At 32.8% G+C, this 72,089-nt stretch overlaps 4 protein-coding genes across 4 annotated transcripts; 2 read left to right on the top strand and 2 right to left on the bottom strand.

Annotated features, from left to right (window-relative positions):
* The first annotated feature begins 51,184 nt into the window (after positions 1-51,184).
* Positions 51,185-54,526, top strand: LOC126883777 (uncharacterized). Its single transcript, XM_050649443.1, has one exon. The coding sequence runs from the start codon at positions 51,185-51,187 to the stop codon at positions 54,524-54,526; it is 3,342 nt and encodes a 1,113-aa protein (XP_050505400.1).
* A 940-nt stretch (positions 54,527-55,466) lies between these two features.
* Positions 55,467-56,987, bottom strand: LOC126883776 (matrix metalloproteinase-18-like). Its single transcript, XM_050649442.1, has one exon. It carries the CDS (start codon positions 56,985-56,987, stop codon positions 55,467-55,469), a length of 1,521 nt encoding a protein of 506 aa, XP_050505399.1.
* A 2,081-nt stretch (positions 56,988-59,068) lies between these two features.
* On the top strand, positions 59,069-60,589 carry LOC126883775 (matrix metalloproteinase-18-like). The gene has a single exon (XM_050649441.1). The coding sequence runs from the start codon at positions 59,069-59,071 to the stop codon at positions 60,587-60,589; it is 1,521 nt and encodes a 506-aa protein (XP_050505398.1).
* Positions 60,590-61,514: 925 nt separating this feature from the next.
* On the bottom strand, positions 61,515-64,856 carry LOC126883774 (uncharacterized). Its single transcript, XM_050649440.1, has one exon. The coding sequence runs from the start codon at positions 64,854-64,856 to the stop codon at positions 61,515-61,517; it is 3,342 nt and encodes a 1,113-aa protein (XP_050505397.1).
* Positions 64,857-72,089: the final 7,233 nt, after the last annotated feature.

Genomic DNA, 72,089 nt, shown 5'->3' with positions numbered 1-72,089 from the left:
AACTGTGAAAAATTTAGGTTTAGTAAATTCAAAGAGATTTTTTAGCGCTGCCTCTCCGTCTATAAAAGCATATCGTTGACTGTAATATGTGATTTTATTCATTTTATTCAAGACGGCCACTCACAATACTGCAGTGTCGTTCGACAAGATGGTCGATAATAACAATAATTCTGCAGTACTGCAGCAGACAGGCCAGTCTCTCTGTGGTCAAATTGTAAGATAGTATTGGATGAACGGTCACACATGATCAAAATGTTGAACGACACCGTAGTACCATGACTGGCCGGCTTTATAAATGTCCGCACATACTATGGTACCATCTGCATATCTGATATTGTGAAGCAGTTACCCATTTAGTAGAAAACCTTTTCCAGTTTTCTGCAAAGCTTCGAAAAATATTCTTTTGTAGTAGAGATTGAAGATTAGATGAGACAAAATGCAGCCTTGCCTCACTGCACGCATGATATTCACATATTCGGTGTAACTACTAGGGTGGGCCGAAAAATGTTTTTCTGTAAAATAACAACACCTGAGATCAAAAAAGTTGCGTTTTACTTAAACACAAATTTTAAGCCCAAAATTAGTAGCTAAAATATTTTTCTCCACCGCACCGCCACAAAAAAATCTATATTTACAGATTTGTGCATAGAGATTTTCACTTCGGAAAAAATCAAACAAGATAGAACTTTTTGTAATTTCATTAAAAAATGTTTAATAAACAACATATCAAAAAGTTCTACTCGAGAAGCGGGTGCTTCATTTTTTATTAAACAAATGAACTACGAAATTAGATATTTTTTAAGTAACTCCGAAAATGTAATATTTAGAAAAAAACTGACTTGATCATTGAAAAATTTAGAAAATTTTACAAAAAAAACTTATATAAAGAATTTTCTAAAATTAAATCTGTATCTTCTATAATTTTTTATTTATAACGCTAAAGTCAACCTTCTCACAAACATTGGCGCACTGTAAACTAACGTACGGCGAAGTGCACGGTTGAGTTATTTTAATGTAATTCTTCAACTAATGGATCAAATTAAATTTTACAAATTGAACATGAAAGAAGAATAATTAAGCTATCTTATGGTTAGACTAGAAAGAAATAAAATGTATGGGCACAAGTACGGTGTGGCCGGAAAATGATCCTTACATGAATTTTGTTTAAAAATGATTTAAAAATGTGTAACTAATACAATTTTTCTTACAAAACTCTCAATTTTGCACAACTTACCTTTCAAGCATCTTACTAAATGATGTTTGAATTAAAAAAAATCTCAAAAATTTAATTCAAATGATATGACGTCTAAAAAATGTAATTTTTGAAATCTTCGTAGTTTTATAGAATTACCACCATTTTAAGACGGTATTACTCAAGTTTGAACAGATCTATTACAGTTTATAAGTGCTTTTTTAAAGCTTAGGATGTAGTCTTTAAAATTCACTAAACTATTTTACTTTAGAATTGAAATAAACTATTTATTTTTAAGAAAATTAAGAAATATAACAAAAATGTAATACAAAGACCGAAAATTACCAGCTAAAAATGTTTATACAAAGTGATCAAAACTTTTTTCTGTAAAACTTACCTAAAATACATTTAATAATAAGCTTCAAGAATAATAAATGTTCAGCAAAAAATATTTTTTTTAGCTCTTATACTGCGTAATTTGGAACCTATTGATAACTTTTTTATTACCAGTTTTACGAAAAAATGTTATTCTTTGTAAAATACTCTGCATCGTGTACAATCTAAGGTGCAATCATCAAAGATAAAATTTAATTAATGTTATACGAGGTATGTCAAGAAATATGAGTTTCACTCAAGGGTAAATTACCTTTACATTTCACAATATCGAAAATTGTTATTAAGAAAAGTTGTTTGGAATTAAAAAATTTGTTTTAGTGTTCAATTACATCCTTCTAATTAAAATATTGTGAATAATAAGGGCACTTATGGAAAATTCGTGTTTTTTACATAACTCGTATAAAACTTAAATAGTTTGATATCTGATGGTTTTATCTTAGATTTTAGACCAGGGAGAGCATTTTATGAAGAATAACTTTTTTTCGTAAAAGTGATAATAAAATAGTTATCATAATAATAATTGTAATAAAATGATGATGAGCATCCGTAATTTGAGAAAAAATTGAAATTTTTTTTTCGATTAGAATGATCTAATTGTATTTTTAGACATAGTTTCTAATTTCAAACAACTTTTCATAATAGCATTTTTTGATATTCTGGAATATAAAGTTACTTTACTCTTTAACGAAATTCATATTTTTGACATAACTCGTATAAAACTGATAAAATTTGTTATCTGATGGTTGAGTTCTAGATTTTTGACCATCTAAAACATTTGACTCCAGAGAATAAGTTTTTTTCGTAAAATTGATAATAAAAAAAAAGATTTCCATGTAGTTCCTAGCGACGCAGATACACTGTATAAGAGCTTCTGTATAAGAATTTTTAAATTGCAATGCCATATTCGGATTCAGCATAATCAAAAACAAAATAGAAACATATTTGATCAAAGTAAAATAATGAATTTAACGATATTTTTAAAATTATTTTTACAAAACAATTATTATTGTTTAAACAATTAATAAACAATTAGCGGCCCAATCTACGCGTAGAACTTTTTACTTTAACGTGTATATAAACTAACAAGAAAGTTTCAGAAAATTATAAACTTGTTTAAATTTTTCCGAAACAATGCATATTTTCATGCTAATGGCACTCCCCTAATTCTTTTAATATAAAAAGTCATTGTGGCAACGGAAAAAATAATAAAAATTAACTTTTTCTACCGCAGATTTTCATATTTTTTTATTATCTAAATTTTGAAACATCAGGGTTATTTATTTTGTATCTCAAAAATAAGTTGAAATGAAATCTGTATTGTTGTGGCGGGACATCTACTTAAAAAAAATGTGGCGAGATAGTCAAATAAAATATACATTAGTATATAAAAAAGTTAACATTACCGATGATATCAGTCTTAAAACAACGTGACCTTGGACGTCAACGCATCTGTACCAAACGGTACTGTCACAAACACAGGGCGTAAAGGAGGCATTATAGTGTTACTGGAGAAAGGAAGCCAAAAAATTGGAAGGCCTCTGCAGTGTTTTGTCTGTCAGCTGCACGCCAAAAATTTTCCTCTAAGACATCGCTTTGTAAACCTGGATGGCAGTACCCGTGGACCAAGTGCATTTCCGGACCTCTTGGAAAACGACTGCAACTTTGCGAAATTCTTTCTGTAGCTTTATCTTCAAAAATATAATCACCAGTTGACGAATTCCGTAGGGACGATCTTATTACAGATTAAAAATACCTGTACGGTATTTGCCAAGCAGTCAAAAGTGGTGTTTGTTCAGAACAACTTTCTAAGAGACAACCTGGAAAACCGTTTCATTCTCGCTGGCTTACCGGAAACCCTTCGGAAAATTTACAAATATGTACTAAACCATTTTGTTATAAACGTGTATGCCCGTCATGCGTTTATGGTGCAAGACATATATTCGAGACAATAAGACTCTGCGTCCAGACCTCTTCTTACTACAACAATTAAAAGATTTAGTCTACAAAAGTATTCAAAGAGATCGATACTTTAGGAGTCCAGAGAATATTATTTTGGCTATATTATTTGACGAACGAAAACACAAAATAACTTCGAAAAGGCGAAAACGGCGTGTTCGTTAAAAAAATATTCCCATGAGATTTTTTGCGTAATCACATTTGTAATACACCCCAGAATAAGGTTCAAGAAGTCGCCCACGAGAAAAGTGGTCCAATTTTTTTTAACAATTTTTTTTAATCAAATTACAAAAATGATTATTTTTGGTCTGAACAATTTTTTTGTAGGTTTTTTGGAACATTCTGTATAAAAAAGATCTTTTATCATTGTTCTCTGCAGTTGACCGTTTTCGAGTTATAAGCAATTTAAAATTGAAAAAAACGAAAAATGGCGATTTTCAATGCATAATAACTCGGTTAAAAGTTATTATTATGAATGACTTTTTCTTAGGTTTTTCAGACTATTTTGGACAAAAAAGGTCTCTTGTAATTTTTCTCTAAAGTTAATAGTTTTCGAGTTATAAGCAATTTAAAATTTGAAAAACGCAAAAATGGCCATTTTTAAGACTTTCTTAATACCTCGGTAAAAAGTATTAAGCCCCCCCCCCCCCCTACATGATCCTGAAGAAATGTGTGTCATTAATTTATTACTAAGCTGTTATTTTTAATTATTAACAATAAACCGTAAGACCGCATTGACTGGGCTGTAAATGTGAGTGCGAGTAAGATACCCCATTGGACTGCCGGAATGGCACCTCTCTCATACTCACCATAGACGGCCACCTAATACGTGCTGGCGCTCATTATTATTACTTAAAAATAACAGCTTAGTAATAAAATTATGACAAGAATTTCTTCAGAATCTTGTAGGGAGGGCTTTAAACTTGGATATAGTCACTTTCTGACTTTCATAACTTTTATAACAAATTTATTAAGCCTTGAAGATCGCCATTTTTTGTTTTTTTTTCAATTTTAAATTTTTATAACTCGAAAATGATCAACTTTAGAGAAAAATTACAAGAAACCTTTTTTGTCCAGAATTGTCCAAAAAACCTAACAAAAATTCGCAAGGGCCAAAAATAGTGATATTTGCAATTTGATAAAAAAGAAATATTAAAAAGAAATTGGACCATTTTTTACGTGGGCGACTTCTTGAACCTTATTCTGGGATGCCTCACGAATGTGATTATGCAAAATATCTCATGGGAATATTTTTTCTAACGTACCCACCGTTTTCGCATTGTCTAACTGGGATTTCAAAGAATTTTTAAGAGTAGATAATTAAATTTTAAAGATCCGCGACATTTCGTATTACCAGAATTATTTTTTGGCACTAAGGAGTACTTTAAGATTGTTGACTACCAGAAAGTTTTATGGACATAGACTCCTGTATCTATGAAGCCATCAAAATAATAACTAAGGGAAGTTGTTTAAAATCCCGAAACCAGTCTTTTGACATATTATGTATCAGATTACCCTTGTCACATACAATCGGTTGAGAGAGCCATCAAAATAGTAATGGTAGGGGAGCAAAATATGCTAAATGTGCAGTCACTAGAGCTATTGGGTTATGAAAAGTAGGTCCTAAAACCAAAAACCGTTAAGCAAAGTTTTCCATTTTTATGGAGACTTTCCATTATTAATTTAATTTTCCACTTCCGACAATCGTTTTTTTAGATTATAGTGCCATCTATCCATAATTCGGAAAAATGTATTGAATAACAGTTGCTTAATTTTACGTAAGGAATCCAAATCTGCAATAAAAAATGGGGGCTCCCATTTAAGAATTTAAAGTGACTCCCCACCCCACCTCCGTGGAGCGTCGTGTTTGGTGGTATTCTAGAGATTTTTCAAAAATATTGAATAAGTGTATTTTTAAAGTTTTCGATCTGATGTTCATTTTGCGAAATATCGCGGGATTCGTATTTAAAATATTAAATTTACCACCCACCCCTCTCCGTGGGAAGTCGTGTTTGGTATCATTCGACATATTTTTGAAAAATATTGAGACCGTATTTTTTAGTTTTTCGATCTGTCATTCATTTCGAAAAATATTTGCTTTTTCCTTGTGAAATTTTGGGACTCGCCCATTTCCTTACGCCCCGCTCAGATCGTCAGATTTTTTACTCTACACTGTTTTGCATGTGATTAACCCGGCATTGGTCGCTAGGTAGGTTGTTACGCGAGTGGTCGCGCGTGAGATTTTCTCTCACAATATCCAACTTTTGCCTTTCTTTGCAAAATTTTACAAAAAAGATGAGGTTTCATTAGCGATAAAGCCATTTGCTTTAAAAAGACACGGCGTTTTTCTCTTTTATTATAATTATCTGTATATAAAATGTGACTACTGATGCCGCCAATATTTAACATTGAAAAATATATGGTAAGTGACCATCTACAACTAGTCCGTGAAACAGAATATAGGATTTTCATATCATCGACCACATCTACGGCGCCTTTTATTACATCATAAAAGGATATTATTTTAGGTTTTAAGGGTAAAAATAAAATTTATTTTTATACACAGTTGGTGACGCCGGTGGTCGCTTGATGAGAGAATCTCTCACATGAAGCGCACTGACTCAACAATATGGGGATACTAAGTGAACTGAGTCACCATCTGAGCGGACGAGTCTATTAGATTTTTGAGGGGGATAGTTAGGAGACTACAAGGAACTACAGCGCGTATAATTTCCCAGAAAAAAAGTTGTGCGCAATTTTCTGAAACCGTGAGAGAAAATCTCATATAGCGACCACTGGTGGGTTGGGTCTAGTACTATTCGGCGCCGCCGGTTCGGCGCGGCCGGTTCGGCGCCGCCGATTCGGCTTCGGCCGGTTCGGCGCCGGCCGGTTCGGCGCCGGCCGATTCGGCGTCGGCTGTTTTGGCGCCAGATTATACCTACGTTACTTTTTTAGAAATTTAAGAGGCTCTTGATTTATATCTATACCACACTAAAAAAATATATTAAATGTTATTTTTTCCAACTTTTGTAAATGTAAGCTATTTAATTGCACATAATTAATTAAAAAATTAATATATTATATATATTATATATTATACAGTACAATTTTCAAAGGAGGAAGACCTAACCCTTCGGTCCAAACCTAACTTTCGGGTATTATTTTACATCTTCTAAAATTAAAATGTCGAAAATTGTTCTCCTGACTCTACATTTTTTGTTAAAGAAAATTTCAGACTATCATACATTAACAACTATTTTTTTTCTCTCTCACTTTGCCAAAGTATCTGTCGCCGAATCAGCCGGCGCCGAATCGGCGGGCGCCGAATCGGCGGGCGCCGAACCGGCAGGCGCCGAAACGCCGACGCCGAATCGCTGGCGCCGAATCGCCGGCGCCGAAACGGGCCATCCCCTGGTGGGTTAACTTACCTTATCTTAATATAACGATTTCGAGTTTTCCTAAGGATGGATTTTTTTTTTCGGCTCCCTCTTAACGAACTCCCCTGCATTAAGAGCCAATATGGTAGAGGTACATTTTCAGGGTACAAGGTTTCTCCCCATATAATAATCTGACATGCTCGAGTAACTGCAAAAATCCCCGTTTGGGTTCCTTTACCATAACGGAAGCTTCGGCTTCTGCTGTGGAAGTGAAAAAAGAGACGGTTATAAAAGGAAAAGACTGAAAATAAAGGAAATATGCCCAAATATGAATCAAAGTAAGAATTTTTTTGGAAAGTTTGTTACCTACTTGAAAGAGTTAACAATATATTTTTTAAGGTCTCATTAAACTGTTTGGTATTTTCGTTTACTTTTTATGTGTTCAAAACAAAGTCAGCGATAGTGCAAGCTAATTTTGTGTGTGCAATAAAAATAAATCTACCAGACAATAAAAAATATTTTTTTTTGAAAAATTTTTGTTTTTATATTTATAGCTCTGTGGCAGTGGACAAAAGTTACTTATCAATCAAAACACTATGATGGCAGTTATCTTATCAAATACTGTTGCTCCAGCGCGCTGTAATAAATTAAAAAAAAAACGAATTTGACATAATATTAAATGATTCAATTTTTTCGTAAAAATGTCATTTATATGTATAGCTGTGTGGCAGTGGAAAAAATGAAATTAATTATAAAACAAAATACGTTGCAAGTTATCATACACCTTTTATGAAGTCAGGAAATTTGATTAAAAAACAAAATTAAAACTCATTACTTAACGGCCCACCCTAGTAACCACCTTTAACTATGAGATTTGTAATCTGATCCCACTAAAGCTTTCTAATTTTTTTGAGGTATTGGTTACTAATTCCTGCTTCTTTAATATTGGCATTATGCTGGCGTTCTGTACTCGATCAAAATACTTTCTCGTAATGAACCAGACATGCATATTTATTACATCGTAATTGATGTCTCTGCAACTCTCTGGACTAAGACTTGTATTGATAACAAATCCGTATCGTACGAACAGTATTTATGAACCTGAACCGATTGGGAAAAAATTTGACTTTCAATATAATATTATAGTATAATATAATATTATACAAGATGCGTGAAAGTCAAATTTTCCTTAGTTTTCCTTTATGGTAGGGGAGCCCAATCGGGGATTTTTGCACTTACTCGAGGGCGTCATAAAAGCACATGAGGAGAAACCTTGTACCCTGTAAATGTACCCCTACCATATTATATGGACTGTTAATATAAGGGAGCTCGTTAAGGGGGTTCCGAAAAAAAATATATCCTTAGGAAAACTCGAAATCGTCAAATATGCTAAGGTAAGTTAATTATATGCAGAACACTGTATATTTCAAAAATCTGATGAAATGAACACCAGTTTCAAGAAACTATAAAATAAGTAAAATTAACATGAAGTAAAACTCCCTAGTGTAGTTGGTATATTTAATAAAAATTCTAAAAAATTTTTAAAAATCCAAACGGATTACGTTCAAAACGTTTTCGGACTTATCAGTCCATCATCAGTGAACCTAAAAGTAAGTAATCTCACTTAGTAAAATTGAAAAAGGGTGAAATTTTGAATGTTAAAAATTGAAAAGTGTGGTTACGATTACTTACTCTCTGTCCTTGCTAAATAGCCACAATGCCAAACACTGGTCAAGATGTATGTTCTAACTACATGGTGAAATCTGTTAAACAATTTGGCTTACATTGGATGCCAACGGATTAGTACTAAGTACATGATGCTCTACTCCATTAATTAAGAGATTTTTTATTATGAAAAGGTCTACATTGAACTACGTTTAGTCTGTCAATGATTTAGAAGGAAGTTGAAATACTTCAAATGTCAGTAACATTGACATCCAGGAAAGGGAATTTTTAAGGTATTAACCAAGGTCAAGATCCAATGTGGTTACGGAAATTTAAGTTTAAGACTGTGTTGGAATTTTAATTTTTAATATTAGAATTTAAATTTACTATTTTTTTAAAAAATATTACAACCATTACTATAAACTTGACTATAAAATTAAATTTGATCGAAATTATTGTCATAATATGGTAATGAAAACAAAATGTAAGATAGAATTATTGGTTAATGAAAGTTAATAATTTTTTGGGCCTAAAATAGCCTTGGGGGTGAAAGTTAAAACATTGAAGTAAAACAAAAGTTGTTTCCGGCTGACGCACTTCTTTTGAATCTTTTGTTCATTTACACATTTTATCAACTTCGTTTTAATTTAACAATCAAATAATTCCATTTTTTGTTCTATGCATAATGTTATAATATTTCCTATATTTTTGACTATAACTAACACATTTTCACATTCCGTCAATTATTTATATTTTTCACCTAACAATCTTATATCAGTTACCTCAATTCTCACCAATTTTTTAAATAGTTAATTTCATACAGAATCAATATCATACTAGACTTATACAACCAAAATTACAGCAAATTTATATTTCTATACACACTAAACAACTTTTGTATTACTTCAACGTTTTAACTTTCACCCCCAAGGCTATTTTAGGCCCAAAAAATTATTAACTTTCATTAACCAATAATTCTATCTTACATTTTGTTTTCATTACCATATTATGACAATAATTTCGATCAAATTTAATTTTATAGTCAAGTTTATAGTAATGGTTGTAATATTTTTTAAAAAAATAGTAAATTTAAATTCTAATATTAAAAATTAAAATTCCAACACAGTCTTAAACTTAAATTTACGTAACCACATTGGATCTTGACCTTGGTTAATACCTTAAAAATTCCTTTTCCTGGATGTCAATGTTACTGACATTTGAAGTATTTCAACTTCCTTCTAAATCATTGAAAGACTAAACGTAGTTCAATGTAGACCTATTCATAATAAAAAATCTCTTAATTAATGGAGTAGAGCATCATGTACCTAGTACTAATCCGTTGGCATCCAATGTAAGCCAAATTGTTTAACAGATTTCACCATGTAGTTAGAACATACATCTTGACCAGTGTTTGACATTGTGGCTATTTAGCAAGGACAGAGGGTAAGTAATCGTAACCACACTTTTCAATTTTTAACATTCAAAATTTCACCCTTTTTCAATTTTACTAAGTGAGATTACTTACTTTTAGGTTCACTGATGATGGACTGATAAGTCCGAAAACGTTTTGAACGTAATCCGTTTGGATTTTTAAAAATTTTTTAGAATTTTTATTAAATATACCAACTACACTAGGGAGTTTTACTTCATGTTAATTTTATTTAACTAGATGGTATACAGCCAACCTTCGGGTATTATCCCGTTTTATTTTTATAAAATAAGTGTTCAATATTTTTTAAAAATCTATCGAATGATAAAAAAGGCGACCCCACGGGGAGAGATACTTTTTTAAAATCCATCGAATGATACTAAACACGTCCACTGTCCACCCACGGAGTGGGGATGGGGATTACTTTGAAATCTTTAATATGAGCCCCATTTTTTTATTGCAGATTTGGATTCCTTACGTAAAAATAAGTAACTTTTATTCGAGACATTTTTCGAATTATGGATACATGGCGCTATAATCGAAAAAAACGATTGTTGAAAATGGAAAGTCCTTATCAAAATGGAAAACTTACTTAACTTTTTTTGGTTTAAGGACCTAATCTTTACAACCCAATAGGTCCTAATAACGCTCGAGTAACTGTAATTTAAGAATACTTGTCTCCCCTATTATTACTGTTTTACCGATTTAAGTACATATTAGCCAATAGATAAAATCAGCTTAAATATACAGTTAAGATCTATAAATACCTAATAGTCAAATTTTATAAAATACCATCAGAGCCGTATATTATATTTCTTTTATTATAAAACAGATGCGTCTTCGACAATCTAGAACTACTGTGAAAAGTGTAGAAACAATTTATTTTATAAAGTTGACTAGCAAATAAAGAGAAATCTAGTGCCAGAAGAACTTTAAGAAATTTATCGTTCCGTTCTTACTTCTGTAAGTGCCGTTCTAGCACCATTCTTTATTTAAATTTAAATTTGGAGTTTTACAATACTTCACTGAAGGAAAAAAACTATATAAATAGCACAAATAGCTGACTGCGGCGTACAAGATAGGTTATATTGGTTTATATTTTGAATTCATATAATATATATAATAGGTATACAGTGAGGACGTTTGAGTTGAAATAAATTCATTTTCTCGAGAATGTAGGCTATTGATTATGTACTATAGAAGGGAACTACAACGTTAACGGGGTTTTATTATTTCATATGATCAATGAATCTCTATATATGAAAAAACCGCGGAGTGCTACCATTTAAAGGGGTGCGTTTTTGAGAAATGGGTGAATTTGTCCCTGGGCACAGGTTACATTAGGGTGAGTTCTATGCACTTTTGGTACAAACACGTCTACATAAAAATTGTTCCTGGTTAAATTTCCTATCTAAATATCACTTTTTAAAGTCAATGATACTTTTTTTTACAAAAATATATTCAAAAGAAAATGCACAAAGAAACCCAAAAGAAAGAACTTTTGTTTTTTGTCCCATAACTTTTGTCCACGGGGATATAGGTATAGACATTGCTTCACAGAAAAAAAAAATTACATATTTTCTCTTTAAAATGTTGTTTGGTAGAGGTCATTAGCATTTACAATTTTTGAAATATGATTTTGCAAATTTCGCCACTCACAGCAATTTTGGACAATTTTCCTTGCTATTTCGCAAATATTGTTCTGTAACTTTTTTCTACGTAATTTTAGGCATATGCAATGTTACATGTAAGAGGAATAGAAATCAATTACCTTTAAAATGTTCTACTGTATAATGTTGTACGACTTCTTTTAAAGAGGTTATCTCTTTCAAGATTTTATACTTTTAACGAGTTTTTATATTTTTTACGGTTTTTTTTTTAATTTCCCATTACAACTTTTTTTTCTACATTTAGGTATATATTATATAATAGAAAAGAAAGCTTATTCTGTTTACTTTAAAATGGTGTATTACAAAAAATTCTGGGAATATTTTTGAATAAGGTATGCTTTTTCAAAATGTAATGAGTATTGCAACGATCTTTGATTTTAGGATTATTTTTTAAATTTCTCATTATAACTTGTTTATGTAATTGTGTGTTATGATTGAATCTTATTTTTTATAGGTAATACTTTCGATCCACTTGACTTGGCCGGGCAAACTTCAAAATATGGATTAATTCCAATATTTACTGTCAAAGCTCCTGCACCACAAGCTTTACTTGAAAAAATAGCATGTAAATGTACCAAAGGATGTACAAAAATCTGCGGTTGTAGGAAAATAGGAATTAGTTGTTCAATATTCTGCAAAGGGTGCATGTGCATGGGTACTAATTGTGGGAACTCTAAGATAACTGAGGTGTCGAAGGAAGATAATAAAGCTAATGCTAACGAAGAGATGGACTTTGATTTTGAAAATTTTTTACATGTCAACGTTTAAATAATTTTAACTAAAGTGATGTTTTCTAAGACTAATGTTTATGTAATTTTTGTAAAATAGGTAAAAATAGGTAAAAAAATATCAAAGAATCACTCGATTTCGAATATTTAAATATAGATGATACACCATTCTAAAGAACAGAAAGTAAGCCCTCTTTATTGAGCAATGTGTAGTATACTCATGTACAAAAAAAAATTTATAATGAGAAATTTAAAAATAATCCTAAAATCAAAAATCGTTGCAAGTACTTATTACATTTTGAAAAACAATATCTGATTCAAAAATAATCCTAGAATTTTTTGTATACACCATTTTAAAGTAAACAAAATAAGATTTTTTATTATATAATATAATATATACCTAAATCTAGAAGAAAAAATTTTAATGAGAGATTTCAAAAATAATTGTGAAAAATGTAAAAAATGTTATTTTTTTTATATTAGGTATTATATAATATATAATATATTATATTATATATACTATATATATAATATAATATTATATAATATATGCATTATATAATATTATTTTATTTTTAATTATAAAAAATCGTTAAAAGTATAAAACCTTGAAAAACCATAATCTCTTTAAAAAAAGTCGTACAACGTTATACAGTAGACCATTTTAAAGATAATTCATTTCTATTCCTATAACGTGTACCATTGCATATACCTAAAGTAACGTAGAAAAAAGTTACAGAACAATATTTGCGAAATAACAAGAAAAATTGACCACAATTGCTGTGAGTGGCGAACTTTGAAAAATCGTATTTCAAAAACTATAAATCCGAATTACCTCTACTAAACAACATTTTAAAGAAGAAAAATTTAGGTTTTTTTTCTGTAAAGCACTGTCTATACCTATATCCTTGTGGACAAAAGTTATGGGACAAAAAACAAAATTTCTTTCTTTTGGGTTCCTTTGTGCTTTTTCTTTTGAACATATTTTTGTAAAAAAAATTACCATTGACTTTAAGAAGTTATATTTAGATAGCAAATTTAACCAGAAACAATTCTTAAGTAGATATGTTTGTACCAAAAGTACGTAGAACTCACCCTAATGTAACTCGTGCCCAGGGACTAATTCACCCATTTCTCAAAAACGCACCCCTTTAAATGGTAGCACTCCGCGGTTTTTTTATATATAGATGTCCATTGATCATGTGAAATAAAAAAACCCCGTTAACGTTGTAGTTCCTTTTAGCTATCTTATTTTGAATATAATCAATAGCCTAATGGGCGACACTGGAGATAAATCCCGAAACAGGTCGATTTTTATTTTTAAATTATAATTTTTGGGCATATATATTATCATACTAGTGACGTGATCCATCTGGGCGTGATGACGTAATCGATGATTTTTTTAAATAAGAATTAATAGTGGTCGTGTGATAGCTCATTCGAAAGTTTATTCAATTATCTATTAACTAATATGAATATTTACGTTATTATTTATACACGATGCCCAAAAAAAATTATTTTTTGAATTAAATTAATTGAGACTAAAAAGAAGAATGTATGTAATTTATTTGCAAAATACATTTTACTGCTGTCAGAAAGAAAACATTGTTAATGTGAAAAATAAACATTGCTTTTCGCTTAAATTAAGAGTTCAAATTGCTAATAGAGAGGTGGGTAGCAGCTTTTGAATTTAAGCGAAAAACTATATTTATTTTTCAAATAACCATTTTTTCCTGTTTTCGGACAACAGTTAAATGTATTTCGAATTAAATACATTATATACATTCTTCTTTTTGTCTCAAGTAATTTAATACACAAAATTTTTCTTGGGCACCCTGTATAAAAAAATTATAGTATTTATATTAGTGAATAGAGCATTGAATAACCTTTCCAATGAGCTATAACATGACCTCTATTCTCATTTAAAAAATCATTGATTACGTCATCACGCCCAGATGGATGACGTCACTAGTATGATATATATGCCAAAAAATTATAATTTAAAAATAAAACTCAACCTGTTTCGTGATTTATCCCCAGAGACGCTTGTTCACGAGAAAATGATTATTCCAACTCAAACGTTCTTACTGTATATATATATACAGTATGATGCAAATCATTGGAATAAATTTATTAAAAACCAAAAGATTTTTTTTATTCAGCTTCGAGTATGCTTCGACAACTAATGGCCATTGGCATGGTACAGTGGATTTATGCAATCAGATACCTAGCGTTATGTGTATTCTGTGTACTGAATTAATGTGTGGCTACTTCTCAAAATCGACTTCATTGTCTTTAAAAAGAAACGCTAATTGTATCCCAACATCTCCGGTGCCTTCGGTGAATACTGATTCCACAAGGATAGACACAATTATTATTCTTACCCAGATGATATTCGAACTCATGACTCACGACACCTAAATCCAAAGATAGGCTCTCTTACCACTGAGCCACCTAGGGCGCAAAGTAATATTAAAACACGCAAATTTTAATATTTAAATGGCTTTCCATTACTGTAGAGTAGGGGAGCCCAAGCGGGGATTTTGGCAGTTACTCGAGCGTGTCCGATTATCACATGGGGAGAAACCATGTGCCCTGTAAATGTACCTCTTGGCTCTTAATACAGGTGATTTCGTTAAGGGGCGTCGGAAAAAAAAATTATATCCTTAGAAAAACTCGAAATCGTCAGATTAAGATAAGGTAAGTTAAATACATGCAAACAGTGCATATTTAAAAATCTGACGATTTGAGCAGGGCGTAAGGAAATGGGTGTCACAAGGATTAAAAAAAAGCGAATATTTCGAGAAATGAACGTGAGATAGAAAACTTAAAAAATACCTGTTCATTATTTTTCAAAAATATATCGAATAATACCAAATACGACCCCTTACGGCGAGAGGTGGGGGGTAAATTTTAAATACGAACCCCGCGGTATTTTTGGCGAAATGAACATCAGATCGAGAAACTTAAAAATACACGTATTCAATATTTTTTAAAAATTTATCGAATGACACCAAACACCACCCCCCACGGAGGTGGGGTGGGGTCTACTTTAAAATCTTAAATAGGAGCCCCCATTTTTTATTGCAGATTTGGATTCTTTACGTAAAAATAAATAACTTTTGTTTGAGAATTTTTTTCGAGGATAGATAATCTAAAACATCAGTTGTTGGAAATGGAAAATTCATTTAAAAAATGGAAAGTCCCTCACTTTATGGAAAACTTTACTTAACTTTTTTTGGTTTTAGGACCTAATCTTCACAACCCACTTAGTCCCCATAGCGCTCGAGTAACTGCAAATTTAGCATACTTTCCTCCCCTACTATTAGGCCATGAGTGTTGGCGCAATGACGTGATCGATAATTTTTTTTATAGAACAGAAGCCACATGTCATTTTCGAAAGGTCTCTTAATCGCCTTTGGATCGATGCAATTATTTGAATATTTATTGCTACAGAGTTAATCAAAACTATTTGTTTAGTAATACAGGTAACAGATTTTAAAAAATATCGAATTTGACGACCTTTAACAATTATGCCATAAATAGAAGATTAAATTATTTCCTAACGTTTTTTCAATGACATTAGGAGTTACTTGTGCAATTTCCATTCTGATGCGTCCCATCAAATCTTCTGGTCGACTTATGGTCGACTTTGTACACTTTTATCTTCAAATAACTCCATAAAATACTCTAATGAAGTCAAATCTGGAGACCCTGGTGGCCATAGAACTCTTTCTACCTATCGACCTACCTGAGAAAACGTTATTTAAGTAATTTCGTATTTCAACTCCGTAGTGTGAGGGAGCTGCAATCTGTTGGAACCACATCCTGAAGAAAGTCCAGATAACGAGCAGTTAAGTTTTCTTCTAAAAAGTATGACCCTATAATATGTTTGTTTATAATGCCGGCCCAAACAGTCACCTTCTCAGGCTATTTCCTCCTTAGTTCTGAGTGTGGATCTTCACTTGCTCTTGTATTGTTCTTAGTATGAATACCTTGTCTGTCGTGGATCTATTGGGGCTGACCCCATTTTGATAATCACCTATTTATATTAAAAGTTCGACCGCCGTTGAGTGAACACGTATATTGACCTGCTGTGTTACTGTTAATTAACCAAGTGTTGTTAATATATTATTATTCGAACTTTTTCAATCTTCTTCTAAAAAAGTTAAAAGTATCTACTAAATTTCAACTTAATTTTTTCCTTTTCGACAATCAGCATCGTTTCCTTGTAAAAAAATGCCATTAACCAGGGAAAAGCAACTTGAAATAAGAAGTGCGGCCGACGTATCTATTAAACAACTTTGTCAAGATCAAACTTTTATTAAATCCATCGTCGATAGTGTTTCTGCTGGTATAGTGCAAATTTTAAATAGCAAACTTGATGTCTATGAGAAAAAGATCGACGACCTAAAAACTGAAATAACAAAAATAAAAACTGACCATAAAGTCGAAATACAGACAATTAAGGCAAGCCTAATTGACTTAAACAAAAAAGGGGATTCCTTCGATATGATAAAAATAACGACAGAGTTGAACCAAATTAAAAGAAAAGAAAGTAATATTTTAATATTTGGTGTTCCTGAAACTGAAATTCATTTGCCAGCTTATATTGAAAATATGTTTACAGCTATATCAATGAATCGAAATCCGCAATTAAATGGTTTACACGTTTCCCGTTTAGGTCTACAACCGTCAGCAAACTCAAATAAATGTCGTCCAATTAAAGTTACGTTTCCGAATAGTAATCAAGTGACTAATTTTTTAAAGCTAAATCCAAAACTCAAATCAATAGACTGTTATAAGAATATATATATGAGGTCAGATCAAACTGTTATGCAACGTGAGTATACTTCAAAAATCAAAAAGGAGCTTAGCGATCGTTTGGCAGCAGGTGAAAGAAATTTAAATATAAAATACAAAAATAATCTACCATTTATTGTCTCAAAAAACCTGTAGTTTCATCCACTGGATCACCGAAAAATAATGACAAACTTTTTGTATATTATCAAAACTGTCGCGGTCTAAATTCGAAAACAACTACATTTTTTCAAAATGTCCTAATATCACAATATCACATTATTGCAATCACAGAATCTCGGCTTCGGGATGGAGCACGCAGTAGTGAACTATTTCCTGAAGATACCTACACAGTTTATCCAAGTTTTGGCAAGTTTGGAGGAGGAGTGATTTTTGCCGTAAATAATAACGTGTGTCATTCAGAACAACATAGTGTAGTGTTTCCTATAGAAAAAATTGATGTTTTGTGTGTTAAAGTTTTCAAAACCAATAGCAAACCAATCTTCTTTATAACAGTTTATATCCCACCTAACGTGACATTTAGTGAGTATTCTGATTTTTTTGACTATATTGAAACTTTCCATGAAACTCATGAGGTCGTTTTAATTGGAGATTTTAATTTAACAGATCTTGCGGCATATTATGTTAATAGTAGTCAAATAACTCCTTGAATTAATATATTTGTTCAACTATTAAACTATGCAGATTCTATACAATGTAACAAAATAAAAAATATACATGGAAAGATATTAGATTTGATTGTAACACCGTCAGTTTTTAGTTGCGAAGTTACACCTGAAGTCAATGTCTTAGTTCCTATTGATTATCATCATCCTGCTTTAACTTGTTATTTTCCGTATGAAGTCAAAGAAGATGAATATTTTGTTCCGAATCAGAAACGTCTTAATTTTAGAAAATATAACGTAAATAAATTTAACAAACTTTTAATCGAAATGGACTGGAGTTATTTAAAACATTTTTCAGATGTAGATTCTGCTGTAGATTCGTTTAGTTTGTCTCTCCAAGGAATTATAGATAAATGTGTTCCACTTAGTTCAACTAGATCTCAAAAATATCCAGCATGGTTTACATCTGAAATAATCGCCAAAGTTAAACGTAAACACCATTATCTGAGAATGTATAGACGAAGTAAATATTGTTTTTACCTCCAACGAGCTAAAGATCTCAGGAGAACTATTAAATTAGAAATACAACTAGAATATAAAAAATTTGTTGAAAGATCCCAAAATTCTTTTAAGTCAGATTCGAGACAATTTTGGAACTTTGTTAATGCCAAAAATAATAAATCACGGATACCTGGTCTGATGAAATACGGTAGTGATAAGTTTACCACGAGTCAAGATATAGTAAACGCATTTTCAAACTTCTTTAAGAGTGTTTATATTTCTGATAGTAATAGCTCTCCTTCTGTTACATCTGATTTTAATTATAATCCAAGTTCTTACTTTAATATCGGTAAAATTACCAGTAACGATATTATAGAAGGTGCAAAGAAATTAAAAAATAAATTTTCCTGCGGTCCTGATAATTTTCCTGTTTCGATACTTAAATGTCACGTCGAGTCATTCATAGAACCACTTGTAATTTTTAACCTCATTCTTAAGACAACAACATTTCCAACTGCGTGGAAAAATACAAGAGTTTGTCCTATTTTTAAATCAGGTTCAAACTCTGATATATCTAACTATCGACAAATCGCTCTTATATCAGCATTCTCTAAATTGTTCGAAATTATCTTGACAGATTACTTGTATGCTCATGTGCGTTGTTTGATTACCAGCAGTCAACATGGTTTTGTGAAAGCTCGGAGTACGGCAACAAATTTTTGTATATTTACAGAATATGTTTCGTCAGCTTTAGATTCAAGACAACAGGTGGACGTCATATACACTGATTTCAGTAAAGCATTTGACCGAGTCTCACACAATAAATTGCTAACAAAATTAGATCAGTTTGGAATTTCCAATAACTTTCAAATATTACTGAAATCATATTTAACTGATAGGAGTTTGTTCGTAGAATATCAAGGCTTTCGATCTTTTCGTTTTGTTGCCTCGTCTGGAGTACCTCAGGGGTCAAATCTGGGTCCCTTATTATTTCTCCTTTTTGTTAATGATATCTGCTCCATCGTAGACTCTGAGACACTGTTGTACGCGGACTATATGAAAATATTTCGCGAAATTAACCATATTTCCGACTGCGTTAAACTTCAACAGGATATCTGTGCCATTAATGAATGGTGTTTCGATAATCAACTATCCTTAAATATAAAGAAATGTAAAGTAATGTCCTATACCCGAAAGATCAATAACATACATTTCGCTTATAAGGTCAACAACATTTTACTGTCTTCTACCTCAGAGTTTAAAGATCTTGGTGTTATATTTGACAGTAAATTAACATTCTCAACTCATATCAATACCGTGGTCTCTAAAGCAACCAGATCTTTAGGATATATTATTAGAAGCTGCAGAGATGTAACGTCTGTGGAAGCTTTGCGTAGTATATATTTTGGACTAGTTAGTAGTAAACTTACTTACTGCAGCGTGGTATGGAATCCTAATCACGCAGAATTTGTCTCTAATCTTGAATCTGTTCAAAAAAGATTCTTAAGATATTGTTACCTCAAAAAATATAACAGATATCCGGTTAGAGGCTATAGCTATAATTTACTCCTTTCTGAGTTTGGATTCCATTCACTGCGTAAGCAGCGTGAAATAAACGGCCTAATATTCATCTTCAAAATTGTCAATTGCCTAATTAATAGCGATGCTTTGCTTGTCTTGTAGACTTTAATGTACCACGAGCTGTGTCACGTTCAGGTGTAACTTTTCATATTTTGGTGCCTAATTCGCAACATAATTTCTATTGTCCGATAAAAAGTATGTGCAGAAGTGTAAATAACTTAAGATCTGTGGACATTTTTTTTCTTAGTTTAAGTTTTAGCGATCTTTAAACGCGAAATACGCAATAGCTTATCAAATTAATGCCATGTTATTTTTCTTTATTAAGGTCTTTGTTTATTATTGTGTATGTGTATTAACAACAGAAACATTTTTGGTTATTCTTTATTTTATTTTATATTTTGTCATCAAGTGTTCAGTCAATGTATGTAGTTTTCTTATGTACACCTTTATGGGTTTATACCTGGTGGATGTATATTTCAGTAAATAAATAAATATGTTGTATGTAGACTATATCACAAAGAATTTTGTATACTATACTTGTAGCAATGTAATTGGCCTATAAGTCTGGCATTTTCTCATCTCCATTCTTATATTGGCTGTATAAGGCTGTCCATTCCCCCGGCATCTGCTGTTTGGTCCATGTGAATATTATTAAATAATGAATTGTTGCCCACAGTTTATTCGGATCTAAATGTTTAAATATTTCTGCCGAAATTCCGTTTGTTACTGGTACTTTATTCTTTTTACTTTCTTTATTATTACAACCACTACTTCATATCTCGGATTTTCAATGTACAGCTCACCGTATATGTATACTGTGTCGTTTCGACCATTTTTATTTTATGCATTTAGGCTTTCTTTGAATTATTCCTTCCTTCATTTGAAAGTTCTCCTTATCGGCTTCTCAACGAATTCGACTAGAGGTTCAAGTTAGAGTCCGTAATGTGAGGTTCTGATCCTCAGAACTAGCAATCCACGTGTTGTGGGAAGTCCTTCGTTGCCTCATGTAAAATCTAGGAATATTTTTAACATCAAACATAATTGTATGTAAATATGCCAATATTCTACAACTTTATAACCTTTAACCCGCCAGTAGTACTCTGGGCTAATTAGCAAAATTCATGGAAAAGTTATTTACCAGCAATTTTATTGCTGGAATCGAATTATAAGATCCTATATATTAATACAATGGACAATGGAAATCGATTAATCGAATTTTGTGAGCAAAATGAACTTTTAATAGGCGGAAGCATCTTTAAACATAAGCGGATACATAAGGAAACATGGAAATCACCGGGAGGGAGATACAAGAATCAAATAGACCACATAATAATTGAATATAAATGGAGAAGCTGGCTGCAAGATGTCAGGAGCTTAAGAGGTGCTGATGTGGGATCAGACCACATGCTAATCAAAGCGAGACTAAAAATGAAATTAGCCAGAGATAAAAACCAAAAAATCAGCAGAAGGAACAAGTACAACGTTGATGCCCTAAAACAAGAATGTATAAGAAATAAATTTAGTGAGAAACTGGCAATTAACCGAACAGTATCACAACAAACTGGAGAGTCAGTCGAAGAAACATGGAAATATTTTAAAGAAGTGATGATGAATACAGCAAAAGAAACAATCGGATTAAAAAGAAGACAAAATAAAAAATGGATTACCAAAGACACTCTACTACTGATAGAAGAAAGAAAAAAGATCAAAGAAGAAATTCTACAAAAGGAAGGATCGGAAGAAGAGAGGGCACTTGAAAGGAAATACAAGGCAAAAAACGCAGAAGTAAAAAAACAAGCCAGAAAAGATAAAAGAAACTATATAAATGAGATGCTAAATATATCAGAAGAAGCAGCGAAAGAAAACGACTTACGAACACAATATACAATCATACGAAACTTAACAGGAAAAGCACAACGAAATATACGAGAAGTAAAGGATAAACAAGGAAATAGAATAAAAAATGAGAAAGAAATAATACAAAGATGGAAGGAATACTTCGAAGAGATATATGCTAAGCATGAAATAACTCAAATCATAGAAGATGAAGTAGAATCACCAGAGCTAGAAGTGAATATTGGAGAAATTACAATGGAAGAAATTGGAAACACTCTAAAACTACTAAAAAATGGCAAAGCCGCAGGAATCGACAATATACCCATTGACATAATAAAAGCAGACACCGAGCAGTCAGTAGAGATGCTACATACACTTTTGAATAAAATATGGACGGACGAAGAATTGCCAAAGGAGTGGAAAGAGGGATTGATTATAAAAATACCCAAAAAAGGAGACCTGAGCAAATGCAACAATTGGCGTGCAATAACACTACTAAGTGCCACATCCAAAGTGCTGACCAAAATCATTTTGGAAAGATTGAAGCCGGAACTAGATAAAAAACTGAGAAACAACCAAGCAGGCTTCCGTTCCAACCATTCCACTATTGATCACATTTGCACCCTTAGAATTATCTTGGAACAAACAAATGAATGGAATAAAGATATAGATGTGAGTTTTATCGACTTCGAGAAGGCCTTTGACCGTGTAAATAGGGCACAGATGTGGAAAATCCTTAGATTATATGGGATACCACAAAAAATCATAAACTTTATTAAACTCTTCTACGAAGGATACAAAGCCAAACTAGAACATTCAGGTGAAGTAACAGAAGAGATATCCATAGAAAGTGGAGTCAAACAGGGTTGTGTACTATCCCCTACCCTATTTCTTATTATGATAGATTGGGTAATGAGGAAAGTAATCGACGATCGAACAGGCATCAGGTGGAACCTTTTCAAACAGCTAGAAGATCTCGAATTTGCAGATGACATCTGCCTTATAACTGAACACCGAAATCATATGCAAGCAAAAATTGACAAATTGGCACAGTACTCCGACACGATCGGACTTCGAATAAACACAGAAAAAACTAAACTTCTAAAAAATAATAACCATCCAAATAATAAAATAATGATAAACGGTAAAGAAGTAGAAGAGGTAGACAAGTTCACATATCTGGGATCTGTCATGGAAAGGAGCGGGGGGTGTAAAAAGGATATACAGACGAGAATAACAAAGGCGCAACACGCATTCAACGCTTTAAATAAAATTTGGCAAACAAACGAAATATCGGAAACAACAAAAATTAAAATCTTTAACAGTTGCATTAAAAGTATACTGCTCTATGGAGCAGAAACATGGAAACAGGACGAAAATACAACTAAAAAACTACAAACATTTGTAAACAAATCTCTAAGAAAAATCCTAAAAATATACTGGCCAAATAAAATAACTAATACAGAACTATGGGAAAGGACAAAGCAAACTAACGTATCTACTACAGTCAAGGAAAAAAAATGGAAATGGATCGGCCACACTTTAAGGAAAGACCAAAGCAGCATAGCAAGACAAGCACTTGAATACCAACCAGAGGGAAAAAGAAAGAGGGGCAGACCAGACAACAGCTGGAAAAGAACAACAACGAGAGAACACGAAAAAATTGGACTAAGATGGGGCGAAGTCAAAAAGAGAGCAAAAGATAGAAGAGAGTGGAGGGAATTAGTTCACAATTTATCCAGAGAATAAAAACAAAAGAAGATGCGCTGTCCCGGCCAGACAGCAATCTTACACTTTTGGCCAAGAAACGCATAAGCGCCCAATACTCCACAAGGAGGGATGGAACGAGAGAGAGAGAGATATATTAATAATATAGGTATGCAAAGTCCGCAGATAGTGTGCTACTTTTTTTATAAACAAAATGGCGCCGACAAATCGTATTTTTTTCAATTATTGCTCTATAACGCCGAAGATTTTAAATTTACAACAAAAACACCTTAATAAAAATTCACCGCAATTAAATTCTGCATAGAGGTATGTTTTTCACGATTTTTTCCGACGAAAATTTTCCTCGGAAACTGCGGGTTTTCTTAACAAAAACTCTAATTTTCAAATAAAGTTTTAGATAAGTAATTATTAATCAATAATTAAATAACTTAGTGACATCAAAGCTTTCTTGGTATAGATTGAAATTCCAGAAGCCCGTGAAAATTAAACGAATATTTTAGCAACAATTCAATTGTTAATTAACAAATTACGATCGCAATAATAACCAAAATAATCATGATACATTGATCAAACTTATAAAGATTATAAAGATGAGATGCTTATTTAATATTTTATCGACAAAATATAAATTTTTCTTTTTTTTTTGCATTATCTTTAAATTTTGAAAAAAATAGTTATAATACGCTGGTCTAATTAGTAAAGTACAAAGAAAGGTTATTTACCAGCAATTTTATTACTGGAATCGAATTATAAGATCCTATATATTATTAATATAGGTATGCAAAGTCCACATATAGTGTGCTACTTGTTTTATAAACAAAATGGCGCCGACAAATCGTATTTTTTTTCAATTATTGCTCTATAACTCCGAAGATTTTAACTTTACACAAAAAACGCTCAAATAAAAATTCACCCCAATTTAATTCTGCATACAGACATGTTTTTCCCGATTTGCTCCGACGAAAATTTTCGTCGGAAAATGTGGGTTTTCCCAACAAAATATCGAATTTTCAAATAAATTTTTTGGGCCAGTAATTATTTATCAATAATTATATAGCTTGGTAAAATAAAAGCTTTCTTGTTATAGATTATAAATTCAGAATCCGGTGAAAATAAAACGAATATTTTAGCAACAATTCAATTGTAAATTAACAATTTACAGTCGCAATAACAACCAAAATAATCATGAGACATTGATCAAACTTAGAAAAAATATAAAGGTGTGATGCCTATTTAATATTTTGTCGACAAAATATAAATTTTTCATTTTTTTGCATAATCTTTAAATGTTAAAAAAAATTGTTATAAACAAATTAACATTTCTCAGAAATTGTTTATTATATTCTAATTTTAAAAAATACTTAAAATGCGTATTTCATAGGTCTTGAAAATGAATGCTTTAAAAAAATTTTCCAACCATTTGCAAAAAAGTTATGAAACAGCAAAGTAAATATACGAATTCTCCGTTGTTTATAATTTGTTTTAATTGTTTTAAAGCTTAAAAGTGAGTCTATGGTACAATCTAATAATTACTCACAAAGAATGTCAAAAATTAGTGCAATGGTTATATTTTAATCAAAGATAAAAATAATTGTTTTTGTAATTTTTAGCGCGAAAATAGGCTTGATACAGAGCCGGAGATAAAATGTTCACTCGAAGCGACTGACACGCTTAAACTCGCGCGAGTTTTGTATGTGGGCGGGTCGCTACGGTACTGTATTATTCTACTTTCGCGCGTGTAAATTACAAAAAAATATATTTATAATCTTTAATTAAAATATAACCATTAAACTGATAATCGATATTTTTTTTATAAATAATTAGCTTGTACTTTAAACTCACTTCTACGCTTTGAAAGAATAAAGAAAAATCATAAATACCGTAGTAATCGTATGTTTATTTTGCTGTTTCATAACTTTTTTGCAGATAGTTGCAAAAACGTTTTAAGGCATTCATTTTCAAGATATTTGAAATGCGCATTTTAGCTATTTCTTAAAATTATAATATAATAAAAACTTTCTGAGAAACGTTAATTTGTTTATAACTATTTTTTTTAAACATTTAAAGATTATGCAAAAAAATAAAAAATTTATATTTTGTCGACAAAATGTTAAATAGGCATCTCATCTTTATAAGATTTCAAAGTTTAATCAGTTTATCATAATTATTTTGGTTATTATTGCGACTGTAAATTATTAATTAACAATTGAATTGTTGCTAAAATATTCGTTTAATTTTCACCAGCTTCTGGAACTATAATCTAAACCAAGAAGGCTTTTAAGTCACCAAATTATTTAATTATTGGTAAATAATTACTTATCTAAAACTTTATTTGAAAGTTAAAGATTTTGTTGGGAAAACCCGCATTTTCCGAGGAAAATTTTCGTCGGAGCAGATCGGGAAAAACACGTATCTATGCAGAATTTAATCACGGTGAATTTTTATTTGAGTGTTTTTGTTGTAAAGTTAAAATCTTTGGAGTTATAGAGCAATAATTGAAAAAAACACGATTTTCGGGCGCCATTTTATTTATAAAAAAAGTTGCACACTATCTGAGGACTTTGCATACCTATATTATTAATAAATAGGATCTTATAATTCGATTCCAGCAATAAAATTGCTGGTAAATAACTTTTCCCAATAATGGCCTATTCTCCGATAATCAGCCCAGACTATAGTCGCTATATGAGATTTTCTCTCACGGTTTCAGAAAATTGCGCACTTTTTTCTGGGAAATTATACGCGCTGTAGTTCCTTCTAGTCTCCTAACTATCCTCCCTCGACAATCTAATAGACTCGTTCGCTCAGATAGTGACTCAGTTTAATTAGTATCACCATATTGATGAGTCAGTGCGCTTCGTGTGAGAGATTGTCTCATCAAGCGACCACCGGCGTCACCAACTGTGTATAAAAATTAATTTTATTTTTCCCCTTAAAACCTAAAATAATATCCTTTTATGATGTAATAAAAGGCGCCGTGGACGTGGTCGATGATATGAAAATCCCATATTCTGTTTCACGAGTTAGTTGTAGATATATTTCTTACCATATATTATGTCACTTACCATATATTTTTCAATGTTTAATATTGGCGGCATCAATAGACACGACATTTTCTATAAAGATAATGATAGTAAAACAGAAAAACGTCGTATCTTTTTACATCAAATGGCTTTATCGTTGATGAAACCTCATCTTTTTTGTAAAATTTTGTAAAGAAAGGCAAAAGTTGGATATGTGAGGAAAACTCTCACGCGCGACCACTCGCGTAACAACCTACCTAGCGACCAATGCTGGGTTAAAGGGCTTTCATCTCTATATTTTAGTGGTTCAACCATGTAAACCTGTTAGCAGCACTGATGATAAAATATTTATTTAGAAACCATTGTGTGATGTAGCACCAAAGGATTTTTTTTTAATTAAATATACCTCTTATTTTAATTATTTTTAGGGATATTAATTATTATATGGTACTACTAACATTTATTTCTAAAATTATGTTAGTCGGAAAAATAGAAGCGGATTTTGCTCGTAATATAGACAAATATGGGGATATGTTGAATCAGTTGTGTACATGACTCTCCCCTACGGGTGGAAACCAGAGTGCGGGACGAGGGTAGTTATAAGGGGTCAAAGTCGCGGTTTTCATTATTTTTTTTGTGACATTCATGATCGAGACAGTGAACCAAAATTTGGGAATAAGTAGATCATGACGTAACTAAACGAAATCTTCAGGTGCGTAACGCTGCGTGGGAGGCAAAGGGGTGGTGGGCAGGGGTGAATATAATAATTATACGAAATTTTTTTGTGACGCTCATGAACGAGATAGTGCACCAAAATTTGGAAATAAGTATATCATGACGTAACCTAGCAAAATCTCTAGGGGAGGAAAGCTGCGTGGTGAGCAAAGTGGTGGCGGGCAGGGGTGTATATAAAAATTATAAGAGGTTTGTTGTGACGCTTATGATCGAGATAGTGTACCAAAATTTGGGAATAAGTAGATCTTGACGTAACTAAGCAAAATCTCCAGGGGCAGAACGCTGCGTGGAGGACAAAGAGTGGCGGGCAAATGTGTATATATCAATTATAAGGGGTTTTTTGTGACGCTCATGATCGATATATTGCACCAAAATTTGGGAATAAGTAGATCATGACGTAACTAAGCAAAATCTTTAGGGGTGGAACGCTGCGTGGAGGACAAAGTGGTGGTGGACAGGGTTGAATTTAAAAATTATAAGGGTTTTTTTGTCACGTTCGTCCTCATAATTTTTATATTCACTCCTGCCCATCACCCCTTTGTCCCTCACGCATAGTTACGCCCCTGGAGACTTTTCTTATTTACGTCATAATCTGCTTATTTCCAAATTTTGGTGCAGTCTCTCGATCATAAGCGTCACAAAAAAAATAAAAAAAACTGCGTGGTTGACCCTTTATAACTACTCCCCTCCCCCACTCTGGATTCCGCCCGTAGGGGAAAGTCATGTACACAACTAATTCAACACATCCTCGTATAAGTTGTCCATATTATTTATCACGAGCAAAATCCGCTCGCAACTCTTGGAATATATCTACTTTCTAAAAGATTAAAATAACTATTGTGAACTAGGGTAACTAATAATCTACTTCTTTTATTGTCAGCATTTGAAGAAGTTGTATAATTAGAGAGTCATTTCTTATGGTGTTGGATAATTAAGTTTGTCGAACTAATATTTATGTTAAAGAGGCAATACTCCCTGGTCCCCTACTAATGTACTTTTTGACGTGATGTCAACAACATATTCCAATAAATCATTCCCCTCAATTTTCCGTCCCACGTTCTTCGCCAAATTTAAAAGCGCATTATAAGGGCATCAAGTGTTCGCTTCCATACGTTCAATTTAATAGACTTCCAAAATACTGAGGAACAGAATGGTGCTAGTCTTCACGAGATTGCGTTTTACTTCCAACATGTATTGGTTAATAATTAGGAAAATGCCATAGCCATATGTATTAAAAGAGATAATACAAAAATATATTTTCCACGAGGAAAATAAACTTCCTGTATTTGGCTGTATACCATAAATCACAAAAATACTAGATTTGTTATAAAAGGTATATTTTAAAATACCCTAAATAAGGGTCACATTAAGACAAAACGTTTTCGGATAAAGTAATCCATCATCAGTGTTCTAAAAGCCAAAAAATAGCATGCCTGAGCCACCAAAATGTGTTGGGTAAAAACACTTTAAACGTGAAAGGTTATGTTACGTTACATATTTATAAAATGGTTAAATGGAAAAAGATCTGGTTAAATCTGGAACATCATTTAACCATTATATAAATATGTAACGTAACATAACCGTTCACATTTAAAGGGTTTTACCCAACACATTTTGGTGATTCAGGCATGCTATTTTTTGACTTTTAGAACACTGATGATGAATTTCTTAATCCGAAAACATTTTTTCTTAATGTGACCCTTATTTAGGGTATTTTAAAATATACATTTTACAACAAATCTAGTATATTTTAAAAAATATATTTATTTTAATTATTACCATTCTTTTTATTGATTTACCAAAAGTGGAGTTTCCAATTACTTTTGTCTTCGATCTTTATATTATTAACCCTTAACTACTGACGTGGATGTTTCAGGACGTAAACACTGACATGCGGTATGTCGTACCGTTGCCTATTCTCGTTTGTTTTCAATATGAATTTGTCTTATATCACTGTATTTGTTTTTACATCAACTACGAAATGAGTCTTCACACTGATTAGAATAAAATACTGCTCCAAATAAACTAAATTTTATTTTTTCAAAAAAATTTTGAACGCATGCATAATTAGACAAGGCGAAAATGGCCGGTTCGTTGGAAAAAATAATCCCATGAAATTTTTTTGCATAATCTCATTCGTGAGATATCCCAGCATAATCACATTCGTGAGATACTCCAGAATAAGGTACAAGAAGTCGCCCACGCGAAAAGTGGTCCAATTTTTTTTAACATTTTTTTAATCAAATTTGAAAATTCAATATTTTGGGCCCGGACAATTTTTTTTTGATTCTTCGGACCATTCCGAACACAAAAGTTTCTTGTAATTATTCTCTAAATTTGATCGTGTTCGAGTTATAAGCAATTTAAAAGTGGAAAAACGCGAAAATGGCCATTTTTAAGACTTAATAACTCGATTAAAGATTATTATTATGAAAGTCAGAAAGTGATTAAATCAAACTTAAAATCTCCCCTACATGATGCTGAAGAAATTTGTGTCATTAATTTATTACTAAGCTGTTATTTTTATTTATTAATCATGAGCGGTAATATCGTATTGACGCGGCTGCAAATGTGAGTGCGAGTGAGAAGCGCCATTGGACTGCCTGAATGTCATATCTTTCGCATTCATCATGGACGGCCGCCTTAAACGTGCATGGCACTCATTATTATTACTTAAAGGTATCAACTTAGTAATCAAATAATGACAAAAATTTCTTCAGGATCTTGTAGGATGGGCTTTAAAATTTGATTTGGTCACTCTCTGACTTTCATAGTAATAACTTTTAACCGAGTTATTAAGAGGAAGCAGTAGCGATCAACAGGTAGCAACAAAATATAACTTCGGGAGATAGTGTCATAAACTTTGGCAACAGTGGTAATCTTTGACATTATCTAAGATTAATATTTTGACAATATCATAGTCGCGCTAAATGGAAATACATAATAGAAAAAATTTTATTATTAATAAATAGATATTTGTAAAAATAAACCAAAATGAGTGAAAATTTTATGTTAGAATAGATATTTAGAAAGGTATTTGCATGAAATATCTAATAATAAAACAATAATAAATAATCATTTTTTGTTGTGAAGCGAAACAAATTTCGATTTTCGCATAATTTTGGCACGGTTTTTAGTGGACTTTTTCTTGGATGGTTAAACTTTATTTTTCGTTTGATTTACTTTTTCCATTTTGTTAAACTATTGATAATATTTTTAGAATAAAAAATCCTTCTAAAACTTTATATACTCGCATTAGAATTCGATATATTTTTACGTAAAATATACTTACCTACCTACATATAACTAAAACTCACAATTAACAACAATCTATTTTTTCAAAGAGGCCAACAACTTATACAACAACAACAAATATATAATATATAATAAATTAACTATCAATAAACAATACTTTCCTATGAAACAACAAAAACGAATTCTTAAATTAACACACTACTGCACTGAACATATATCGATAAAGATGACAGAACAGATTAGAGAAAATCTGACGCAGGTTTGTCAAAATGACAGTGATAATTTCTCTATGCTGCCTAATTAGTTATTTAGTTATAATATGTTCGATTTCTTGTTAAAAATAAAAAAATTTAGTAGTTCCAAAATTACACAAAATCTAGGCATGGGATAAAAAATTTATTTGAAGGAAGTTTTTTTTTCTTCTTAATGGAGGTACAGGCTTCTTTTTCAATATTTTATTTAGTTACAGAGTAATTTCCACGTACTAACATATTTCTAAAATTGGGCTCTGTACCGCCATCCTTTATTATATTACGAATATGTGTACCAAATATCTCGACAAAATATTCAAAATTAGAGCCGCAATCTTGGAACGCGATTGTTGCTACCTGTTGATCGCTACTGTAGCCTCTTAAGCCTTGAAAATCGCCATTTTTCGTTTTTTTCAATTATAAAATGCTTTTACCTCGAAAACGATTAACTTTAGAGAAAAATCATAAGAGACCTTTTTTATCCAGATTGGTCCAAAAAACGCAAAAAAATTGTTCAAGCCGAAAATATTGATTTTTGGAATTTAATTAAAAAAATTTGGACAACTTTTCGCGTGGGCGACTTCTTGAATCTTATTCTGGAATATCTCACGAATTTGATTATGCAAAAAAATTCCATGGAAATATTTTCTCCAAAGAACCCGCCGTTTTGGTCTTGTCTAAATATCATAAAGTTGGTGGAGGTTCTTACAAAATTCTTTATGAACTAAATAACAAAAACTTGAGATTTGGATGCGCACTGGTGGTGACGTTGGGTTTTTGTAATTTTTTTAAATTTTATTGTGGTAACGTCTCGCCAAATAAAGTACCTGCATGGTACCAAATTAAAATTCAGAAAATATGGAAATACGCAACGTCAATAACAGTGCTCATCCAAATCTCAAGTATAAAGTGAATCTGGGGTCCTATTTTCGAATTTATTCGAGCATGTTTCTCATACAAAATTAAAATAAATTCGCTCGAAATCCAGTTTCTTTGTTTTCGAATACTTCGTGTACGAATTTTTTCGTATACGACGACTCGAATGGGTATGGACCATTCGAATTTGGATGATTGTTTACGAATTATTGTCATTGATAGTTTTAGCGGATAGTTTAAGTCGTTGTTGTATACAATATTTTTACATTGAACTTTCTTTCCAATGGCTGGTTTAAATAATTTTTTAATAGAAAGAAAAAGCTAAAAAAAATATCACATTACATGAAGTAGAAATTAAAAATGGTTTTGAAACATCCAAAAAATAAAGTTTTGAAAAGTAAATAATAGTAAAATATCAGTGTAAATTCTCAATTTTTTCATACTATCACATTAAAAATAAAGTTGCATTTAAAAAATCGTTTTGAAACCAAAAGGGTAGAAAAATATCAGTGTAAATACTGGATACAGTGTAAATACTGAAGCAGTGTAAAATAATAAATAAAATAGCGGACTTTGCAAACCAATATTACCAATAAATGCAATCCTAAGATTCGGGTCAAGCTAAAATAACTGCGAATAACTTTTCCCAAAAACGTTCTCATACAATCTTATTCTTGTACATTATACCCCAGTACCTCATATAACAAATATAAAAGTTGTTTTTAATACTGCGATTAAACCATTGATATAAATTATACAAGAAATAAACAAAAAAGTATGGCAACACTGTGACTCTTCAGATGCCAACTAAATAAAAGTTAAGTTCAATGTTGTTCGAATTTGCAGTGATGCCGGTGCAAATTCTTCTCGTATACGTACAACATTTAGAAAGACGTTCAAAAATACACATTCAAATTCGTATACGAAATTTTTCATTCGAGTTAACCCGTATACGAAAAAATTCTATTGAATTCGAAAATACGGCCGCTGGTCGTGCTGTACTCCCTGAGGTTGCGTAGTCATCACATTCTTCGCCTTGCAACACTACACTTTCTTAAAATCTTTCCCTGCATGATATTCTGACGAAGCTTATAATATGTTTTTCTCATTACGTGGCTAAGATATTGTAGTTTCCACATATTTATTTTATTATTTAGTTTTATTCCGTTTGAAAGTCTTCGCAAGACTCCTTCATTAGTGACTCTACGTAAGATATTCTCAGGATTATTCTGTAAAGTCACATCTCGATAACTTATTTTTTTATCATCATCTATTTAGTCAGAGTTGCTGACGACACTTAAAGTTCTATTGCAAAAAAATATTTAGTTTTCATAAATCGTCGGCTTACTGGCAAAACCAACTAACTCCACTTTTTGTCGATTCTGAGTTAAGTACGCCTTTGTACTTAATAATTATCAAAGAATGTACTGATGAAACCAGGCACTTCAAAGCAGATTTTAAAAGTGGGAAACAGAAGGGTCTCAAAACAACTAACTCCAATGATGACACTTTTATTCAGCCAAAAACAGATATGTGCAGTTGTCTGCACATCTCTGTTTAAATAAAATAGTATTTTATCATTTATAATATTATAGTTCTGCCAAAACAAGACAAGTGCCTGATATCGAGGACAGTGATGTTCAAAGTTACCTGGAAGTTGACTAACTTTGTACAGCCAAAACCCGATAAGTGCCGAAAAAAAATGTTTTTTGTACTTTTTTTTAACTTTCATTTCATTTTAATATTTTTTTAATAAAATGTTTCGTTTATAATGTTATTTACTTTAATATTTTTCAGTCATTAAATCATTATTAAATTCAAACGATTTTTCATTTCAAATTAAAGTTTAAAACGTCGATTCCTTAAAACTATAAAAAGTGGAGTTAGTTGGTTTTGGCAGTAAGCCGACGAAATGAATTACGTCCAATTTAAATTCTGGTTGTACGCCAGTCAATGGAAACAAGAAAATTACATCCGAATTCTATCCTACTGCATGGATTTTAATGAAATATTGGGCCCAGCCTCTACTTATCTCTTAATTCAAAGTCTACCCTATTCCGATGTATGCTTTTATCTTGGGGGTGGTTCCCATCCCTCCTTAGGGGTGGAAAATTTTTTGGTTAAAATTACCATAGAATTCGCTAGAGAACCTAATTCTAAGCAAGAACTGTTTTATATTTTTTTTTTGAAAACTCAATACATTTTGAGATATTCGTGGTTAAAAATTGGCCATTTTCATTGAAACAAAATACCTTTTCGAACGGTTTTTTGCGAACACCTTAAAAACTATGCATCTAAAACAAAAAGTGTCTCAACAAAGAGACACTTCCCTTCATAAAACTTCTAGTTATAATACAAAACGAGATATGGTAGGTGAAATTAGTTTGTTTTTTGGTACATTCTCAAATTGGTGTTTATAACTTGAAATAACAGAGAAACTGTCGATTTTAGGTGTATTATGCCACTTATACTTTTTGTATTGTTTAAAAAGGCCTTTAAAATGAGCTATAATAAAAAGTTCCATTGCATTAAAACTAAGAGAGATATACTGCAAACAAAATTGATAACTAATGTATTTTAATAAAAAATGAGAAGTAATTTTAACCCCCATCCACCAAAATGTAAATGTATGCTTTTTCTACAATACTTTTTAATATAGTGTTATTTCTATGTTCTAAAAGTTGGACTGGTTTAAAATGAATGGTTTTTGAAAAAAAAATCAAATTATAGAGCGCATTTTGAAATTTTCTTAAAAAGCTTCTTTTTCTCCATGTAACTTGAAAATGATAAGAGATACAGTAATGACAGATAATAAGTAAATTTTTATATGAAAAAGGCCTACATTTTTGTGTGGTATCTTTTTTTCGTATCTCTTATCTTTTTCGAGTTACATGGAGGAAAAGGAAGATTTTAAAGAATATTTAAAAATGCGCTCTAAAATTTTTTCAAAAACCATTTATTTTAATCCCGCCCAACTTTTTGAACATAGAAATAACACTATAATAAAAAGTATTGTAGAATAAAAACGATGTATTTAATGGATGAGGGGTTAAATATACTTCTCATTTCTTCTTAAAATACATTAGTCATTAACTTTTTTGCAGAATGTCTCGCTTAGTTTGCATGTAATCGACAATTAGTATTGCTCATTTTAAATGTCTTTTCAAGCACTACAAAAGTTATTAGTATTATTATACACCTGAAATCGAGAGTTTCTCTGTTATTTTAAGTTGAATACGCCGATTTGAGCATGCAGAAAAAAAAAACAAACTTTTCTTACCTACCATATCCCTCTTTGTATTTTAACTAGAAGATTTATGAAGAAACGAGTCTGTTTTTTTATGACCTAAAAAAATATTTTATATAGTTTTTTTGTTAGATGCAATATTTTTAAGGTATTCACAAAAACCCGTCTGAAAAGGTGTCATTTTTTAATGAAAATGGCCAATATTCAACCACGAATAACTCAAAAGTATCGAGTTTTCAAAAAATAATCATAGAACAGTTTTTGCTTAAAATTAGGTTTTCTAGCCTTTTCGTGTCTATTTTAACCAAAACATTTTTCACCCCCGAGAAGGGGTGGGAACCTCCGCTAAGATAACAGTGCACATCGGCATAGGGTGGACTTTGTTTCTTGAGCTATTCCCTACTTACTGTGAAAATATCAATTAAATCGATGTAGTAGGATGGAATTCGGAGCCTAAGACCCTCACTGACTGCCCTATCCTTAGTTCCTTTGAAAATTCATTTTTAATAAATATAATCTCTCAACAATATTGCAGACACCGTATTAAATTCCTTATACATTTTTCACAAAATAATACTATTATTGTAAAACACTCTAGAGCATTGATTATAGAATTTGTAAAGCTGATTTTATATATAGCCAATCTTTGACGAAGCAACTTTGAAATAGAGAAATTTCTGAAGGCGCATTTCAATATCGTATTCGTTCCGACCGAATAAGTCTAATTTTCTCCCGCTCCATTACGTTTAGGAATTGCAGCGAATAGATGTAAAGAATTTTAGCTCCATAAAGTTTTTACATATTATGCACATTTATAAAAAACTATACACATGTAGGATTCGTTAAAGACAATCGTAATAAAAGTCCGTGTGCTGTTTAACAGTTTTAATTAATAAAATAGATAACTAAATTATAGATATTATTAAATTGACGAAATGTAAAAGGGTTTGTGCAATTGCGACTAAAATTTTACGAGTCCTCACAAAAGAAAATGTCTTTGAAATAATCGCGTTTATCTACTTAATATATGACCGGATTGTCAATATATAAGTGGGTGGTTCGCCAAAATAAGCGGCATATTGTGTAACTCGCTTTTTTCTTAAGTTCTTTACATACTGTGTTTCAAATTATGTTGCCAAAGTTAAGTCATACAATAGATGAATGTACGCCACTTAACATTAATTTTAAAAAAAGTAATTTTACAAGCATTTTATGCAATTTTAATGTCAAACCATCAACTCCGAGGCTGTAACCCATCTTGTTTTTTGATCTGTTTTATAGTATTACACACTGAAAAGTTACAAAAGTGCAGATTATTTTATCAATAATTAATTAAAAACCCAATGTAATTTAAAACTGTCAAATTAATAACTTTCATTTTTAAAATCAAACCATAAAAATCTACTACTAAAAACTGTAACCAACTTTGTGCATCAACACCGAGGCTTCATGAAAATATATGAAAATTTTGGCCAAACTGCACTATACTGTATGGCAGGCAACTTGACAAGAGAGGAACGCTTCAGTCTAACCCAAATTGTGGAAGAAAGTGGACAAACATGATATCGTTAAGCGATAGAAAATTTATCGAGGTGTCTTAAGCTAAGCGTATGTTTTTATACAGTCAACACCGAAGCCTTCGTAAAAACTTAATTTTGCTAATTTTTTTAATATGTTTTTCTTTTAAGTATGCGCTATAAAGTTTTTTTGACACCCCATTAATAAAGCAGAAATATTTTTAAAATCTGTAGAAAGTAGAATTAAAAATGTATGAAATCATCAACACCGAAGCCATCAACTCCGAAGCCCAGTCGTGCCTCGGAGTTGACGAACGTGCCTCGGAGTTGACAAACGTGCCTCGCAGTTATTGAAAGTATGTGAGTGGTCATCCTTAAACTAAAAAAATACAATTTAAATTTAGTCTGATACAGGAAAAGGGTCACTGGGTAAGCTCTCAAGATGTTTCGGTCGGTTTGGTAATATTACCTTCTTTTTATAGAAAATGGCTCGTATACACTGGAGTACGACGGAAAAATGAAGGCGAAAACCCCCAAAATCGTTAAATAAAGATTTTATGAAAGAAAGTAATATGTTATGCAGCTATGCTCATTTCTGTAAGAATATACCATTTTGGGTAGTCTTCTCTAATGTTGATAAAAGAGACATCTGTCTATGTAGGCACATTATGTGAAAACATGGAGCTCATGTGTGGAAGCGGATAACAAATCATTATGTTGCACAGAAAAGACTGAAGAATGTATAGAAAGGAAATGCCAAGATTGTGTTCAAAATCAGATTCGATTTTTGAAGTTTAACGGAGAAGACACGGCTACATATTGGAAAATTTTGTCAACACGAAGGCCGGTCTAAATCAACTCCGACGCAATTGATATTTTGTCTACTTTTCATGTTTTTCTGTAGTAGTTTATATCAAAATGGAAGTGTTTTGTATATTTTTATTACATACCAATTGTTACTTATACTTTATTTAATTGTTACGATCATAAATTTCAATTAACAGAGAATAACGTCAACACCGTGGACACTTAGTCAACTCCGAAGTCACATTTCCGTTTTTCGGAAAATATTTAAAAATGATCTCTGCTGGTATCATGGGTAAGTTGAATAGCTCATTTTATAAAAAATATTTAAAAATGAACTAATTCTAAACCATGTTTTAAATTAAATTTCTCTACCTCGAAATTGCCGTCTATTTTGGCGAATCACCCAAGTACGTCTTAAACTGCGCGTCCTTTAGATTATTGCCAAATACAACGCCTTTCCTCAGAATATCAAAATCGACTGACTCTCGCACCCCTACGCTAAATAAAAATCTCTTGCATCTAATCTCCCTTTTCCGTTTTCCCCTGAGAATCAAACTATTAACTTTTAACTGCCCGCGCATCCAGTTATAACGTAACTACACGCGTGGCGTACTTTATACGCCACAAGAAAATACACTTAAAAACAGCGGATTTGTTTATTTTTTTTTTAAATACACTTAGTTCTTTGTTATAAACCTTATTCGGCATCAGTGAATACTTGGAGTTCCTTCTCAGTAAGCAAATTGGGATTTATAACTGGAATCATGGAATAACTGGATTCCATGATAAATAAAATTACTAATAATTTTTTTTTGAAATGTGATTTTTTACAGGAGAAAAAATATTGTTTATAAAGAAAAATATATTTTGTGCCATAATGACTAAAAACAATTGAAATATGTACTTCTATTACGACTTATATTAATATAATCGTGGAGTATATTGTCCACCACCGGAAACAACAAATATTAAACTGTAAATTACGATCTTCCCAGAACGCCGATTATAACAAAACTAAAACCAAATTGTAAAGCACATTCCAGTGATAGGTTAGAGAGATAAACAAGGTCAAAAACGAAATTTTTAAATATATTTGCAGTAGAATTCTTATATCTGGCTTACAAAATACGCCAGCGCGTGTAGTTAAAGGTTAAAATTGGTTCAAAATTGCGAATGTTATTCTTACTTAGTTAGGCCTTAAAGATTCAAAGTTAGAAGTATTTCGCACCGGCTTCCGTAGTAACCCCAATTCGTTCCAACCATCTGGGCCGACGCGACGCAGGTCCATATGTGTGAGACTCTTATTCCGTGCTCGTAATAATAATTAAGAAAAAAATATATACAGGGGAATTTAAAAATATAAGGTAAAATATTTACAATTCTACATTCGGCCATCCTGCTCGAATTCGACCCGAATTCCGTAGTTATCTATCCACGGCTTCATGTACTCTGCACACGTTGAAGTGCTCTGAGGTCCATGATGGTATCCAGATTTCTTTATCTCGTATCTGTCATTTGGATTCACATGTACTACCACGGACGGTCCTAAATATTTCTTCTGCAGTTTGAGTACTCCACCAAACTGTGTTCTCTTGATTGCCACTAAGTCCCCCTTTTTATAAATCCTCGGCTTTTTTCTTCGTAGATCATATCTGCGTCTATTTTCCTCTTGAATTTTGACTAACTGACGTCGACTCTCGTTTCTCAGCATCCCTCTATCTTCATTAAATTTTTTAATTATCTCCTGTTCTATGATCTCCTTCGCCCTCAGATCTTCTTTATTCTTCATATTTGTTCCGAAAAGTACTTCGAACGGCGTCGGATTTATGCTTCTTTGAGAAGTTGCATTAAAGGACTGTTGCCACTTATGAATGTGTTTATACCACTTCGTCGCTTCCTCTAGACTGAAAGTTAATACTGGGATGAAAAATCTCGTTTAATTAAAATCCTCTATGGGTACATGAAAAAATCTGTTTTTGAGGTCGATTTTACTAAAGTACCTTTCACCCTTTAATCGATATCAGGTACAGAAAAACTATCTTCCATTACATTACAAATAAGTTTTCGATAATTACCGCAAATTCTCGTCTGTTTGTGTTTCTCTTTGACAAGCACGATTGGACTTGCAAAATCAGATGTACTATGTCCAGTTATTTGTTTCTCCCTCCATTCCTCAATTTGTTTGCCTACTTCCTGCTTTTCCGGTATTGATAACTCTTTTGGGCGCAGATGTATCTGTTCTTCACTACTTGAAATTATTTTCGTCTTCATATCCGTCATCTTTGTCTTGTCAGGTTCGTAACTTTCGACTGCTTCCTCTTGATCCGTTTTTATTTTTTTATCTTCTGTATGGTTCAGCGGAAAATCATTACTGAATGTCGTCTCGCTAATTATTGTAATTCTCCTTATAAAAGTATCTACTCTTTTTTTACATAAAATAATTCCGTCTTCGGTTATTGTAACCTCCGCTTGTCTCAGTATATTGTTTCCGATAATAAGTTCAACGTCTAGTGCTGCTCTTGGAATATCATGAAATAAAATACTAAAATCCTCTCCTTGAATTTCTACCATTTTATTAAAAATGAACCTAAAGTTTTAACTCTCTTACCTCTTAATCCGCTGATAACTAATCCGTTTTGTAAAAGAATCACTTCATCAAAATATTTTTCAAAAATATCCTCTCTTACTGAACTGATGTCACTTCCTGTATTCAATAATGCACGTAGTGATAATTTTCCAACCCTCAATGTTACCGAGTTTTTATACGCCAAGTTAATAACATTTACATGTCCAGAAGTTGATGGCTCCCCTTCTCTGTCATTACATCTAGAAGAGATATATCTAAACTGATGGCATTGAAAACATTTCACTCCCTTGGCTTTGTCAGGAAAATCTTTCGATCTTTGTCCCTGACTTCCACAATTGAAACATTTTTCTTCCTTTTTATTCCTACTTTGAGGCGCTCTTCTTTCATCTTGTTTTACTTCCTCGTTCATTCACGTCTTTTTATGCGTCTCGGTTTTAACTGATTTCTGCGTCGTCTGTTTTTTAATTAACTCATACAGTTTAATCTTCTTTTTAAAATCACCGAACTTTTTGGCACCATACAGTATTACTTTATTAGCAGGGTCGTCCAAAGTTCCCTCAAATATATACTGCATTATGACTTCATTTTCGATGTTTCCTCTGCTACCGATTTCTCTCATTTCTAGTACATACTCCTGTGCGCTTTTACCTTGTTTCTTCTTTTTATTCATCGGCATTTTGCGTATCTCGGCACTTTTTATTTTGTTCTCAAACTCTGTTGTCAGTTTTTCCTTCAGGAGCTTCCAGCTATTAACTCCTGTCTCTGACTGTATATACAGTTTAGCTACTCCTTTTAGATACCGTTTAGCAAAAATTACCATATGCAAATCATTCCATCCCATCAGATTAGAAATTTCTTCAAAATCAGTGATCCGTTTTCCTATGGGATAATCGTCTTTTCCGTCGAAAGTTCTTATACTGTCCTCTACGTCTCTAAAAGTTAAGGCAAATTAATCATTCAGTCTATCTCTCGTCATTTTGTCTGATTTTGATCTATTCCTCGTATATAAATCCGTCGTCCTTTTATCTTCCATACTGTCATCATAATTACTATCGTCGTCGGTAACGTCTTTACCGTTTTTCTTGTGATAAACGTCTTTATTACCGTCATCGTCGCTAGCATCTTCGTCTTCATCGTCATTTTTATCTTCAAAATTGAAGTCGTTCAAAAACGAACAAATACGTTCAATCACGTCGTCATCTGAACCAGCGTAGTTCAGATCCAAAACATTACAAACTGCTACTAAGTCCGGCATACTTAGTTTATTTTTTACGCATGTTCTTTTTAGTTTGTCACGGCAACCCTTTATTACCGTATGCAACATGGAACGCCTTAATAGCACTTAATGCCGAATTTCTAAGGTTTAACACTAGAAGCACCAGAGCAGTCATTTTGACTGCTTCCTATCTTTGACCCTCTGTATTACTTATTCCTAGTTGTTTTAGAAAGTTGATAATTTAGGACTTTTCCTAGATCTGCTTGAGGATTATAATTCCTCCTTTTCAGGTACTTAGTCTAATTACTTTTTTAGATGTGTTAATATACAGGGTGTCCCGGAAAATATTGCGTTCCTTTAAGGTATGGAGAGAATACACAATTTGGAACAAAAAAGTCCTATACCATTTTTTTCTAAAGTTAACCGTTTCCAAAAAAAAGTTAACATTGTTTTCCATATACCTGTATTTTAATGTTTGGAAATTTTAATAAACTGGCAACATCGTACGCACTACGGCATAATAACATAATAAGAACTCGTTTGTGATTGTGATTAACAGTATTTAAAATAATCCAACCTAATAGTAGGTAATACTTATGTATTTACTATTTGTTTACTAAAATTATTTTCTTTTGAAATGTATTGAAATACCTATTGCATAATTTTAAACGAATTACACATCTTTTAACATAAAAACACATCTTTTAACTAAACTAGTATTATGTATTTAGTAAGGTATAAATGGGTTGAATGCTGAGTATTGCTGAGGGCTTTAACTGAATTACATAGTTTTAATAGTTTACAGTGGAACTTAAATACACCAGATAATGTCTCAGTAATTTGTTTACTTGTGAACTGAAATAACTAAGTTGTACTTACTTGAAAATAATTAATATACCGAATAGATGTTTCAATTAACCTTTCACAAACACCATTCATAGGTAATAACATAATAGGTAATACACTCACTATTCGAAAACATTTTCGGCATTGACACTAAACAGGATTCTTTAAAAATATCTGTTTACTATCATCTTCTATCTATTTACATGGGACTGTCTATGCTTAAATTTGCGTACCGCACATAGTTGTCAGATTTAAATTTGGATACCAAAATACATTTTAATTTTTTTGTCAAACGGTTGCATTTAGAAAAAAATGTTATAAGAGTTTTTTGTTCTACATGGTGCCTTCTACCTATACCTTTAAGGAACGCACTATTTTCCGGGACACCCTGTATACCTAGAAGCACCAGGGCGGTCATTTTGATTGCTTTATATTTTTGACCCTCTGTATTACTACTTATTCATAGTTATTCTAGAAACTTAAAAATTTAGGACTTTGTTACATCTATTTAAGGATTACATGTTCTCTTTTGCGGGTAGGCACTTAGTATAATTACTTGTTGAATATGTTGATGTCTACCTAGAAAAAATGCGGTCCTTATTACGGAGGAGAAGTACCAGATCTGAGCGATGATCAACAGTTAAATTTGCACTTGCGTTGGCAATGTGGAACTTATTTATAGAGAATTGTATATTTTGCTACACCTACACCTGACTAAAATATATCTATCGACGAACAGCTTTTTCCCACAAAGGAAAGATGTCACTTCACCCAGTACATGGCGTATAAACCCGATAAGTTTGGAATCAGATTCTGGCTTACAGCTAATCTCTAGTCAAATATTTATTGCACGGATTTCCTTACCTACGGAAAGACGAACAACGACCAGACAATCAACTTCTAGGGGAACATGTAATTAGCTCTCTAATGGGCCCATTTATGAAAAAGGGAAGAAATGTCACGATACATAAAAAGTATTACGAAAGAAGGCTACCAGCATTACTGGAACAATAAATGGAGCAAGAAACGACATTCCTCCGTCAATTAAAAACGAAAAGATGAAATAATTATACAAATCAAAAATTTTTATACACGAATACTTGAGCTAACCAAGGAAACCAGGTGTACCAGAGAAAAATGATCAAAAATGTTCTAGCGCTGAATTCTCTATACTCAAACAATATTTATATAGGCATAGGCAAAAAGGAGAAACCTAAAACCATTACCTACTACAACCATACAAAATACGGAGTAGACATTGTAGATAAGATGGCCATACAGTGCTCAATCAAATAAGCTTCAAGAAGATGACCGTTGCAGCCTTTTTTTAATATCATAGATATGGTAGGAATAAATACTTGGATTCTGTATAAGGAAGTTACTGGTTGTCAAATATCTGGGCAAACTTTCCTACTTCAGTTAGCGGAAGAATTGCGACAAGATCATCTGACTAAGGGCAGGACAATATCAACGGAAACAAATCAGAGAAACAACACCTCAATCAAATAATAAACGTAGGCAGTGACAAAAGCTATAATATCTCGAACATGTGATGCGGAGCGAGAAGTATGGCATCGTACGACTCATAATGCAAGGAGGGGTAGATAGCAGATGAAGCATCGGAAGAAGACGAATTTCATGGTTGAGGTTTAGATGCAGCTCAAAACAACTATTCAGAGCTACTGACTCACAAATTAAAATAGCTATGACGATTGCCAACCTCCGTAGCAGAGATAGCACCTGAAGAAGAAGAAGTGGAAAACTGGGAACTAAAACTAAAATAAAACATGTTAAAGTCATATACCTATATAAAATATTGTGTGTAGGTCTTGTACAAGCAAAATTTTAAAAATTTTGTTATTTCATAAATTGTGCTTAAATAATTAAGTAATGTATTTCAATTAACTAATAAATGTCTATAAATGTCTTTTGTTAGTAGGTATCAATTTTGTTAGTAGGTTGTTCAATATATGTAGGTTTTTTTTCAATTAAAAAACGATACGAAAACGACTGGCAATAGAAAATTCTAATACCCGTCATCTTGACCGCTCCGGTGCCTAGGTATGCAAAAATGTTGGTGCTTCTAGTGTTAAACTAATTTTTGGAAAATCGTTAAGAGTTTGTTTAGACATAGCTTTCAGGTCTCCTGCTATATTATCTCGCCACCGGAGTCGAGGGCGTCCGCGTGGTCTTCTTCCAGTTAGGACTTCCTCCCATAATAGCCTTACTGTTCTTTTGTCAGAATATTTTCTGAGGCGTCCTGTCCATTGTAGTTTTGTAGATTTTATTTCTTTTATGATGTTGGCGTCTGAGTAAAGCTCTTACAGCTCTTTGTTAGTTCTTATCCTATATTGAATTGATGCTTCATCCAGCACAGGCCCAAAGCCTCTCAATCCTTAGGATTTTTGTTTCTTAAACACCTAGTCTTTTTTCGTTTGAATTTGTTATTGTCCACGTTTCGTCTCTATACATCAAAACGGGTCTAGACTAAGAGCCGCTATAGGTGAAATTTCTTAATCATTTTAGGCACGACGGGATCCTATAACAAAAATAGTAGAAACTAAAAAAAAAAAAAACGTTTGAGCACTGTCCCGTTACTTTTCAGTGGCACATGCGTTTACAGTGGCGCATCAAACTTTCCACTTATGGACGGGATACATAAATTAAAAAATACCCTCCCTCATTACCAGAATTTAATTTTTTTTTTCATTTTTTTAAGTTCTATGTGATTAAGACATAAGATTTATCGTAATTTTAACCCACCACGCCCTTCTCCCCGCCCCCACCAACAAAAACTTTATTTTTCGATTTTATTTTTTTTTTGTGGGATGCAATTAATTTTAAAATTTCAAAAAATTCGCACGCATAGTTAAGGCTTTTATAAAACACGTCTATTTTTTGTAGACCTGTAGGTTGAGTGTACATAACCTCAAAAAATATTTAAATTTTTTTTTTTGGAAAAAAGTATATAACTTTTTTTTTGGAATAGCTACAGATCTAATTTTTTCTTAGTCTTATGTATATTATCAAACACTATATTTCTAATTTTTTCAGATTTTTCTGTAGCGCTGGTCACCTTCAAAAATTCAAAAAACTGTTTTGTAAGTGGGTTTTGGGGGGTTTGAACGTGTTTTTCTGATTTTTAAAAATTCTAAGAGACTCAGCTACTTTAAGTTACATATAACCTATAAAAACAAAATTGATTTGATATATTATGAAGTGTATAAAATAGGGAAAATCCCCCAAAACCCCCCAAAAAACAGTTTTTCGGATTTTTGAAGGTGGGGAGCCTTACGGAAAAATCTGAAAAAAATTAAAAATATAGTGTTTGATAAAACACACAAGATTAAGAACAAATTAGACCTGCAGCTGTTCCTCAAAAAAAGTTATACCCTTTTTTAAAAAAAAAAATTCCTTTTAATTTTTTGAGGTTATGTATACTCTACCTATGGGTCTATAAAAAATAGGCATGTTTTATAATAGCCTCAGCTATGCGTGTGAATTTTTTGAAATTGTAAAATTGATTGCATCCTACCAAAAAAAAATAAAATCGAAAAATGAAGTTTTTGATGGTGGGGGCAGGGGGAAGGGGGTGGTGGGTTAAAATCACGCTGAATCCTATGTGTTAATGACATAAAACTTAAAAAATAAAAAAAAATTAATTCTGTTAGTAAGGGAGGGTAACTTTTAATTTATTTATCCCGTCCATAAGTGGAAAGTTTGATGCGCCACTGTCGACGCATGTGCCACTGAAAAGTGACGGCACAGTGTTCAAACGTTTTCTTTTAGGTTCTACTATTTAAGTTATAGGGTCCCATTGTGCCTAAAATGATTAAGAAATTTCACCTATAGCGGCTCTTAGTCTAGTCTTATGATTATTTTATACACTTGTATCGTCGTATATCTTGTTAATTATTTCGTTTTTATAAGGTTCTGAAGGGCACAGAGACATCTGTAGCCGGCCGGTATCCTATTGTTTATGTCTTGTAATCCGTTATTGTCTTCAGTTATTGTTGTTCCAAGATACTTAAATTCTCTAACGCGCTCAAAACGGACCGTGATAGTCGTGACGTCAAATCAATGTTGGCTACTCTGAAAAAGGTTTCAAAACTAATCAAAACACGCTGTGTCTAGGTACACGCTAACGTGTACGCAAATAAAAAAGGTAGAATTAAACTTCATCAAGCCAGTGACTGGCTTGATGACGGACCAGTCGGACCAGTCCGAGAATATTGATATAAAGAGAGGAGTAAGACAGGGTTGTGTTCTGTCGCCGCTACTGTTTAACCTGTACAGTGAAGCCATATTTCAGGAAGCGATAGCGGAGCTAAGTGATAGAATCTCTATAAACGGAACAATAGTAAATAACATAAGATTCGCTGATGACACCGTTATAATGGCAGACAGCCTGGAATCACTACAAGAATTGCTAAATAGAATTAACGATTATTGCATTCGATACGGACTAAAAATAAACAAGAAAAAAACTAAATTTATGATTGTCTCAAAAACAGAACATGGAAATGAAAGGTTAATGATAGAGCAAACCCAAATAGAAAAAGTTAAGACATACAAATATCTGGGAACCTGGGTTGATGACAAAAATGACCAAAGCAAAGAAATTAAAGTCCGAATTGAAACTGCCAGGCAAGCATTTATAAAAATGAAGACACTGCTTACAAACAAAGACCTTCAGTTGCCTCTCAGATTGAGGGCTCTAAGATGCTACATATTTTCTATATTGCTATACGGAATGGAAGCTTGGACATTGAAGAGACAACACATAAGAAGAATAGGATCGTTCGAAATGTGGTGTTACAGAAGAATATTGAAAATTCAGTGGGTTCAAAGGATTACCAATGTTGAAGTGCTACGACGTTTAAATAAGGAGTTAGAAATTATGAAAAGTATAAAAACTAGAAAACTGGAATATTTGGGTCACATTACCAGAGGAGAAAAATATGAGTTGCTGAGAATTATTATGCAAGGAAGGGTCCAATGAAGAAGAGGCATAGGAAGAAGACGCATCTCCTGGCTGAGGAACCTTAGAGAATGGTTTAACTGTAGTTCATTACAACTATTCAGAGCAGCAGCCAACAAAGTGACCATAGCCATTATGATATCCAACCTCCGATAGGAGAGGGAACTTTAAGAAGAAGAAGCCAGTGACGTCATTATTTCGCGTGCGCAGTGACTGTATATTTTGATACACGCTATTTTGATATGTTTGATAGTGTTTGTTTGATAGAAAAATATCTGTTATTCAGATGTTTCAAACTTAATTGTAATAAATCAATGATATTCAGGTACTCAAAATAAATATTTAGTTGATATGACATGTACAAAACACTGTTAAAATAATTTTTATACTCGTTAATTATACCAGTTTATAAACCAATGCTCTTGTGTGTATTTTTATTTATACAGGGAGTTATTTAACTTCTTTCGATTTTCATAGAAAATTGGTTATAACTTTGTAAACACCTACCCTGTATAACATAATAAACCTTTATATTTTTCTGATGGGGAAGTTAAGAAGATTTCGAACATAAAATAAAATATAGGGTGTTCCAATTAAGAAACATAAGTTTGGTCTGCCACTATGTTATCGAACGCCCTGCAACATTCTAACTAATTTTTTAATATGAAGCTCAAAGTTCGCTACAATTTTTGTTACTAACTTTTTTTGCTATCTATTACTATAGCGGATCTACTGAGCTTTATCACACTTATCACACTTTATCATACTAATCATATTAAAGTGTAAACACAACGCGATTAGACAAATTCTAACCACACTCTGACACTCGCGATACTTACCACAGCATACACGCGGCTCAAATTAGCGTGTAGAAAAAAACCCAGTCAGAGTGCACGCTAAATGGTAACGTCACTGACTTGATGACGTTTAAGCGTGTACCCATGATACTATAAATAACATTTATTTATGTTATTATTTATAGTATCATGCGTGTATTACCAGTAGTAGAGATATGGGAATCTGAGATCCAAGATCCAAGATGGCGGCCAGCTTGATGGCTAGGATGGCGTTGAGGCCGTAGCCTCTGGTGCAAGAAGTACACCCTGTCGTTATAAAAGAACCCTGTCGTTAAGAAGTACACCCTGTCGTCATAGGGGGTGAGAAGTAGACGTGTTGGCGGCCAGCGGCGTTGAGGCCTCTGAAGAAGAACCCTGTCGTTATAAAAGAACCCTAAGAAGTACACCCTGTCGCACCCTGTCGTCATAGGGGTGAGAAGTAGACGTGTTGGCGGCCAGCGGCGTTGGGGCCTCTGAAGAAGAACCCTATCGTTATAAAAGAACCCTAAGAAGTACACCCTGTCGCACCCTGTAGGGGGTGAGAAGTAGACGTGTTGGCGGCCAGCGGCGTTGAGGCCTCTGAAGAAGAATCCCATAGGGTGGGGCCTCCGGGGGCGGTAAAAATGGCGTTATGTAACAAAATTAGGCAATGTAGATACGGTGTCGGCAAAAAGCAATGATTTTTTAGTATTATAATTTCATACAAACGAATGCACCCCGCCTGCATTCTACAATGTGCTTTTAGAATTCAAAGAAAAATACGTGAGTACCTCCAAGTAATAAAAATATATTGCAATGTGGACGCTGACGCAACGGCAACTATATATGTCGTTCCCACGAGTGAACCGGATACATCCACATTCCAATGATGTCATACGTTAATGCACGTGTGGCGAAATGAGTGAACCGCGGGAAATACGCTGACAGTAACTATAAATATTATATGTCGTTCCCACGAGTGAACCGGATACATCCACATTCCAATGATGTCATACGTTAATGCACCAACTATAAATATTATATGTCGTTCCCACGAGTGAACCGGATACATCCACATTCCAATGATGTCATACGTTAATGCACCAACTATAAATATTATATGTCGTTCCCACGAGTGAACCGGATACATCCACATTCCAATGGTTTGCAAATTACTAGTTAAAGGATGTACAAATTCTATAAATATTATGCACATGTCGTTCCCACGAATTAAGTGCAAATGTTTTTTAATCGTTTGCAAATTACTAGTTAAAAGATGCAATTAAAACGTGAATGTGTTCACGAGGCATTTCCGGAGTAGCTACTATTTAAACTGAAATCGGGGATAGCCATTTCATAGAGTTTCTGTCAGTCACGAACTACACCAAGTAATCGTTTTGTGAGTGTGATCAATACAACTAAAAAAGTAAGTAAATATTTTTAGTATTTAATTATTTGCTACTTCAGAAGTCTTCCGTCTTCTTTTGTGTTTTACTGTTGCAATTTTACCTTAAAGACCTGGAGCCTATTTACCTGTAAATGCTTTTTGTTTCAAGTCTTCTTGCGTATATTCTTATGTAATTTTTTGTAAGTTATGAGTGTGGTTTGCGTCCTGGTCCACGTTTATCTTCTATTACGAGCTGTAGAAACTAGTAATGAGTTCCGTTTGCGTCCTGGTCCACGTTTACCTTCTATTATGAGTTGTAGAAACATCCTATTGTATAACTATGATTTTGTAGTTTCCGCTTTTCTACCGGTAAATGCTGTTTGTGTTTCAAGCCCTCATGTGTGTATATTTAGTTATGAGTTGCGTGTGCCTCCTGGTCCACGTTTATTACGAGTTGTAGAAAGGCGTACGTAATGCATCCCATTAGTATAGAATAATGATCTTGTAGTTTCTGCTTTTTCATCATTTCAATGTTTTACTGCTGCGATTTTACCTTAAAGACCTGAAATCTACATAATAGCCGGTAAATCATTTTTTTCAAAACCTTCATGTGTATATTCTTAAGGTATGAGTGTCGTTTGCGTCCTGGTCCACGTTTATCTTCTATTACGAGCTGTAGAAACTCGTAATGAGTTGCGTTTGCGTCCTGGTCCACGTTTACCTTCTATTACGAGCTGTAGAAACTCGTACGTAATGCATCCTTAAAATCTTTGTAAAATTTCCCCAGAATCTGGGAGAAAATTGATTTTCTATCTTACGCTAATACACAGGCTCTTATGGGAGGCGCTGTTGCCAGATGTTGTGAAAGGCCCAGTTTTTCAGTAGATCTGGGGAAATTTTATTTTTGTGTGCTCGTTCCCGTATAGCCCTTATACTGTGATTATGTAGTTTCTGTATGTTTACCAGTTTAATGTTTTGTAATATTTTATATTTTACTGTTACAATTTTACCTCAGTTTTAGTTTTTTATCATTTCAATGTCATCTTTTATGATTTACTGTTGCAATTTTCCTCAGACCTGCAAGAGACAGCGTAGCGTGGTATTCGTGTGTACATTCTTAAGTTATGACTTTCGTTTGTATCCTAGTCCACGTTTACCGTCTATTATGAGTTGTTAAAACTCGTATGTAATGTATCCTATTATATAGACATGATTTTGTAGCCGTAGCTTTTTATTACGTCAATGTCTTTTTTCATATTTTCACTGTTGCAATTTTATTATAATTTACTTCAAAATCATGTAATTTTTAATAATAGAATCTGCAATGTAGCAAATGAACTTACATTCGCAATTATTTCAGATGGATCTAAACAAACTAAACAAAGTTTCTGTTGTTAAGAAAGAAGACAAACCGATTACAAAACTACAGCAACTGGAAGTTGACAAACCATATAAAATAATAAACAGTAAAATCGTCAACACTGCATTTGGCCAATCGGTGCTTCTAGAATTAGAGGAAAGTGTGGTGTTCCTACCGAAGCGGGTTACCGAGGACTACGCCCCCTATATAGATCAGTTGAGGACAGAAAAGTACGCTGTCGTATTCAGAGGCCTGGTGAGCACGTCGAGCAAGCTAAATCCTGCAGCGTCATTCGAAATAATTGAAATTTAAAAAACTGTAAGTAGATTTTTCATATCCAAAATTTTGAAAAATGAATTCTGAGGAAATCGCCATTCTTAGTAGTGAGATAATTAAAAAATTTGATGAAACTGAAAAATTACTTTTTTTAAAAAAGCGTTGTTCGGATAGAGAAACAAAAAATTGGATAAAACAAGTTAAAAAACATATATGTTTATGCAATTTAGCTATTAAGGATGGCGATTTAAGTATAGGGACGCTACGAAAACTTCAAACCAATGTAGGGATCCTTAAAAGATTTTTAATTATACTTCAAAATTTAAATTCCGTTGCAGGCGGTGGGTTAAATAATATACGTAGAAGTAAAGCAAAGGTTGTATGGAGAAATATAGTATCAATTTTTCAAAGTAGAGTACAAACAGGAATAATTATTAACAAAGAGCATAAAGATATTTTACAGTTTTTTGCCGATGCTTTTAAACTATTTCAAAAGAAAATTGAATACAACTTAAAAAGAATGGGCATGTTAAAAGTAAATACTACATTTTGTGGGGAATTTATCAAAAAAGCTGAGGAGGTGGAAAATTTAGAAAGAAAATATTTTAATACTAAAAATGAAGTTATTGATGTGACTACCGATTTAAATTATTGGTTTGAAGTTTACGTTAAAAATATTGTTTTGACCGATTTATCTGAATTTGAGGAATCTCAGAGTGGTTGGGCACTGAATCAAATTATATCTTTAGAAATAAACATTAATAAATTTGAAATGGCTAAAGGAGCCTCATCGTATATTCAATTGCATCCTAAAGTTACCAAAAAACGAGCTTGTATCAATGTTAAGAATAACGACCAGGCTTGTTTTGCTTGGGCCATTGTATCAGCCCTATATTCAGTTAACATAAACACTAACAAAACTACTTCATATCCTCATTACACCACTGTCCTTAATTTAAAAGGTCTTACATTTCCAGTAACTCTAAATCAAATTTCCCTCTTTGAAAAAAATAATGAAAATATTTCCGTTAATGTTTTCGAGTTAAATGTTAAAGATGAGCTTTTCAATTTTTCGGTACTTCCTGTGAGATTAACTAAACAAAAACGGGAAAAACATGTCAATCTGTTGATAGTTCAAAATAAATATTATTTTAATAATGAAGTGGACAACGTCGGACCATGGAGTGGTGGACGTGATGAAGATCTAATACATTTTCACTATATTTGGATAAAAGATTTAGGCAAACTTGTCAAGTCACAACTTTCTAAACACAATGGAAAGAAATATATATGTGACAGATGTCTTAATTATTTTTATACAAAAGAAAAGTTGGATGCTCATATCATCTACTGTGAAAAGATAGATGACTGCAAAATAAGTTTCACCAAAGAACCATATGTCAAATTTAAAAACTTTGTTTACAAAGAAAAATTGCCATTCCTAGTATACGCAGATTTTGAATCACTGCTCGTTCCTCTTCGCGCATCCCACTCAACACCATCAACTACGTCAACGCATCCATATCAAAGACACACAGCGTACAGTGCCGGATTATATTTTAAGTGTAATTATGACGATAATTTTTCATTCTACAAAAGTCATGTGGGTTTGGATTGTATGTCATGGTTTTCACATGAAATTGACAATTTAGCTCAATTTATTCATTCAAAATTAATAAATATTCAACCCATGAACGTTGAAGTAAGTTTAAAAGATGCTACTGAGAGATGTCACATTTGTAATAGAAAATTTTTGGAGAAGGATCGAATTGTAAGAGACCATTGTCATTTGACTGGCAATTTTAGAGGTTTTGCACACAATGGGTGCAATTTAAATTATAAAAAAGCATTTGTGGTTCCAATAGCCTTCCACAATATGAGTGGTTACGACTCGCATTTCATAATAAAGGATTTAGCGAAAATGTACGACATTTCCATTTTACCAGTCAACAAAGAAAAATATATTAGTTTCACAGTTTACCATAAAAAGACAAATATTAGATTCCGGTTCATTGATACTTTTAGATTTATGGGGAGTTCATTAGATAGCTTAGTTTCAACTTTGAAGCCAGAAAATTTTGGAATTTTAAGAAAACAATTTCCAAATTTAGATGATGAAACGTTCAAGTTGTTAACTAAAAAAGGAGTATTCTTTTATGATTATTTAGATAAAATTGAACGGTTGGATGAAACAAAGTTGCCAAATAAAGAAAAATTCTACAATAAACTGAACGATGAGCATATATCAGATTCAAATTATGCTCACGCTAAATTAGTGTGGGAGAAATTTAACATGAAGACTCTTTGGGATTACAGTAATTTATACATGAAGACAGATATACTTCTTTTGGCTGTAGTTTTCGAAACTTTTCGAGACACATGCTTCAAGACATATGGATTAGATCCAGGACACTACTATACCATCCCAGGTTTTACATGGGATGCAATGCTCAAGTATACAGGATGTCACTTGGAAACTATACAAGATGTTGATATGCTTTTATTCTATGAACGAGGTATACGTGGAGGTATATCACAGTGTTGTAACCGGATGGGGGAGGCTAACAACAAATACATGATGAATTACGATCCATCTAAACCTTCTAAATATCTCATGTACCTTGATGTTAACAATCTATATGGTTGGGCGATGAGTGAACCTCTCCCTTATGGAGGTTTCCATTGGGATGATACAAATATCGATGTTATGTCAATACCTGACGATGCAAAAGAGGGATACATTCTTGAAGTTGATCTCTCTTATCCAGAAAACTTACATGACTACCATAAAGATTTACCGTTTTGTGTAGAGCATTGCAAACCTCCTGGTTCCAAACAATCTAAACTCTTGTCCACTCTGTACAATAAAACTAACTACGTTATTCACTACAGGAACCTAAAACAGGCTATATCACATGGATTAGTTCTTACTAAAATTCATAAGGTATTGAGATTCAAGCAAATGACTTGGTTAAAAGGTTACATTGCTCTTAATACACAATTGAGGGCTCAAGCTAAAACAAGCTTTGAGAAAAACTTATACAAGCTCATGAACAACGCTGTATTCGGGAAGACCATGGAGAACCAAAGGAAGCATAGGCTGGTGAAACTAGTAAATAAATGGGAGGGACGCGTAGGTGCTCGAAATTTGATTGCTAGCCCGAAGTTTCATAGTCGCGTTATTTTCGATCAATCATTAATGGCAGTAGAATTAAAGAAAGCTGAAATTATTTTTAATAAACCATTGTATGTTGGAATGGCAATTTTAGAACTTTCTAAAACCTGCATATATGAATTTCATTATGACTATATGTTACAAAAATTCCCATTAAATCAAAATAAATTGCTTTATATTGATACTGATGGATTGATTTATGAAACTGAATGTAATGATATATACGAGGAAATGATTAAGCCTGACATTCATAGATTTGATACAAGCGATTATCCCCCAAATAATCCTTGGAATATTCCTTTAGTAAACAAAAAAGTGCCAGGTCTAATGAAAGATGAGAATAACTCAAAAATCATGACTCACTTCGTTGGTCTTCGTTCAAAGCAATATACATATAAAGTGGCTGGGGAGAAAGATGTTAAAAAGTCGAAAGGGGTTAAGATGAATGTTGTAAAGATGAAAATTAACTTTGATGATTATTTGAATTGTTTGAAAAGTTTTCGTGAAACTGCCGAAACAAAATCACTTTTTTATGCAACACAGCGTTGTATACAATCTAAATTACATGAAGTTTACAGTATTGAGCAAACTAAAATAGCCTTAAACCCTTTTGATGACAAACGGCACTTACTCTCCAACACTTTTGATACGTTGCCCTGGGGCCACTACAGTATAACACATAGGTGAATTCATTTTTCAGATGTGGAAGATGGAAAGTCTACAGAATTTATGCATAAGTCTATTAGTCTATAAGTCTATTATCGAAAACATACATGAAATTTCAAAATTTATTAGTAAATCGCCTTTACCATGGGTATTAACGGAGGAAATAGTTCAAAAATTTAGTAAAATTAAATGGATGCAAATTAAAACTAATCCCGTTCCTTATGAACATTTTAAAGTTTGTGACTTTGAGAATCATGATCTAGAATTGAATATTTCACCTGAACTTCGTCAGGCAATTATAGAGTGTCAGGATTTTGAAACTTTTGCACTTAATGACTACTATTGCTTATGGTTTAGGTATTATCAAATACCAAAATATAATTTGCTACTCTGTCGACCATGTTACAGGGTATTTAAAATAATTTTCTCTGAAAAACAAAAATGTCTAAAAGCTAAATCTGATAATTTTCATGTTAGTTGTTTAGCTTCAGACTTACATTTGATATTTAGAAAAAAATCATCCTGGTGTCAAAATGGTTTTTGTGAGGTACTCTTTGAACTAAAGGATAGATATGATTGTGAGGAGGACTTACACAGGAATCGTAATAAAAAAGTAAGATTCTCAGATATTTAAGATGCTAATAAAATTTAAACCTTTTGGTAAAGACGATCTGTATATTTGTATCATTTTCGGTAAACATATTTTGTACGTTTATACCTGTAAAATGTAAAAAAAACTTTCTTGTAAAGTAATTACTTACCTTTTAGTTGTATTGATCATAATCACAAAACGTTACTTCGATTAAACGAATACGATTTGCGATTACGATTATCGATTACTAATAACGAATAAAAGACTTTCTTGTAAAATATGCTTTATTTTTATTTACCTTTTCCCCATACAAAATCCCCAGATCCCCAGATCCCCAGATCCCATTGATGATGGACCCCCAGACATTAATTATTCATAAAATAAATTTACTTTAGATAATAAGGATTTCAGTTGTTTTATTAATCCATTATCAGGACAAGGGATCCCCAACATATTCCAATTAAAAGTACCTTTTTCAATGACACTTCTTGTAAATTCATTAAACTTGTAATAGACGTTGTGCTTTAAGAAATATATATGTCCATCGATGTAATTAAATGCTGATGTAATATCATTTGGTATTCCTGGAAAAACGTCACTTATGCGTCCTCTTGAGATAATGTCTTTATCATTAAATTCAATAAATGAACCATCAAAACAAACAAATTTTTTTCCTGAATTTGTTTGGAATAAACCGTTAATACTTCTTGCGTTATTGATTTCAGGTACCATGTTATCTGTATGAATTCTTAAGCTAGGAAATGCTGCTGCATATATACGATTTCTGCTTACACCAATCATATCTCCATTGGAACTTTGAAAAACATGTGTCACGTTCGTAATTCCCCTTGGAAAGTATCTTATAAATTGTTCAGCATTGGTGGGTATCTTTTCATTATTTAAGTCATATTTCCATACCAGATCCTTACTTACTATATACATTCGGTATGTTGGAAATGATGGAGCATACGCTAAAAATATTAAATCTGGATATTCCAATTCACATACATTCGTTATTATATTTTGCTTTGATTTATTAGTCCTAGCTGCTGTGGTTGTCCTAGATCTTTCTGTTGTAGTTGGTGAACTACTCCTAGGTTGAGTTGGAATAGATGCAGATTTACTTTTATGTCCATATAACTTTTCTAAGCCTCTTTTATCATCATCAGTTATGTGAGAAGGAAAGGTTTCATAAAAGGGATACATTACAGCCTTCTTATCGCTACTGTGTGCTAAACCTAAAGCGTGACCAACTTCATGGAGAAGGACTGCAAAGAAATTTGTTCGACCTTCTGCTGTAGAATTTAAACTGAAATCCCATGTTAGATTGCTATTCATATGAATTTCTATGCACCCAGATGTAGGTGGAAAATAAGAATGTGCTAATATACCACTTGTAAATTTAAAAGGACATTCGTCGTTACCCTGACAATTGTATCGAAAATAGTGCTGTTTTGGAACTACTGTTATAGTTATATCCGGATTTGGATCTGGGATTCTCAGATAAGTAAACTTAAATTTTGATGCTTCTTCCCATATTTCAAATACTCTTTTAGTGACTGTCAAAGCTTGAGGGGTTGCTTGTGGAAAATACCATTTTATATCAAATTTTTTCCATGCTGATTTTACAGCGTAAGCATTGTCTCCTTGTGTACATCGTGGTTTCTGCATTAACTCCATCGTTTCTTTATTTAATTTCCCATCTACCGGTAAATTATATCTTTCTTGAAACTGTTCTAGTGTTTCAGTAATATCAGTACTGGCAGTTTCACTTGTGGTGATGTAACCATATTGTTCTAGCCATGACACTGCATTTGTCTCAGTAAAATTTCCACCTAAGCAAAAACTTATGCTGGTTGCGATGAGCAGAACAACTTTATTGATATGCATCTCGAATGATACTAGTTCAAATAAGAAAACATCACTGTGATATAAATAAACCCCACCAGCCAATACTCCTCTTGTAATTTATTTTCATGAAATAAAACAACAGAGATATATTTTACAAGCTTTATTAAATTCTTTCAAGATCATTAGCGATCCTATTTTTACAGAAAAATATAAGTTGCCCTAACGCTATATGTTGTAAAGTATTTCCTTCCTGTGTAAATGTATACAATTTTTGAATTGCGTCTGAAAACGTATAATTATGACTACTAAAACTATTTCGAACAATATTAAGCGTATTATAATAATAATGTGGAAATTCAATAGTCTCTAGCATGGACATATACGGTGTTAAAAGTTCACTATTTGCTTCCACAAGGGTGTTCACTTGCACTTCTGAGAGACAAAAGTTAATGCCGTGCTTGATTATTTCGAGGAATTTCATGCTGTTGTAGGTTATTTGTCGAATTATGCAATATTCACCACACTGAATTTCAACAGGATCATCAGAGACGGTCACGTTTTCGTGGAAAAAACTTTGCTCATTGAGTTGGGTAATTAATTGTTCCCATTCATAGGCACTGAAAGATATTTTCTGCCATGGCGATTTCCACATAATTACAGCTGGAGTATATGTTCTGGCTGGACTTAGACCACAACCAAGTTGGTATGATCCATTTAACAACTGTGTGTACAGCAGATAATGGGACTCGTTCTTAGCTGCTTCTTCATACTTCTCTAGAAGAGCATCCAGCTCATGATCGTAGTCTTCACATACAGTTGATGTTTCAGATGATGGTGAAAGGGTGACATCATACTCGCTGCCGCTTGAGTATTCAGTATCTTGGGAATACATTTTTACTAGCTAACTGACTGCAACACACTGAGAACGAAAAACAGATTTTTAATTATACTTCAAAATTTAAATTCCGTTGCAGGCGGTGGGTTAAATAATATACGTAGAAGTAAAGCAAAGGTTGTATGGAGAAATATAGTATCAATTTTTCAAAGCATCGGCAAAAAACTATAAAATATCTTTATGCTCTTTGTTAATAATTATTCCTGTTTGTACTCTACTTTGAAAAATTGATACTATATTTCTCCATACAACCTTTGCTTTACTTCTACGTATATTATTTAACCCACCGCCTGCAACGGAATTTAAATTTTGAAGTATAATTAAAAATCTGTTTTTCGTTCTCAGTGTGTTGCAGTCAGTTAGCTAGTAAAAATGTATTCCCAAGATACTGAATACTCAAGCGGCAGCGAGTATGATGTCACCCTTTCACCATCATCTGAAACATCAACTGTATGTGAAGACTACGATCATGAGCTGGATGCTCTTCTAGAGAAGTATGAAGAAGCAGCTAAGAACGAGTCCCATTATCTGCTGTACACACAGTTGTTAAATGGATCATACCAACTTGGTTGTGGTCTAAGTCCAGCCAGAACATATACTCCAGCTGTAATTATGTGGAAATCGCCATGGCAGAAAATATCTTTCAGTGCCTATGAATGGGAACAATTAATTACCCAACTCAATGAGCAAAGTTTTTTCCACGAAAACGTGACCGTCTCTGATGATCCTGTTGAAATTCAGTGTGGTGAATATTGCATAATTCGACAAATAACCTACAACAGCATGAAATTCCTCGAAATAATCAAGCACGGCATTAACTTTTGTCTCTCAGAAGTGCAAGTGAACACCCTTGTGGAAGCAAATAGTGAACTTTTAACACCGTATATGTCCATGCTAGAGACTATTGAATTTCCACATTATTATTATAATACGCTTAATATTGTTCGAAATAGTTTTAGTAGTCATAATTATACGTTTTCAGACGCAATTCAAAAATTGTATACATTTACACAGGAAGGAAATACTTTACAACATATAGCGTTAGGGCAACTTATATTTTTCTGTAAAAATAGGATCGCTAATGATCTTGAAAGAATTTAATAAAGCTTGTAAAATATATCTCTGTTGTTTTATTTCATGAAAATAAATTACAAGAGGAGTATTGGCTGGTGGGGTTTATTTATATCACAGTGATGTTTTCTTATTTGAACTAGTATCATTCGAGATGCATATCAATAAAGTTGTTCTGCTCATCGCAACCAGCATAAGTTTTTGCTTAGGTGGAAATTTTACTGAGACAAATGCAGTGTCATGGCTAGAACAATATGGTTACATCACCACAAGTGAAACTGCCAGTACTGATATTACTGAAACACTAGAACAGTTTCAAGAAAGATATAATTTACCGGTAGATGGGAAATTAAATAAAGAAACGATGGAGTTAATGCAGAAACCACGATGTACACAAGGAGACAATGCTTACGCTGTAAAATCAGCATGGAAAAAATTTGATATAAAATGGTATTTTCCACAAGCAACCCCTCAAGCTTTGACAGTCACTAAAAGAGTATTTGAAATATGGGAAGAAGCATCAAAATTTAAGTTTACTTATCTGAGAATCCCAGATCCAAATCCGGATATAACTATAACAGTAGTTCCAAAACAGCACTATTTTCGATACAATTGTCAGGGTAACGACGAATGTCCTTTTAAATTTACAAGTGGTATATTAGCACATTCTTATTTTCCACCTACATCTGGGTGCATAGAAATTCATATGAATAGCAATCTAACATGGGATTTCAGTTTAAATTCTACAGCAGAAGGTCGAACAAATTTCTTTGCAGTCCTTCTCCATGAAGTTGGTCACGCTTTAGGTTTAGCACACAGTAGCGATAAGAAGGCTGTAATGTATCCCTTTTATGAAACCTTTCCTTCTCACATAACTGATGATGATAAAAGAGGCTTAGAAAAGTTATATGGACATAAAAGTAAATCTGCATCTATTCCAACTCAACCTAGGAGTAGTTCACCAACTACAACAGAAAGATCTAGGACAACCACAGCAGCTAGGACTAATAAATCAAAGCAAAATATAATAACGAATGTATGTGAATTGGAATATCCAGATTTAATATTTTTAGCGTATGCTCCATCATTTCCAACATACCGAATGTATATAGTAAGTAAGGATCTGGTATGGAAATATGACTTAAATAATGAAAAGATACCCACCAATGCTGAACAATTTATAAGATACTTTCCAAGGGGAATTACGAACGTGACACATGTTTTTCAAAGTTCCAATGGAGATATGATTGGTGTAAGCAGAAATCGTATATATGCAGCAGCATTTCCTAGCTTAAGAATTCATACAGATAACATGGTACCTGAAATCAATAACGCAAGAAGTATTAACGGTTTATTCCAAACAAATTCAGGAAAAAAATTTGTTTGTTTTGATGGTTCATTTATTGAATTTAATGATAAAGACATTATCTCAAGAGGACGCATAAGTGACGTTTTTCCAGGAATACCAAATGATATTACATCAGCATTTAATTACATCGATGGACATATATATTTCTTAAAGCACAACGTCTATTACAAGTTTAATGAATTTACAAGAAGTGTCATTGAAAAAGGTACTTTTAATTGGAATATGTTGGGGATCCCTTGTCCTGATAATGGATTAATAAAACAACTGAAATCCTTATTATCTAAAGTAAATTTATTTTATGAATAATTAATGTCTGGGGGTCCATCATCAATGGGATCTGGGGATCTGGGGATCTGGGGATTTTGTATGGGGAAAAGGTAAATAAAAATAAAGCATATTTTACAAGAAAGTCTTTTATTCGTTATTAGTAATCGATAATCGTAATCGCAAATCGTATTCGTTTAATCGAAGTAACGTTTTGTGATTATGATCAATACAACTAAAAGGTAAGTAATTACTTTACAAGAAAGTTTTTTTTACATTTTACAGGTATAAACGTACAAAATATGTTTACCGAAAATGATACAAATATACAGATCGTCTTTACCAAAAGGTTTAAATTTTATTAGCATCTTAAATATCTGAGAATCTTACTTTTTTATTACGATTCCTGTGTAAGTCCTCCTCACAATCATATCTATCCTTTAGTTCAAAGAGTACCTCACAAAAACCATTTTGACACCAGGATGATTTTTTTCTAAATATCAAATGTAAGTCTGAAGCTAAACAACTAACATGAAAATTATCAGATTTAGCTTTTAGACATTTTTGTTTTTCAGAGAAAATTATTTTAAATACCCTGTAACATGGTCGACAGAGTAGCAAATTATATTTTGGTATTTGATAATACCTAAACCATAAGCAATAGTAGTCATTAAGTGCAAAAGTTTCAAAATCCTGACACTCTATAATTGCCTGACGAAGTTCAGGTGAAATATTCAATTCTAGATCATGATTCTCAAAGTCACAAACTTTAAAATGTTCATAAGGAACGGGATTAGTTTTAATTTGCATCCATTTAATTTTACTAAATTTTTGAACTATTTCCTCCGTTAATACCCATGGTAAAGGCGATTTACTAATAAATTTTGAAATTTCATGTATGTTTTCGATAATAGAGCTTATGCATAAATTCTGTAGACTTTCCATCTTCCACATCTGAAAAATGAATTCACCTATGTGTTATACTGTAGTGGCCCCAGGGCAACGTATCAAAAGTGTTGGAGAGTAAGTGCCGTTTGTCATCAAAAGGGTTTAAGGCTATTTTAGTTTGCTCAATACTGTAAACTTCATGTAATTTAGATTGTATACAACGCTGTGTTGCATAAAAAAGTGATTTTGTTTCGGCAGTTTCACGAAAACTTTTCAAACAATTCAAATAATCATCAAAGTTAATTTTCATCTTTACAACATTCATCTTAACCCCTTTCGACTTTTTAACATCTTTCTCCCCAGCCACTTTATATGTATATTGCTTTGAACGAAGACCAACGAAGTGAGTCATGATTTTTGAGTTATTCTCATCTTTCATTAGACCTGGCACTTTTTTGTTTACTAAAGGAATGTTCCAAGGATTATTTGGGGGATAATCGCTTGTATCAAATCTATGAATGTCAGGCTTAATCATTTCCTCGTATATATCATTACATTCAGTTTCATAAATCAATCCATCAGTATCAATATAAAGCAATTTATTTTGATTTAATGGGAATTTTTGTAACATATAGTCATAATGAAATTCATATATGCAGGTTTTAGAAAGTTCTAAAATTGCCATTCCAACATACAATGGTTTATTAAAAATAATTTCAGCTTTCTTTAATTCTACTGCCATTAATGATTGATCGAAAATAACGCGACTATGAAACTTCGGGCTAGCAATCAAATTTCGAGCACCTACGCGTCCCTCCCATTTATTTACTAGTTTCACCAGCCTATGCTTCCTTTGGTTCTCCATGGTCTTCCCGAATACAGCGTTGTTCATGAGCTTGTATAAGTTTTTCTCAAAGCTTGTTTTAGCTTGAGCCCTCAATTGTGTATTAAGAGCAATGTAACCTTTTAACCAAGTCATTTGCTTGAATCTCAATACCTTATGAATTTTAGTAAGAACTAATCCATGTGATATAGCCTGTTTTAGGTTCCTGTAGTGAATAACGTAGTTAGTTTTATTGTACAGAGTGGACAAGAGTTTAGATTGTTTGGAACCAGGAGGTTTGCAATGCTCTACACAAAACGGTAAATCTTTATGGTAGTCATGTAAGTTTTCTGGATAAGAGAGATCAACTTCAAGAATGTATCCCTCTTTTGCATCGTCAGGTATTGACATAACATCGATATTTGTATCATCCCAATGGAAACCTCCATAAGGGAGAGGTTCACTCATCGCCCAACCATATAGATTGTTAACATCAAGGTACATGAGATATTTAGAAGGTTTAGATGGATCGTAATTCATCATGTATTTGTTGTTAGCCTCCCCCATCCGGTTACAACACTGTGATATACCTCCACGTATACCTCGTTCATAGAATAAAAGCATATCAACATCTTGTATAGTTTCCAAGTGACATCCTGTATACTTGAGCATTGCATCCCATGTAAAACCTGGGATGGTATAGTAGTGTCCTGGATCTAATCCATATGTCTTGAAGCATGTGTCTCGAAAAGTTTCGAAAACTACAGCCAAAAGAAGTATATCTGTCTTCATGTATAAATTACTGTAATCCCAAAGAGTCTTCATGTTAAATTTCTCCCACACTAATTTAGCGTGAGCATAATTTGAATCTGATATATGCTCATCGTTCAGTTTATTGTAGAATTTTTCTTTATTTGGCAACTTTGTTTCATCCAACCGTTCAATTTTATCTAAATAATCATAAAAGAATACTCCTTTTTTAGTTAACAACTTGAACGTTTCATCATCTAAATTTGGAAATTGTTTTCTTAAAATTCCAAAATTTTCTGGCTTCAAAGTTGAAACTAAGCTATCTAATGAACTCCCCATAAATCTAAAAGTATCAATGAACCGGAATCTAATATTTGTCTTTTTATGGTAAACTGTGAAACTAATATATTTTTCTTTGTTGACTGGTAAAATGGAAATGTCGTACATTTTCGCTAAATCCTTTATTATGAAATGCGAGTCGTAACCACTCATATTGTGGAAGGCTATTGGAACCACAAATGCTTTTTTATAATTTAAATTGCACCCATTGTGTGCAAAACCTCTAAAATTGCCAGTCAAATGACAATGGTCTCTTACAATTCGATCCTTCTCCAAAAATTTTCTATTACAAATGTGACATCTCTCAGTAGCATCTTTTAAACTTACTTCAACGTTCATGGGTTGAATATTTATTAATTTTGAATGAATAAATTGAGCTAAATTGTCAATTTCATGTGAAAACCATGACATACAATCCAAACCCACATGACTTTTGTAGAATGAAAAATTATCGTCATAATTACACTTAAAATATAATCCGGCACTGTACGCTGTGTGTCTTTGATATGGATGCGTTGACGTAGTTGATGGTGTTGAGTGGGATGCGCGAAGAGGAACGAGCAGTGATTCAAAATCTGCGTATACTAGGAATGGCAATTTTTCTTTGTAAACAAAGTTTTTAAATTTGACATATGGTTCTTTGGTGAAACTTATTTTGCAGTCATCTATCTTTTCACAGTAGATGATATGAGCATCCAACTTTTCTTTTGTATAAAAATAATTAAGACATCTGTCACATATATATTTCTTTCCATTGTGTTTAGAAAGTTGTGACTTGACAAGTTTGCCTAAATCTTTTATCCAAATATAGTGAAAATGTATTAGATCTTCATCACGTCCACCACTCCATGGTCCGACGTTGTCCACTTCATTATTAAAATAATATTTATTTTGAACTATCAACAGATTGACATGTTTTTCCCGTTTTTGTTTAGTTAATCTCACAGGAAGTACCGAAAAATTGAAAAGCTCATCTTTAACATTTAACTCGAAAACATTAACGGAAATATTTTCATTATTTTTTTCAAAGAGGGAAATTTGATTTAGAGTTACTGGAAATGTAAGACCTTTTAAATTAAGGACAGTGGTGTAATGAGGATATGAAGTAGTTTTGTTAGTGTTTATGTTAACTGAATATAGGGCTGATACAATGGCCCAAGCAAAACAAGCCTGGTCGTTATTCTTAACATTGATACAAGCTCGTTTTTTGGTAACTTTAGGATGCAATTGAATATACGATGAGGCTCCTTTAGCCATTTCAAATTTATTAATGTTTATTTCTAAAGATATAATTTGATTCAGTGCCCAACCACTCTGAGATTCCTCAAATTCAGATAAATCGGTCAAAACAATATTTTTAACGTAAACTTCAAACCAATAATTTAAATCGGTAGTCACATCAATAACTTCATTTTTAGTATTAAAATATTTTCTTTCTAAATTTTCCACCTCCTCAGCTTTTTTGATAAATTCCCCACAAAATGTAGTATTTACTTTTAACATGCCCATTCTTTTTAAGTTGTATTCAATTTTCTTTTGAAATAGTTTAAAAGCATCGGCAAAAAACTGTAAAATATCTTTATGCTCTTTGTTAATAATTATTCCTGTTTGTACTCTACTTTGAAAAATTGATACTATATTTCTCCATACAACCTTTGCTTTACTTCTACGTATATTATTTAACCCACCGCCTGCAACGGAATTTAAATTTTGAAGTATAATTAAAAATCTTTTAAGGATCCCTACATTGGTTTGAAGTTTTCGTAGCGTCCCTATACTTAAATCGCCATCCTTAATAGCTAAATTGCATAAACATATATGTTTTTTAACTTGTTTTATCCAATTTTTTGTTTCTCTATCCGAACAACGCTTTTTTAAAAAAAGTAATTTTTCAGTTTCATCAAATTTTTTAATTATCTCACTACTAAGAATGGCGATTTCCTCAGAATTCATTTTTCAAAATTTTGGATATGAAAAATCTACTTACAGTTTTTTAAATTTCAATTATTTCGAATGACGCTGCAGGATTTAGCTTGCTCGACGTGCTCACCAGGCCTCTGAATACGACAGCGTACTTTTCTGTCCTCAACTGATCTATATAGGGGGCGTAGTCCTCGGTAACCCGCTTCGGTAGGAACACCACACTTTCCTCTAATTCTAGAAGCACCGATTGGCCAAATGCAGTGTTGACGATTTTACTGTTTATTATTTTATATGGTTTGTCAACTTCCAGTTGCTGTAGTTTTGTAATCGGTTTGTCTTCTTTCTTAACAACAGAAACTTTGTTTAGTTTGTTTAGATCCATCTGAAATAATTGCGAATGTAAGTTCATTTGCTACATTGCAGATTCTATTATTAAAAATTACATGATTTTGAAGTAAATTATAATAAAATTGCAACAGTGAAAATATGAAAAAAGACATTGACGTAATAAAAAGCTACGGCTACAAAATCATGTCTATATAATAGGATACATTACATACGAGTTTTAACAACTCATAATAGACGGTAAACGTGGACTAGGATACAAACGAAAGTCATAACTTAAGAATGTACACACGAATACCACGCTACGCTGTCTCTTGCAGGTCTGAGGAAAATTGCAACAGTAAATCATAAAAGATGACATTGAAATGATAAAAAACTAAAACTGAGGTAAAATTGTAACAGTAAAATATAAAATATTACAAAACATTAAACTGGTAAACATACAGAAACTACATAATCACAGTATAAGGGCTATACGGGAACGAGCACACAAAAATAAAATTTCCCCAGATCTACTGAAAAACTGGGCCTTTCACAACATCTGGCAACAGCGCCTCCCATAAGAGCCTGTGTATTAGCGTAAGATAGAAAATCAATTTTCTCCCAGATTCTGGGGAAATTTTACAAAGATTTTAAGGATGCATTACGTACGAGTTTCTACAGCTCGTAATAGAAGGTAAACGTGGACCAGGACGCAAACGCAACTCATTACGAGTTTCTACAGCTCGTAATAGAAGATAAACGTGGACCAGGACGCAAACGACACTCATACCTTAAGAATATACACATGAAGGTTTTGAAAAAAATGATTTACCGGCTATTATGTAGATTTCAGGTCTTTAAGGTAAAATCGCAGCAGTAAAACATTGAAATGATGAAAAAGCAGAAACTACAAGATCATTATTCTATACTAATGGGATGCATTACGTACGCCTTTCTACAACTCGTAATAAACGTGGACCAGGAGGCACACGCAACTCATAACTAAATATACACACATGAGGGCTTGAAACACAAACAGCATTTACCGGTAGAAAAGCGGAAACTACAAAATCATAGTTATACAATAGGATGTTTCTACAACTCATAATAGAAGGTAAACGTGGACCAGGACGCAAACGGAACTCATTACTAGTTTCTACAGCTCGTAATAGAAGATAAACGTGGACCAGGACGCAAACCACACTCATAACTTACAAAAAATTACATAAGAATATACGCAAGAAGACTTGAAACAAAAAGCATTTACAGGTAAATAGGCTCCAGGTCTTTAAGGTAAAATTGCAACAGTAAAACACAAAAGAAGACGGAAGACTTCTGAAGTAGCAAATAATTAAATACTAAAAATATTTACTTACTTTTTTAGTTGTATTGATCACACTCACAAAACGATTACTTGGTGTAGTTCGTGACTGACAGAAACTCTATGAAATGGCTATCCCCGATTTCAGTTTAAATAGTAGCTACTCCGGAAATGCCTCGTGAACACATTCACGTTTTAATTGCATCTTTTAACTAGTAATTTGCAAACGATTAAAAAACATTTGCACTTAATTCGTGGGAACGACATGTGCATAATATTTATAGAATTTGTACATCCTTTAACTAGTAATTTGCAAACCATTGGAATGTGGATGTATCCGGTTCACTCGTGGGAACGACATATAATATTTATAGTTGGTGCATTAACGTATGACATCATTGGAATGTGGATGTATCCGGTTCACTCGTGGGAACGACATATAATATTTATAGTTGGTGCATTAACGTATGACATCATTGGAATGTGGATGTATCCGGTTCACTCGTGGGAACGACATATAATATTTATAGTTACTGTCAGCGTATTTCCCGCGGTTCACTCATTTCGCCACACGTGCATTAACGTATGACATCATTGGAATGTGGATGTATCCGGTTCACTCGTGGGAACGACATATATAGTTGCCGTTGCGTCAGCGTCCACATTGCAATATATTTTTATTACTTGGAGGTACTCACGTATTTTTCTTTGAATTCTAAAAGCACATTGTAGAATGCAGGCGGGGTGCATTCGTTTGTATGAAATTATAATACTAAAAAATCATTGCTTTTTGCCGACACCGTATCTACATTGCCTAATTTTGTTACATAACGCCATTTTTACCGCCCCCGGAGGCCCCACCCTATGGGATTCTTCTTCAGAGGCCTCAACGCCGCTGGCCGCCAACACGTCTACTTCTCACCCCCTACAGGGTGCGACAGGGTGTACTTCTTAGGGTTCTTTTATAACGATAGGGTTCTTCTTCAGAGGCCCCAACGCCGCTGGCCGCCAACACGTCTACTTCTCACCCCTATGACGACAGGGTGCGACAGGGTGTACTTCTTAGGGTTCTTTTATAACGACAGGGTTCTTCTTCAGAGGCCTCAACGCCGCTGGCCGCCAACACGTCTACTTCTCACCCCCTATGACGACAGGGTGTACTTCTTAACGACAGGGTTCTTTTATAACGACAGGGTGTACTTCTTGCACCAGAGGCTACGGCCTCAACGCCATCCTAGCCATCAAGCTGGCCGCCATCTTGGATCTTGGATCTCAGATTCCCATATCTCTACTACTATTACCTAACTTTTTTATTTGCGTACACGTTAGCGTGTACCTAGACACAACGTGTTTGGAAATCTTTTTGACATTTTGACGTCACACTATCATGGTCCATTAAAGTCATCAATGGTGATGTTCTGGCCGATTCTGCCGCTGCTTTGGTTATTGCGGCTTATATGATGATCAATCAACGAAAATAATTATTTTCGTAATTTTTATAAAAATTGTTCCATAATAATTGTATTCCTGAATCATAATTTCTACTATCAGATTGACTATAATATCTTAACTCCAATTTATTTAAATTTTTAATTTTCACCTACATTCAAATAAAAATTTCCCTTCTACCTATACAACCACCAATAAAATATCAATATACATACTGTTGACATATAAATTTCTTGATATAATAATATCCCATTTCAAAATTTAAAACTTCTTCTATATCACCACCTACTTATTTATTTTTATTTCTGTCATTACTAACAATCAGCTCACTTTTTCATTTTTTCATTTTCATTATTTTGATCAGGTTAATTTTATTTGATACAGTCAATTTGTAGTTATACCCTATTCCACGAACATACGCCTGTTTTGGATTAATTCGACAACGAATATTTTACTGTGCAAAATAAGAAGAACAAAAGTAAATTGCAAATTACATTGTTGTTTATTGGAATAATTATTAGCGCCATTTACTTTCGTACTTCTTATGTTGCACAGTAAAATATTCGTTGTCTAAGTAATCTAAAACAGGCGTATGTTCGTGGAATGGCCCATACCTACAGTTAAAATAATTTTTATTTTGTAAAACATTTCCCTTCTACCTATACAACCACCAATACAATATCAATATACTGATGTGATCTTGATTATTGATATGAGATAATATTCTTATATGTCACTTAATTTAATCAATGTATTAATACTAATCTAATTAATTAACCAGATCACATATCAATATGTTTTCAATCTCAGGGCGAATTATAAATTAATTAATTACTTTCGTGGCTTCTAAATATTTCTTAATGGTTCCTAATCGGGATAGAAAAGAAAAGAGTAAAAAAATACACATATGGGTTACAATTATAATCAAAATATTTTTTATTTTATTTAAAAGGCAATCAATGCTTAATATTTGCTATTTCTTATTATTCTTAAACATAACATTTACAAATGGGAATCTTATTTCCTTTTGGTTTTCAATTGAAAGTTTTTATTAACATTTAACTATTAGGAGTTATTAGGAACAACTCTATTTAAGTTTGATGAAGCTTTTCTGATATTATTGATTATGTTATTCAATTTTTTTGTGGAATTTAATACGAAAAACCCATACATTCATGTCCAAACAAATGAGACTGACCTTTTCCTGGTGAACTGAAAATGTCCTCACACAAGACCCGTTTCCTGCTATCCTTGGCTGCGATCAAACCTCGTCCTGGCTTCCAGTAATGTTCTCCTTTGAAAAACTAGCTCGTATAGCTCTCGTTCCTGCGTCTGTCGTGATGCTGTGTTCTACCTTTCTCGAAACTGCTATCAGCTACCGGGACACTCTTGGCTCAAGGAGGTTCTTTTACTCTCGACCTGGCCTACTTCTCGTTCCACGATAGATACTCCACACTCACGGAACTACATCGGCTTTCTCACTCTCCGTACACTACCGTCTACTACTCGACTTCACTTCTCGACAGCTCAAAACATTCTGCTCTCACTTTGTCATCCATTCCCCTACTTTCTAAATATCCCTTCCAGATTCACAAATCAATCTTCCACCACCAACTCTCATTCGTAATATTCCTCAAAACCAATTTTTAATCTTTCTAAATATGCTTAATGGATTTCAAAAGAAAATATTTAATTCCCATTCTAAAATACTTTCTAACTATTTACAAATTTTAATGACCTATTCTCTCTTTCAAATGAGTCTTATTTAGCATAGGCTAATGATCGAAACCTTCCGCGAAAAACGATAATGAACTATCATCTATTTCACTGAGTTTTATTTAGCATAGGCTAATGATCGACCTTCCGAGAAGAACGATAATGGTACGCGTCATTCACTTTGTTTATCTAAGCACATTGTTCCGAGTTTCGTACGCTTATTCTAATCACTTCTTAAAATTAAATATAACAATTTGTTGTATACAGGTTGTTCTAAATTTATATGCCCGAGGTTGAGAAAATTAAAAATATTTTATATTAAAGTGAATTTTGTTTATAATTATCAAAATTTAATTTTCATATCAAATAGAAATATAACAAATCCCCGCCTTGTATTCGATAAAATTTATCTGCATTTTTAAATAAATTTTCTCGAGGCAAAACCAACTCCCTGTATATTTCCTTACTTTAATCTACGTCTTATATCCTAACTTCCTATCTACTTCATGTAATTCTGTCTTTTATTCGTGATATTTGTATACATCGTGAATATTATAAATTCCTCGGATCTTTTCCGAGTTCCTGTGCCTCAACTCATAACTATTTATCCCATTTTCATTATTCACGATGTACGGGCCTTCGAAAAACAGGCATCAACTTTGCGCAAATGCCCCCAGGAAGATTTGATACTCGTAATGCCCTCACGAGTACTTTTTCACCCTTTTGGAAAGTCACTGGTCTTCTTTTTCTATTTTGTTCCTGTCTTTGGATATATTTTTCGTTGCTTCGCCGTAATCTTCTCTGTACGGTTTCAATCACCTGTTGATATTCTTTTGGCTCTTGGTCTTCCCATGGCCTTATCGGCAGTACACCCTTCATGATGTATTCTGGGGTCTCTTTTGTTACTGTGCTCGGAATTGTATTTAGATACCTTTCTATTTCCGCCATTTTCCTGTCCCAGTGGCAATGTTGACCATCTGTTGCAATGCGAAGAAATTTCGTCACTTCCTGTAGGAATCGTTCCGAAGGATTACTCTGTGGATGCCTGATGCTGACAAAATTTGTCTCTATTCCTCGTTCTCGAAGTTGTCCCTTGAAACGATCATTTCGGAAATACGTTGCATTGTCCAGTAGAATCTTTTTTGGTGTTCCTACTATGGCTATAAAATTGTCGATTTTTCTTAATATTTCCTGCCCCTTTGTAGTGCGGCAACTATATAATTTTACGTATTTTGAAAACACATCCACCATTACCAGAATATGTTTGTTCCTTTTAGTGGTCATAATTAGATCGCTTAACATATCTATTGCTACAATGTCTAGTTTGTTTCGGGCTTCAATATTTTTGGCAACATTTTCGTTTTTGAAATTCCGACTTTTATATTTTTGACATACATCGCACTTCTGGGTAATTTCCTTTGCAATGCGGTAATCCTGTCGGCTGATGTAATTTTCCCTAAAAACGAGCCAAACTTTTCTGCTACCGATATGCCCATTGTCCTCATGTAATTTCTTTATTATCTTTTCGGCCAATGTCTGTGTCACTAAATATAGTTCCTTTCCGTCTATTCTCTTAAAATATATGTCATTTTCTATTTCCGCTCTTCTTTTCTCTCTTTCCTCTAGGTCTTCTTGGTTTGTCCTTATCTCATTTAACGAATATATCCCTTCTTCTTGTATTAATCTATTTAGTCCCACCTGTAGAGTAATTGTTTCCTTTTTTCCGGTGTCCTCATCCCGTGTTAGAGCGTCGGCTATTATGTTGTCTTTTCCTTTTATATATCGGAACTCAAAATCATACTCCTGTAATAATAGAATGCCTCTATGTATTCTATTATTTACTAATCTATTCTTCATGATATGTACTAAAGCTGCATGGTCTGTTTCGATTGTGAATTTTGCTCCCAATAAGTAAAACCTCAATTTGTTTACGCAATATAGTACACTGGCAAACTCCAATTCTGTAACACTATATTTTCTCTCATGTGTTTTAGTCACTCGAGATA

This window comes from Diabrotica virgifera, chromosome 4, assembly GCF_917563875.1.
Source record: "Diabrotica virgifera virgifera chromosome 4, PGI_DIABVI_V3a".
NCBI lineage: Eukaryota > Metazoa > Arthropoda > Insecta > Coleoptera > Chrysomelidae > Diabrotica > Diabrotica virgifera.
This window is presented reverse-complemented; position numbering and strand designations above follow the sequence as displayed.

Coding starts and splice junctions, on each gene's coding strand:
- LOC126883777 (XM_050649443.1), top strand. CDS start 51,185: ATGGGCATGTTAAAAGTAAATACTACATTTTGTGGGGAATTTATCAAA.
- LOC126883775 (XM_050649441.1), top strand. CDS start 59,069: ATGCATATCAATAAAGTTGTTCTGCTCATCGCAACCAGCATAAGTTTT.
- LOC126883774 (XM_050649440.1), bottom strand. CDS start 64,856: ATGGGCATGTTAAAAGTAAATACTACATTTTGTGGGGAATTTATCAAA.
- LOC126883776 (XM_050649442.1), bottom strand. CDS start 56,987: ATGCATATCAATAAAGTTGTTCTGCTCATCGCAACCAGCATAAGTTTT.